This window comes from Episyrphus balteatus, chromosome 1 (assembly GCF_945859705.1).
Source record: "Episyrphus balteatus chromosome 1, idEpiBalt1.1, whole genome shotgun sequence".
Lineage (NCBI taxonomy): Eukaryota > Metazoa > Arthropoda > Insecta > Diptera > Syrphidae > Episyrphus > Episyrphus balteatus.
The window spans coordinates 50,034,296-50,104,047 of NC_079134.1; the positions used below are offsets into that span (position 1 = coordinate 50,034,296).

Sequence of the window (69,752 nt, forward strand, 5' to 3'; positions counted from 1 at the left end):
GGAAAACAAAAGTTTACAAGAAAATGAAATTCGAGTGGGGATATACACTCAAGTGTCGGCAGAAGTCACGGCTGCCGGCGAGGGCTTGGCTTCGCAAGAAGCTAAGTCGCCAGTGACAACTGTAAACAATGAAAAGCAAGAGCTAAAAAGACAGAAGGCCGTCATTTTGTCAGTAGATCAACTTCCTGACCTAGATAGGTTAACTATCGATGGTTTGAAATCCCCGAACGGACCTCCTTCTATAGGTAGTCAAACGGAGGATGAGCTACTGGAAGACCCGAGTCAAAAAGACACTACGCTTAAGTCTGCTGAACACCTCCAAGAATCGAGGAAGCGCAGGAGCTACAGATGTTCTAAAAGATTCGTGAGAGCCACTGAAAGCAAAGATCCTTCCACTCTCAGTGCGAGGGACAAGGCTCTTGTTAAAAAGCATAAAAAGCTGATAAGGTCCTACGAACGTAAGGCAGGGATTGCCACTACACCCGTAGACCCCTCTCAGCAAAAAGATAACAAAAAGTCTGAGAGCAAAGGAGTTGATGCTGCCACATCTAGGTCGGCCCCTAAAAAGGTTGACTGTGAGCAGGCTGGTATTAGCTCTAATGCTCGAAAAGGCGCAGAGAAAGATCAGACGACGACCAACAAGAAACTGCCCTCTAATGTTACAAACAGTAAAACGCAAGTAGGCAACTCTTCTAGGACGAAGTCTGGAGCAACAAAAAGAGATAGGTCGGAGGAGACAGCCAATACTGACGGTGTCAAAAAATTGAAAACCAACAGCTTCGACACTACCCCGATCGATCTACAAGCAGCCATAATAAGTCGAGACAACCCTGATGGGAAAATCTCGGCGGAACATTGGCTACTTGTGGAAAATGAGATCCTCAAAGCGATGATGGCGTTACCCGAAAACGATAGTCCTGCGAACTATATCTTCGACGGCGCTGGATGGCGAAAGGGAGTTAAAGTGGTCTGCTGTGGTGATCGGAAAACAAGAGACTTCCTTTCCAACATAATCGCCAAATGTGGCGAACTGTGGGAAGGGGCGTCTCTTGAAATCGTTCCCGTGACAGCTATACCACTTCGCCAGCAGATCAACATATGGATCCCACCTCCTGCATGTCACGAGGATGCGGACATAATCAAACTGCTAAAGAGACAGAACATAGAAATACCCGTAGGGGAGTGGAGGCTCATCAAATCTAAGGTGAGCCATAGCGGAGTAGGGAAAGACCTCTTGTTCGCGGTGGATGAGAACTCTGACCTCCTGCTAAAAACGAAAGGAGACGTGCTGAAGTACGGTATTGGCACCGTAAAGGTAAGAAGGCATGAAAGCAAAGGGGAGCCAAAAGCTGCTGGTGGTGCAAATCAACTTGCATCACGCTAAAGCAGCGACTCACGACCTAATGCTCTTCATGTCTCAAAATAACGTGGATGTGGCCTTGATCCAAGAACCATGGATCTGTAAGAACCAGGTAAATGGATTAAGGTCAAAATACTATAACCTTTTTCATTCCACGTCTGAAGTAGGTAAAGTAAGAAGTTGTATTTTAACCAAAAAGTCAATTAACGCTTTCTTTTTATCTAGGTACAGCAACAATGATAACGCGGCAATCAGCGTTGAATCTAAGGAAGGCAACTTCATCTTAACGTCGACGTACATGCCATACGAGGAGGAGAGCCCACCATCAAAAACAGTCCGGGAGCTTGTGGATTATTCCACGGTAAATGGAACACCTTTGGTGATGGGATGTGATGCCAACGCCCATCATACACAATGGGGTGGTAATGACATCAATAAAAGAGGTGAGTCAATTTTTGAATACATTCTTTGTTCTAACATGACGATATGTAATAGGGGTAATCACCCAACATTCCGAAACAAAAACAGAGAAGAAATTCTAGATCTGACTCTTATGAGCAATAATGAGCAAATTTCGATAGGAGATTGGAGAGTTTCTCCAGAGGAATCCTTTTCGGATCACTTTAGAATACTCTTCACCCTAGACAGAAATTTAATAGATATCAAGCCTTACAGAAACCCAACTAGAACAAATTGGATAGAGTATACAAAATGGCTGAATGAGCATATCGACCCTCCAAGGGAAAAAACGCTTGTAAACACATCAGCCATCGATAATACCGTCCTAATCCTTACTAGTAAAATGAAAAAATCTTTTGAAAAACACTGTCCCCTATCTCGTTGCACAAAACCCACTAACCCACCATGGTGGAACAGTGAGCTAAAGGAACACAGAACAGAGGTCAGAAAACTTTTCAATAGAGCAAAAATGAGTAAATTAGAGAGTGACATGAATTCATACAGAGCCAAACTTAACCTTTATACCAAAGAACTGAGGAAGGCTAAAAGGGATTCATGGGCTAGGCACTGCGAATCCATTGAGAACACAAGTGAGGCGGCTAGGCTTCGTAAAGTCCTTGCTTCTAACCCCACGACACCGGGTTACATTAAGCATCCTGATGGATCATGGTCGAACTCGAGCCAAGAAACACTTGAACTCTTTATGGAAACACACTTCCCTGGCTGTAAAAATACCGATATTCCTGGTTCCAAGCAATCGAACCTGCTTGAATCCACACACCAAGAATTAAACATAGAACAGATTATTACAGAGCAGAAGATTATCTGGGCAATCAACTCGTTTAAACCCTATAAATCTGCTGGACCAGATGAGATAATTCCAGCTTTTCTTCAAAACGCTTTAAATGTAATAGCACCATGGCTTAGGGTTATTTTCACTAGTTGTATTAAACTTAGATACGTCCCTATGAGTTGGAGAAAAGTTAAAGTGGTCTTTATTCCAAAAGCTGGAAAACCGACACACTCAACTGCAAAAGATTATAGACCAATAAGTCTTTCCTCGTTTCTCCTTAAGACACTGGAAAGAATCATTGATCTGCATATTAGGGAACTTCTCAATTCTAACAACCTTTGCAACTACCAACACGCTTACCTTAAAGGCAAGTCAGTGGAAACCGCATTGCACGAGGTAGTTTCTCATATTGAGAAAAGTCTTGAAAACAAGGAACATACACTAGCAGCATTTTTAGATATTGAAGGAGCGTTTAACAACGTTAACACAGAATCAATAAAATACTGTCTAGTCGATATTGGAGTTGATTCAGTTTTAGTAGACTGGATCCATACAATGTTAAATGGCAGAATCATTTACTCACAATTGGGAAATAGTACTGTAGAGAAAACAGTAACTAGGGGTACTCCACAAGGAGGGGTTCTTTCGCCTCTCCTTTGGATCCTTGTGGTTAACAAAATTCTTACAAAACTTAAAAGTCAAGGTATAAAAATAGTGGCTTATGCAGATGACATAGTAGTTCTGATAACAGGTAAGTTTCTTACCACCATCGGAGACATTATGGAACGCGCACTCAAAGAAATATCTTCTTGGGCAGCACAAAATGGTCTTGGGGTTAACCCCACTAAAACAGAATTGGTTCTGTTCACGAAGAAAAGGAAACAAGGGGACTTTAATCCTCCTAAACTTGATGATATTCCTCTGATACTTTCCAAAGAAGCTAAATATCTTGGAGTAATCCTAGATTCCAAGCTTACATGGAAACGTAACACCGAAGAAAGAATGAAAAAAGCACTATGCGCTTTCTACACTTGCAAAAAAACCTTTGGTGCACGATGGGGTATGCGACCTCAAGTCATCCAATGGATGTATACGGCGATTATTCGCCCCATACTTACCTATGGTTCGATCGTATGGTGGGAAGCTGTTGAGAAATCAAGCTATCTCAAGAACCTTAACAAAGTACAGAGATTAGCGTGTATAGGGATTACAGGGGCACAAAGGTCTACGCCACAAGCAGGTTTAGAAATGATCTTGGACCTTCCAGTCCTGGACGAGTTCATAAGATGCACGGCAGCCAAAAGCGCACTTCGATTAAAAGAACTGGGCTACTGGAAGCAAAACACTTATGGTCATGGGTCTATCATGCAAAGATACGACACAGTTCCTGGATTGGAAGCGACTACAGATTACATTCCACCCTTGATAGATTTCAATAAAAAATTTTCCATTTTAATACCAGAAAGAAAAGGATGGGATCACAATTCGCTTATCAGCAAACAAGGAATACCCTTCTACACTGATGGTTCAAAAATGGAATCAGGAACAGGAGCTGGGGTGTTCTGCAAACTTCTCAATATTAGAGAATCATTCAGACTCCCAGACGATTGTAGTGTCTTTCAGGCTGAAATTTTTGCTATAGAGAAAGCGGCAGAATTGGTACTCAAAGAAAAACTAATCTCCTCGGAGATTACATTCTTTGTGGACAGTCAGGCTGCTATCAAAGCTCTAGACAGTGAGACAATAAGATCCAAGGCGGTTTTAAACTGCAGGAAAAGAATCAATAGTATTTGCTACACTAACCAAGTTAAACTCTGCTGGGTTCCTGGACATAGCAAAATAGAAGGGAATGAAATAGTGGATGAACTAGCTAGGTTAGGCTCAGCATCAAATGAGAATATTAGCATCCAATTAGCAAAGGGACCAGATATCCCTATCGGTGTGCTCAAAAGGAGAATAGACCTATTGACTAGAGAACAAATCAATAACACCTGGAAAACTAGGGACGATTGCATTATTTCTAGAAGTTTATGGCCCAAAACCAATGAAAAAGAAACTCGGTATTTATTATCCCTGAGCAAAAAGAACATTAGAGTCTTGTTAGGTGTACTAACGGGTCATTGTGCCATTGGCACAATGGCTATTAGAATGGGTGTATTTGCACCTGATTTCTGTAGGAGCTGTCAAGATGTAGAGGAGATAGAATCCATTAAACACCTGCTCTGCGAATGTCCAAACCTCCAAACAAACCGACTTCGTTTCTTTGGAACGAGGTTCGTGGATGAACTGGACGATCTAGCGCAGGTACCAATGGCTAACATGAGAAAATTTATTGAGAGTACAGGATGGTTCGTTAATGAGCCAGTCTTTGTAAACCGATAGACCAGTTTAGGAACATCATTGCGATTTTTAAAATAAGAGGGTATCACAATGGACCAACAGGCCCCCGTGTATGCAACAGCTTAGCTGTGCACCACCCTATTAACCTAACCTAACCTAACCTAACCTATTTGAACGGAAAGATAAGTGGAAGTTAAAATAAACGAAATAAGTTTTATTGTGAACCCGGAATAAAACGTTACATTGGTGTCAGAAAAGTGGAATAAAACTTATTTAATTGTGCGAATCAGATAATTTCGCTAGTAAAATAATAAGTGCGCGTGTGTTTTAACAATAAACAAAGTGTAAAACATTTTGAAATAAGTAAAAGTGCTCGCGATTTAAAAATTAAAATGGGTAAAACATTAAATCAGTTAAGTTTGTCTGAGCTTAAGACGGAATTAACTAAACGAGGTCTTCCTACTGCTGGATCGAAAAATGACCTCATTATTCGTCTGCAGGATTATTTAACCCAGAAGGACGAAAATTTGGATACATTTCAATTCGAAATTGCACTAGTAGAAGAACAAGTAAGTACTAGTTCCGAAATGTCATCGATGGTGGCTGTTCTCCTTGCAAAATTTGAAGAACAGAAAGAACAAATTGAGACCCAACGCAATGAACAAAGAGAACAAATGGAACAACAACGAACAGAGCAAAAGAGTGAACAACAGAATCTTCTGGAAAAATTGGAACAGCAAAAGAACCTTCTAGATGAACAGAAAAACCTCATCGAAGGTAAGCTTCATGCGATCGAGAACAAGTTCGTTGCTCTTGATGCTTCAATCAAAGGCGTTGAAAAACAATCTCAAGAAAAGTTTGAGAAAGTTGAAGAAAAACTCGAGAAAGTAGAAATAAAATTCGATGACAAATTTAAAGGAATGGAAGTGAAAATGCAAAGTTTTACCGAAGAACTTGACAAAGTTCGGAAAATTAAGATCCGAGAAAGTTCTGGTGAGTATCCAAAGAAGAAGGAAATGCATCCACCAACCTTTGATGGACAAAGTTCTTGGTCGATCTACAAGAAACAGTTTGAGGCAGCTGCCACAACAAATGGCTGGGATGACGAAGACAAATGTATAGCGCTGACTCTTGCACTTAGAGGTCCTGCTGCTGAGTTGTTACAAACTTTACCACCAGAAAAGAATGGTAACTTTAACGCTCTTGTCCAGGTAATTGAAAAACGCTTTGGAGATGGCCATATGCAAGAAGTTTTCCGGGTCCAACTCAATACAAGAGTCCAGAAAAGAGGAGAAACTCTGCAACAACTCCAAGCTGATATTGAAAGGTTAACTCATCTGGCATATCCGACAACAGGAGACGACATTATCAATCAGTTTGCGACAGAAGCCTTTGTTCGTGCTGTATCTGATATAAATCTTCAGCGAGCGATTCGAACAGCTGGAAAACGTTCTCTTCCTGAAGCATTAGCGTTCGCACTAACTATGGAAGCAGCAGAACAGGCTTCTCAAGGCGTTCATCGGGTAAGAGAAGTTGCAGTGGAGGAATGCTCTTGTCAAAAACTCGCATTCCAAAGAAACCAGCGAGACGGAACAGCGAACTGTAACAAGACAGGACATCTCCAGCGGCAGTGCAGATTGCCAACAAGAAGAACTGCTTGCCAACACTGTGGAAACAGGAATATTGCCCAACAACAGGTAAGCGATGCAACTAGCGCTCATCCTCAACTTGATTCCCATTCGGGAAACGAGTAAGAACCAACTTCGAGGGGCAGAAGCTGGTTTCTGGTATCGATGGCCCCAGAACCACAATTCAAGTCTCACAGACTAAACGAGACAACAAAAGTCTGACAGTAGAGGCAACCATAAATAACAACCAACACGTGGCTACAATTGACACCGGTGCCACTGCCTCTATTGTACGAAGAGACTTGGTGAAGATGACGTGGCTACATAACACCAACAGCTACCGTCTGAAGACCGCCACAGGAGAAGCAGCAAGGGTGTACGGTGAAGTTCGTCTTACGATCCGTATGGCAGAACTAGAGTTTTCGCATGTGTTGTTGGTGGCAGATATATGTGACGAGTGCATCATTGGAATCGACTTTATGAAGGAGCATGGAATCATTTTGGATATCGGTAATCAAGTCCTGAAATACAGAAATGTGGAGATCCCAATGGTCTATGGCAACGAAAATTCAACAACAATTAGAACTGTCATCAAAGAAGATATGTGCTTGCCTCCTTCTTCAGAAGTTTTTGTGTGGACGAAGTTAAAGGGGAACTGTGGAAGCCATCGATACCTCATGGTCGAACCAAAAGTTGAGCAAAGTTCCGAAAACATCTTCATCGGGAAGACTCTTGTGGCACCAAAGAACAACATGGTACCTGTACGGATACTTAACATCAAACCGTACCCAATCAAGCTTAAGAAAGGAGAAGTTGTTGGGCAATGTGAATCTGTGTCCGCAATAACTAAGATCAATGAGATGGACATACAGATGACTATGAACTCTGAGAAACTAAAGACTCAAATTCTCAAATCAGACAACTTGAGTCAACATCAGCTTAATGTTGCCGGAAGGCTTCTTCATGAATATGCTGATATCTTCTCTTCACCCAGCGGGCAATACGGCCGAACACAACTGGTGCAGCACCGAATCGATACAGGAGACGCTAGGCCGATTCGTCAACCAGCAAGACGTCTCCCCTTGGCCAAACAAGGTGAAGTTGAAGAAATGATATCGACAATGAAGAAAGACGGGCTGATCGAAAATTCCAAAAGCCCTTGGGCATCACCGGTAGTTGTCGTCAAAAAGAAGGATGGAAGCACTCGATTTTGTGTCGACTACCGCAGGCTGAATGATGTGACGAAGAAAGACAGCTACCCACTGCCAAGAATCAGCGATACTCTAGATGCAATGGAAGGAGCACAATGGTTTTCGACTTTGGATTTGAAGAGTGGCTACTGGCAGGTAGAAATCCATCCAGAAGATCGAGAAAAGACGGCTTTCTCCACAGGAAATGGTCTGTGGCAGTTCAATGTCATGCCGTTTGGGCTATGTAATGCCCCAGCTACTTTTGAGCGTTTAATGGAGTGCGTTTTAAATGGATTAACCTGGAAATCTTGCCTAGTCTATTTGGATGATGTCATCGTTTACGGGAAAACATTTGATGACCATTGTGAAAACCTAAAGGCTGTATTCCAGAGGCTACGAGAAGCGCATCTTAAGTTAAATCCAAAGAAATGTGCACTTTTCAAGACCGAGGTCAAATATTTGGGGCATATCATCTCATCCCAAGGAGTAATGACTGATCCAGAAAAAGTTGACACTGTGAAGAATTGGCCAACCCCTCAGGACAAGCATCAACTTCGGAGTTTCCTCGGTCTGGCAACGTACTATCGACGATTCGTAAAGGATTTTGCGAGAATCGCCAAAAGCTTGCACCAGCTAACGGAGAAGGGTAAACCTTTTAAATGGTCAGGTGAGTGTGAGAAAAGCTTTCAGGAACTGAAGCTGCGGTTATGTGAAGCTCCTGTGTTGGCCTATCCGACTCCAGGCAAACAATTCATCATTGACGCAGATGCAAGTAATGTTGGAGTTGGTGCTGTTTTATCGCAAGTTCATGACGGAGAAGAAAAGGTCGTTGCCTATTTCAGCAAGGTACTCTCGAAACAAGAAAGAAACTATTGCGTGACCAGGAGGGAACTTCTTGCTCTGGTATTGGCAACAAAGCACTTCCATAAGTACATCTATGGACAGAAGTTCCTTCTTCGTACAGATCATGGTGCACTAAATTGGCTTTTGAACTTCAAAAATCCAGAGGGTCAAGTAGCAAGATGGATCGAGATACTTCAGACGTATCAATGTCAAATTCAACATCGAAGAGGAAAGCTGCATTCAAATGCAGACGCATTATCTCGGCGCCCGTGCAAGCAAGACTGCAAGCATTGCACACGACTAGAAGAAAAGGAAGTTGTCGCTGTTAGACGAACGAGAGCTGATCCCATTTGCGGCTGGAGTAACGAAGAACTCAGAATGGCCCAACAGGAAGATTCGGACATCGAACCCATCCTTGCATGGAAGGAACATCAAGAGAAACCAGAATGGGCCGACATCTCCGACCGAAGCCCCACTCTCAAAGCATATTGGGCGCAATGGGACTCACTTCATGTGCAAGAAGGGCTACTCAGGCGTAAGTGGGAATCCGCAGACGGTAAATCCTATGTAATGCAGCTAGTCGTACCTCAGTCAAAGGTTAATGATGTTCTCCGAGAGATGCACGAGGGAACTTCTGGAGGCCATTTAGGTATCAACAAGACGCTGGAAAAGGTACGACAGCAATTCTACTGGTTACGTATGAGAGAAGACGTTGAAAAGTGGTGCCGAAAATGTGATACTTGTGCCGCTAGCAAAGGACCAGCTAGAAAAATCCAAAGCAAGATGCAGCAGTACAATGTGGGTGCACCTTTTGAGAGAATTGCAATAGACGTAGCAGGTCCTTTTCCCGAAACCAACAACGGAAACCGGTACATCCTTGTAGTGATGGACTACTTCAGCAAGTGGCCTGAGGCATTTGCCATCCCAAACCAGGAAACCAAAACAGTTGTGGATAAGATTGTCTTTCATTGGGTGAGCAGGTTCGGAGTACCCTTGGAACTTCATTCCGACCAAGGAAGGAACTTCGAATCTAAGATTTTTCAAGAGGTTTGCTCACTCCTTGGCATCAAGAAGACGCGAACAACACCGCTTCATCCACAATCTGATGGGATGGTTGAGCGATTTAACAGGACACTTAAAGAACACCTGTCAAAAGTAGTCAACGATAATCAACGAGACTGGGATCGACATATTCCATTATTCTTGATGGCTTATAGAAGTGCAATACATAATTCCACTGGACATACACCATCGGAAGTCCTTTTTGGTTCTACAATACGGCTGCCAAGTGAGATAAAATTCGGATGTGTTCCAAATGAGCCACAGGAAATAGATGAGTATGTTGATAACCTGAAAGAAACACTGGCTGACATTCACCAACGGACAAGGACAAATATAAAAGCGTCTAGTGACAGGATGAAAACAAGATATGACGCGTGAGCGACAGCAACAGGGTTTCAAGAAGGAGAACTTGTGTGGTTTTACAATCCCCACCGACAAAAGGGACTATCACCGAAGCTACAACAAAACTGGGAAGGCCCTTACACAGTAATAACCAGAATCAACGACGTGGTTTACCGTATACAGAGAGGGGTAAGAGGCAAATTAAAGGTAGTTCATTGTGACCGTTACATCGTTATAATGGTGAAAGAAGCAATGGAGTTGTTCGGGACGAACAATCCTAAGAGGGGGGCAATGTAACGATGAATTACCGAACTACTTTTAAGATAAAAGTCTGAACACACTACCTGCTACAGTAAAGGTAGAAATGTGAACGGACCTTTAGTAATTAAGAAACTACCCTCTGAACGCATCCAAAGAAATTCCCTCGACTGCTGAATATCCCAAAATATCCCACTGGACTGGAAGTATGAAGCGCCCCCTCTTGGAAAGGAAGCTTCGAGAAGCAAAGACGAGAACCTTCGAAGACATTCTCGAATTCCGAATTTCAGGTATAAAAGGGCAGCGTGGACACCGACCGGATACAGTTTAATCTTGAATGTGAAAGAGTACAGTACAAAGTGAAATAAAGTGTTGGAAATTGTTAGTAGTAAATAAAGTGATTGAAAAGTGTGTTTGTTTGAGCGAATAATAAAAGTAAATTGATTTGAAATAAAGTGTGTTCTTATTTGAACGGAAAGATAAGTGGAAGTTAAAATAAACGAAATAAGTTTTATTGTGAACCCGGAATAAAACGTTACACTATTTTTCTTCCTACGCTATCTAACTACCTACCCATCTAACTACTTATCTACCTTCCTACCTTACTTATTACTTACCTACTAACCAGCGTTGCCGCGAAGAAAAACCGAGAGAGGGCCATTTTGAAATTTTTTGAGGGCCATTTGACAAAAGTGTGGGCCAAATATTTTACTAACAAATTTTTCCTTAAAACATAAAATTGCAATTTATTAAAAATTGTATTTATTCTTTTTTATTTGTTTAATGCATTAATGGCCGATTTCATAAACATTTAACAGACTTTTAAAATGTTTAAATCACGTTTTTTATATGGGACAAACGTCATTTTAGGATTTAAAGCCTGATAAATATTTAAAAGGGCTTTATTGGCCACAAATTTGTTAAATCTTTTTAGTTTACAAAAGAAATTTTAAAAAATAATGTGTGCAATTCACACGTGGTAGAAGTGAAACCTTAAAAAATAATTTTTCTTGAAAACAAATTACACCATTAAAAAGCTTAAAAATGTTCCTTAGGAATAAACCCATATTTAAATTTTAACAATGCGCAAAAAGTATGAAAATAATCTATATTTTTCTTCTAACACCATTAAATCCATTTTTTTAAATTACTACCTATAACAAATCTTATATCAAATGAAAGCTTATTATTTCACCTTTTAAATGACGCTTTAATCATATTTCTACGATGTCTACAAAAAAAGGAAGAATTTTTAAAAGCCAACCATGTCGAAATTTCAAACTGAGATTACGGTTTTTCCTGGTGGCTGGTCATTGGCAACAAATCTCCACAGGTATTTTGAGGTATTTTTCAATTTTTTCAATTTAAGATTGTGTGACTTTTAGAGCACGTACAGTTATTTATGTTTGATATGTCAAATGAAAGGTAATATTATCAGCAAAAGAATTAAACTTAAATCTTGTGCTCTAGATCAAAAGTTATAACGTGTTTAGAAGAAAAAAAAACATCTTTTCACCGTTATCTCAGGATTTCGAATATCAAATTAATTGTAATTTTGTAAAATTATAGTTTATTGCATTACCTATCTACAGTATAAATTTCATTCATTTTTCTATTAAAACAAAAAAGTTATAATGAATTGATTTTTCCTGTCGCTTTTTCGTTTCATCGTGCTTAAAATCACTACGATACTAAAGAAGTTTTCACTTCAAAAAATCACAGATGTGCATTTTAAACTTTTAATTCACAGAATCGTTTAGCTTTGAGCCACTTATTAAAAATATGTAAATAAAAAGAACTGACGTGAGAAAAATCAAATTACTAAACGAGATAAATTAATGAATTCAGTATACATAGGTACCTACCTATTTATTTGTGGTTTAAACACATTGTAGTTGCAATGCATCGCGATGATTTATATTTAATTTTGTAAAGCCTTTTAATTATAACTAAGCACGATATGAAGATAAATGTACTAAAATTTGGATTCGTGGGCCATTTCTAATTGGCCCGGGCAAAGGGCCAAAATATAAAACAGGGGGCCAAATGGCCCGATCGGGCACTTTGTGGCAACGCTGCTACTAACATACCTACCTGCATGTCTCACTATTCCTACCTATCACGTGCATGTTTATCTACCTACCTTATTCCCTGGATGAATTCTCTACGCATCCCGATCGACAATTGGATTTAAGTAATTTGAATCAAAAATTCAATTGCAATGAGCTTGACATATATATGTAACTCTTTTTATTTAATTTTTTTTTGTTTTGGACATCTATTAGGGAGTTTTTATGTCCCTTCAGAAGAGTCAGATTTTAAAGCACCATAGTAACATTAGCCGAATTTTTATCTTTTAGTGAATGAAGCAATGAATGTATCCTACTTTTATTTAAAGGTGATTCACATTACAAAACAAAACAAAACAACATATAAACATACAGAACATACAAAGTGGTAAACCTGGAGCTGGTGCATTCCCATTCATATATAAAATATTGTTCTTGTTCTTGGGTGGGATAGAAACTTTGGGTCTCATTTTGGAGCCAAATTTCCGCTCGGGATAACTACGATGTAACGACAACTGAAAGAGAAAGAAATTATAAATAGGGAATTGAAATAAATTATTTCAGTGGTGGCCATCAGTGTAGCCAGGACCGGCTATTTATAGCCAAACCGGCTCCTTAAGTTTTCAATTTGGCGATTTTTGGCTCGTTCAAAATTAAAAATTTTTATAATAAAAGAACTTGATTATTATGATCACGCCTTAAAAGTCTTCGAAGTAGAACTAAACTTCTTCAAAGTAGAATCTGACGTCTTGCTGAAAAGCGCAATTGTGAATGTACCTAGTAGGTACTACCCATGGTATAAAAAGACAAGGTATGATCATTAGAGCCGCCGTCTTACAAAATGGGGTAATAAGGTTTTGACGTTTAAATTTGGCAAAGTCAAAAGCAACAACAATTTCCAAGACAAATTTGTTTACAACAACAATTTCAATGGGCTGGGCTGTCAAAACCTTAAGTAGCCATAAGTTTTGACAGTTCTCGATACTAAGTTTTTTCTAATGATCATACCTTCTCTTTTTATACCATGGGTACTACCTACCTAATTCCATTTTCATTCATATATGGAGCGTTCAGAATTATAATGGGTCAAGTCCACTTATCTTTAGGGTGGATGTTTTAAGGTCTTAATAATTAAGGGTTTCGTTTTATGTCAAATAAAATAAAAGATAGACATTTTGGAGAAATAGAACTATCGGCATGTGAAACATTTATTTCAAAAGTTCCTTTAGTTTCTGAGAAAAAGTTTTTCAAAGTTCAGAATAATGCACAAATTTCAAATGGACTTGACCCATTACACTGTGCAAGTTTTTTGAAAAAAATTTTTGAGACAGGCGCGCGATTAACTGTTTCGCCCTATTTCGGACCCGAGAAATCCATTGGCATCATTAGTTTTTCGATTTATCGGTACGACTTCGAACAAATTTTTTTTTGAAAGTTTTTTCAATTATTTTGAGATTTTTCCACTGTTTTTAGTCATTTTTCAATCAAAAACAATGTTTATATTGCTAATAATTCTGCTCAAACGTTATTTGCTACATTGTAAACAATTTTGAACAATTTATTTCAAAGTTTAGTGATTTTTTTTGAAATTTTTTTAAAAAAATCGAAATTTTTTACATTGTTATCGTTTTTTCGCTGTTTTTGTTCTCTTTTGCACAAATACATACATAGCATGTTTTCCATTAAAAATTAATTTAACTGTTAATTTAGTGTTGGTTAAACTTTGACATACTATCGATAGCATCGATAACAAAAAAAATCGAGTATATCGATACTTCACAAAACTATCGATAGTTTCAATACTTCCAAATTATTTTACCACAAGGCTACCGATATTATCGATAGCTTTGAAATTAATTAAACACAATTTGACTTACAAGTTAAGTTTTCGTTTGACATTGGATGTAAACAACGAATTAACATAGCCGATTGTATCGATAGTTTTAAGAAAAATCTATCGATAATATCGGAAGCCTTGTGGTATAATAATTTGGAAGTATTGAAACTATCGATAGTTTTGTGAAGTATCGATATACTCGATATTTTTTTGTTATCGATGCTATCGATAGTATGTCAAAGTTTAACCAACAGTTAACAGTTAAATTAATTTTTAATGGAAAACATTCTATGTATTTGTGCAAAAGAGAACAAAAACAGCGAAAAAACGATAACAATGTAAAAAATTTCGATTTTTTTTCAATTTTTTCAAAAAAAATCACTAAACTTTCAAATAAATTGTTCAAAATTGTTTACAATGTCTTTCTACTGGTAGAAAATAACGTTTGAGCAGAATTATTAGCAATATAAACAATGTTTTTGATTGAAAAATGACTAAAAACAGTGGAAAATTCTCAAAATAATTGAAAAAACTTTAAAAAAAAATTTTGTTCGAAGTCGTACCGATAAATCGAAAAACTAATGATGCCAATGGATTTCTCGGGTCCGAAATATGGCGAAACAGTTATTCGCGCGCCTGTCAAGAATTTCGACTTGCACAGTGTTATTATTCTGAACGCCTCATATTTTGTTTCCATTTTTCCACAATTTGTTTTGTTATTTATTACTAAAATAAAAATTAAACAAATCTAACTTGAAGTCTGATAAATTTAATACAGAGTGTTATTTATTTTTATTTTTTTTTTAATTTTTTGTTTATGTTATCATATATCTAAGTTGATTTGAAGTTGAAAAAAAAATGGTACAAAATACATTATTATGAGTTTTTATGAACAATTTTTGAAATTGGCGTTTTTTGGCTCCAAGACTTCTAAAATTCGGCTCCTTGCCTCTAAAATTCTCTGGCAACACTGGTGGGCATCCATGCGCAAGCAGCTTGAATTTTCCAATCAACATTTCTGACCCCTTACCTGTTAATTTCAGCAAAATATTCTTGAGTACCTAAACAAGAAAAGAAAACATAAAATTTAAATATATTTTTGTTATGAAAGTTAAAAAAAATGAAAAACAAAAACTTACCTTTGGTAAAGACGACCGCCATGAGGATTTGATTTGTGGTTTGTTTTGACAATTCACAAATCAATCATCATGCCGGCCGGTTCGTTTTTCACAGATAATTATATATCTGTCACACTCATTTTTAAAGGAAAAGGGGGAAATAAAATGCGTTCCACAATTTTCGCTCAGTTAGGTTTGTTCGTGTTTATGTTTTTTTGGATTTCTAAGGGAATTTTCATGTTTTAGGTTTAAGGTTAGTTCAAATGGTGTTAGTACGACTAATTGGGATTACTATGGGATTAATTAAAGGGAATCAAATGTTAGTATTATTGTTTATGTGTTTACATGTGTGTGTAAACTTAGACTATGGACAAGGGGGGTTAGAAAAAAATTGATAAGGATGGGAGATATTTCCCCACCCACTATTTTGTAGCAAGTTTGTTATCTCACTCAGATATAGAGGTAACTATGTATACATTTTTACAGAAAGATAACGAAACTAGATAATGCATTAAGATTTCATGATCATTGCAAAATTGAATTCAAATTCGAATAGAGCAACGGCTAAGTGCAGTGATCGAATATTTAAATCGGAATTTAAATTTTTTTTGCATTTTTTTTTTTTACTGTGCATGTTTTATTGCAAATTTTATCGCAAAAGACAGTAAATTTATACATTTTTTTGAAATATTACAAAAGGTAATTAAAAGTGATTTAATAGTTTAATTTAAAGTATAATAAAAGTCAATTTAGGTGTATAGACATATATATATATACGTATATAGAAATCCAATTTGTGAGAAGACAAAAGGAACTCTTTTTGGGGAATTTCTAGAAAATCTAGAGTACAAAATCAAAGATTATACAAAGCAGAGGTATGTGATTTATAAAATCTAAAATAGAATCTTACAAAGAAACTAAAAATTATGAATTTTACCAGGTCGAAGATCGAATCAATCTATTCCTCTGCTGGGGTTTTTTTTATATGTGCATGTATACATATATTGCACCAGAAGCAGCTGGAATCAATTCCTAAGGAAACTTTGCTTTGTTCGTAGAGAACAAAGGTCGAAAGTACGAGAAGCTTGAAGAAGACTCCACTCAAGATAGTGTATATATATAGAAAGTATATATACATCTATACAAAGGAGGGACTTCTAGAAAGAAAAAGAATAAGGAATTCAACCAGCGTCAGCGAAGTGAATTTTTTTTGAACAAAAGAAAGTGAATTTAAAAAGAACAATTTTTTTGAAGAAAACGTAGATTTTAACGTAGATTTTAAACAATAAGTGTTAAAATTAAGTTCTCCAAATTGTTTTTTTTTTTTATTTTAAGTTAAATTTAGTTTTTTTTAATTCCTTTTACAAAAGAAGATTTAAAAGTTTTGGAAAAAGTGTGAATTTTCATTTTTAATAATTAATAATATATTAAATCTCCAAAAGTGAATATTGTGCACAAAGACACAAAAGGGATTCGTCGAGGTGCTGCGCCGGCAGAACATCGAAGGATCGAGAATCTGGTGAGTGAACTAAAACAATTTTTTTTGGGACACAAAGGTCCATATATATATTATTAAAGGTGGAAACCACTAAACTGCCAAGCTACAATCTTTCTTTTTATATTTTTATTACATACATACATATATATCATTTTTTTATTGAATTTCGAATTTTGAATTGAATTAGTTATAAGCAAAAGAAACGAGCGGGAGAGCTCAATTTAAATTTTAATTAGATTTTAATGAAGATTTTTAATAAAATTATGATTTGAAGTGTAACAAAAGTGTTTATAATGGAGTGCTGAATACTTAGCTAAAGGTGTGTGGAGGCTTGACAAAGCCGTCCACTGGTAATATGGATTTTCTTTAGAAGACATGACTGACCTGAACTCTTCGACAGACTTAGATTTCAGCTGGAAAATAATCTTTCGGGGCTATTCTTCAAAACATCGGCCAAGAAGATAGCGTTTGGAAATATCTCTAAGATACAAGGGAGGACAGGCCAAAATTCGTCGATAACACCAGGCGAGCGCTCGTAACTTCAGCAGAGCAGTTATCTGGGGAAATAAAAAAAGTATGTGCTTTAGGTATAGTATCTTTTAGGGCTTATTTTTGTATCTATATATATATATATTATTTTGGTGATGGTAGAATTTCGTTTAGATTAGGTTAGTTAGGGTATATTGGTGATGGTTAGGTATTTTATTTAGGAATTTAGTTTTACGGTGTAGGGTATTTTAGGTTAGTTAGGTTAGATTTTAAATAATTACTGAAGCACTATACTTACGTTTCCTTAGATGATGTTCACGTTCCTGGATTTGATCTTCACTTTTTTTCTTTTCAGCAATAGTTTTTTTATAGTTTTTTTTCTTTCCTTTTATAATTCACATCCTCTTTCTTTTTTCTTTCCACTTTCCTTTCCTTTTACTATCGGCACTATTCTTTTTGATTAGTAGAGCAGGAGGTATTTTGAGGAGTGGCAAGAACCACACCCATTTATCCACGAGTTTAGCTGTGCAACCACAAGCGTGCCACCCGCGACTTCTCATATACCGAAGTAAGCCCTAAGGTAACCTGACTCCTAACACAGCTGTTCCGAGTGGGTGGGATAAAAATGGGATTCTTAATTGGCCAACTGCAGCGGCTGGTTCCGCTGCATTCTCATCAATCAGAAACCCAAACAGCCTTCCCGTTGGAAGCGGATGGAGCAAACATAAATGCATCCTTAAAAGAGAAAATAGAAATTGGGACTACGAAGCAGCTGAGAAAGAAATAGAGAAAATGAGATACAAAACCGACACCAGCAACAGTGAATGTGGTAAAACCATTATGCAACCGCCAAAACAGAAATTGCTAATAAAACGTCGTGCTACATTATCAGCCAACAACAAACAACAAAATCCCGATTCAGACCGTTTGAATTTCAATAGCTTGGTATGTACACACATTAAAACAAATTTTATTACCTAATGGGGCTCACACATCCACAATAACGGTACATATAAAACGATACGTAGTCCTGTTGGCGGCAAATTTTGTAGAGCTGCAACACCTGCTTACAGCTTGTGGATGCATTGGATGATTGAAAAATATTTAGTTTGCCAAGATATTTGCAGTATACAAATAAAGAGAACAAAACTAAATTTCTAACTCAAAATAAAAACGAAGCATATTAAATGAAATGAATAAGTGAATATTGTAAATGGGTTAGCTAGCAGTATACTTTCACTACGATTACCGTTGCATGTGCTACTACCGTATAAATATTAGATTTGTGCGCTTCTTAAATCAATCATTTAATTTTCTCCCTAGGCATGTAAAATTACGAGTCAGGATCAATTTACCACTGATTTCTCAACAAATGCACAACAATCGCAGCCGCAGCAACAACAGCTATACAAATCTTAAAATGACTATGAGACCCAGAGATCACCATCAACAAAAATAATCACCCTTTGCGATGTAATGGCAATGTTGGGTACCATGTCTGAAACTATAGTTGCATTAAATAAAAAAGTAGATCATTTGTACAATTATGTATGTGTATGAATTGAACACAAAAGTTGATCGAGTCATACAAATAGTAGACAAAAAGAATTCCGAAGCGTCGCCGCCGTCGTCAGTGAGTTCCAGTATAATTCCTCAATTTATGGATCCGATTGACAATTTGGATGACTTGCACGAACTCGATTCAAAACTTCGCACAAACAAGAAATTTCACAGTCAAATGGTAAGCTAAGCATATTCATGATTTAAAATTGAATTGATTGAGTTAATGTTTATGAATATAAAGAAAAAAAATATATATATATCAATTCATTATATTTTCTAAAATGTTTACTAAATAATAATTTTTCTTGTATTTATATGAAGTTTGTGCTTTTACTCATATTTCAGTTACGTACTAGCCTTAAATACTAAAAAGTAAAAAAAACACGGCGAGTAAAAAATTATAACCTAGACCATGCGTAGTGAATTGATTTCTAAAATTCAAAATAACGACAAATATGTATCTATTTGTTTATTTTTTGTTATTGATAGGTACCCGAATAAGATGTTAATAACACTGGCCAACAATTTTCAACTTTTTAAAATTTTCCAAAAAGATTTCTATCCAATTTTATTATTTAGCAACTCTAGTTTTTGAAATATTTAATTTTTCATATCTCCAAAACAATGAATAAACTACAGCTGCTAGAAAAAAAAGTAATGTTGTTTTCAACATTTTTAGGACATGCTCAAACGTAATTCTGAATGATTGAATTGCGTTCTTTGTCTTTTAAGATTAATTCTAAGTCTTGTACGAGTCAGTATAACACTTGTTGCCCTTTGTCTCGACACCGTTGTTTTTTTTTTACCGAGTAGGTATTAAAAGAGCAAGTCTCTTGAATGAATAGGCAAAACCGTAAAACATAAATCCTTTCTGAATTCTTTTGTTTGGGAAAACTTACCCGAGACACAATTCTGCGAAATTTCCTGATAATTTGTGTTGACTCACTCTCACAGTTAATGGGAGCATTTATCTTCTTCGATAGGTAATTGTTAACTTATGATGCTGCTATCGGGCTTCGGAAGAGGTTGCTTGCTTCGCTTTGAGACTAAAATTTTTTCATTTTTCCAATAAGAGCTGCAGTACCAGTTGTCGAGTGAATATATAAATGATTGGAATGTTGGTATGTAAGTTAACACAATGCCTTTCCATTCACATTCCCATTTACATTCCTACCTAACTTCCGTTGCTAACAATGCAGACACCTAATATTTTATTTGTTAATTTTGCAATTTCTTAAAAATTAAAACATTTACATTAATCAACCTTTTGTCAATTCATCTTTTTGTTATTTTATAAATAGAAAGTAAAATAATTAATAAAGTCACTCTTAGTTAGTTAACCAGAACAAATTTGTGTTTTTTTTACATCGAGTTGTTACAACTTTGATAACTTGTACGTAGATGTTAGATCGTTTCTTGATAGCAGACATAGGCAGCAGCTGTAAGGCTTGTACTTGTGTTTAAAAACGCAACCGGCGAAAAACAGTTTGTATTATTGTGTTATTGGGTTTCTCTGTACCTATTCGTGATTAAATTCTTGTTTCGTATGGGTGACACATATCTGTTTGTCTGTATATTCCTCAATAATTGCTTCTTTTTTTTCTTTGTTTTAATAAAATTTAAAGGAGAATGGGCAAATTTATATGGAACGCGAACGCTGCGCGGCCAAAAATGATTTTGTCCTTTATTGATGTTGTTAAGTCATAAAAGTATTTTGCAAAAGTTTTTTTTCCCTGGGACGTGCCTAACAAATGGATAAAATGCATATTTGCATTTAATACTTTATGAATTTTCTCAATATTATAACTTAAAAATGTATTTTGAATGCAAAATGCGGATGTTCTGTCATTTTTCCTGAGCCTGAAGACCCTAACCTTGAATATCCGACAAATAGAGACCGAAATATAACATTTTTAAAACCACACTTTTGAGTTTTTTTTTAGTTTTTTGTTCAATGTTTTGTTAGTTTGAATCACATGAAAAATTTAAGTCTCGATAGTGTTGTTTTAAAAAGCTTATACATATTAAGAGTTCTATTGGTCGGATACTCAAGATTAATGTCTTCAAGCTCAGGGAAAATGACAGAGAATCATATTTTGTATTCAAAATCAATATATTATTCACTTTGTCCTTTTCACATTGCACAATGCATTAAAACTACTAATAAACGTCCATAGTAAAAGTTATTCCTAAGTTATAGTTCTTTCATTTGATACCAATTTCATTAATGGCCGCCAAACGTCCAAAATGCCCATTCTCCTTTAAAATAGGTCCGTTCCATTGACTTAATATATATGAACTGCTAGAAGCACGCTCGGGTTGGTTCCACTTGTTTCTTCCCGATACTAGCGCTTTAAACAAAAGCGGAGAATAAGTGCAACATTTTTGACAATTGATATTCGCTCTTAAAAATTTCTACAAAAAAAAATAAATAAACAAACGAAAAATATCAAAATACCTAATTTTTTCCAAACACTTTTTTTTAATTATTTTTTCTTCAAATATTTAGATATTTTAAGCACTTAACCACTAAAACAAAATAATTTCAATTAAAAACACAAACAAAGCCACACCACCATGTTTGTAGTTTGTTCTGTTCATAAAAAAATGTAAACACAAATTGAAAAAAAATCAAGAAACGAAAAATATAAAAATTTTGTGTATTGTATTTGAAACACTTTCTTTATTACGAGTATTTTGTTCATTTATTTATTTATTTTGTTAATTTATTTTAAGTATTACACCCTACACCACTTAAACGAAACAAATAAAAACAAAAAAAAAAGAAGAAAAAAGCCGCACCGCCATGTTTGTAGTTTCTTTTGTTTATGTTGTGCGAAGTGCGAAAGGAACAAATATAGAAAAACAGAGAAAGCACTACCTTTTGACAACAAATGTCATTCATTAAAACTTTTCTCCGTCTAAAGCCAGAACCATAATTGGTGGATGCAGTTGGAAGCTACTGTCAATTGTTGTTGTTTTCTTTGTATTTTCGACAAGTTTTCATCCGTCGATTGCGGTTGCGAGCGTTGTTCCCCTCCGTTTTCATCCGACGATCCGACAATTTTAGTTCTGGCTTAAGTTTATACCGCTAGTAGAGCTAGAAAGAACTGGAATCACTTTTTTTCAATTTTTGTATGCAAAAGTCAAACGACTATCAGTCCATTATAGTAGGTCAATGGTCCGTTCCACACTCGGTCTGAGACTGCCGAATTTAGTATTATTTGGTTATTTTTGGTACCGAGTCTGTTCCCAACTATAAAATTCAAAAATAAACAACAAACGATGACTTTTTATTGACGTCTAAAGTGTGTGAAACCTTTTTTTTAGATGTGGCGCAAGAAGATCAAAAGAAGTATACCAACCTTGTTCTAAATTGGTCGGTAGTTGAACCGCTGACATTGAAACGTCTTGTATACAATGTTCCAATCGACAGTTTCTTTTTTATTACAGCTGCTCTAAACCGATTTAAGGGATATTCTAATGGGAAAATTTGAATGCAGTATGCCAGAGGTGTGACAAAATTGTTTGATGTCTTTAATAATATAACTTAGAGATTAATAAAGTCGAAAAAACACTCAAAGATTAATGAAGTCGACATAACTTTTTTCGATAGTTATATTCAACTGTCCGATATGAAGATTGATTTGTAGCGTTTGCCAGCTACTCTGGTCCGCATTCCTCCAGTAGTCCTGTTGATGAGTTGCCTAGTGTTTTTAGGTCTCAGAGAGATTAATTTTGTTTAGAGTTGCTGCCACCGCTGGCAATATCGAGCTACGGTCTTACCTCTGTAGTCTAATAGTCAACAGTTAGGACACATTTTTGAAGTTATATCAATTGTTTAAACTTTTTTTAAAACAATTCAGGGAGATCTACAACATGCTGCTGGTTAAGCTTTACAAGTGCACCAAGTTATTCTTGAAATTCAAGAAATGTTCCTATATGTTATGTTGCATTTGAAGCAAGATCTTACAGTTCTTTAGGCTAATGGTAAATTTTTGTAAGACTCAACAAATAAAGCGTAAAATTTAAAAACTTAATTTAAGATTTTTCGAGAAATTTTAAAAATAATTATTGGAGTTGTAAAAAAAAACAAAATTTTAGATCAGAGTTAATTTCTTACTTAACGTATAGACAAAAAAAAAATCATACATACGTGTTATGTTGGAAAACATTTCCGAATGGATTGAATTTGATCCTTCTGGCAAAGAAAATTCGCTCTCATCAATTGGCTGAATGTTGTTGAAGACGCCTGATGTTTCACTTTTTTGGCTAATTTTTTCTTAGTTCATTCACTTTTTTCATAAAGTCTTCATTGTCTTTTTTTAGGCTTTTTTGTAATTTCCCGATTTTTTTATTTTTCTCCACGCATTTGCCATTGTTTCGTATAATAAAATAATTACTAAAAATAAAGAGGAAACCTAAAAAAACCAACGCACTTATCCAAAGAATTTCGTTAAATGGTGCAGAGTACCGTTTTTCGGCGTCGTATACAGAAAAATCGAGAGGATGAGTATCATTCCTTCTATAAACCTGTAACGCTTTATAAGAATAAAATTGTAATCATGATAAGAAGCTTCTAATGACCTCTGTCGTGGATTCCTATAGGATTAAATGCTTCTCGACATCGTTATAGTGTGCTTATAGATAATTTTCTCATCACACCTATAATCCCACTATAAGATACTCCTAAAAAGTTTCTTAGAAGTATAAATACCAGCCTTATAGGTGAGAATTTGGACTTGAAACCCAGAAGCAAAAATGTTAGTTGGGTATAGATCATGATTACAAAATAAAATCAATATGGATGCAGATTTATGTATTATTCATCTCTTTTTCGCTTATGTCTGTTTATTATCCAATTCGTACTCTTTTCTCCCTACCGACTACTTACAAAAGCCATCTACTTGTCAAAATAGGAACTAATTTTTGGTGTTTAATGAAAATAGTTGCGTTCCTTTGGAAATATTTATCTACTGCTTAGTACTTAAAACTACTTTGAACTACTTTTCCTATACTGAAAAAGTAGTTCAAAGCAGCTTTAAGTACTAAGCAGTAGATAAATATTTTCAAAGGAACGCAACTAATGATACCGATAGAAAGCATTCAAAATTGATCCAGATCCACATTTAGGGCCAGTTGTACAAACGTGGTTCAGCCTCGGGTCAGGAATTTAACTCGCCGATTTCGGCGGATTAGCAGTGGATCAACTTTGGTTCAAGGACGGATTTAGCTATTTCAACCTATATGGACCTAGAACCAGTGCTAGAAATCTATTTTACCACTGAATACACATGATAAAAGTTGCTGATCCACGGATCAAATATTTGTACAACTGGCCCTTAAGGTATTAGTCTACAAATGTGCTGGGCTACACGGTGATTTTTCAATCGCCTAACCAGTCAGTTTGTAGACAAGGGTGGTGAGGATTTTCCTCTTTTTGACGTTTGTTTCTAGAAAATGTGAATTGGAGCGTGATTGGGCACAACACTAGCCCCGTTCCATTGGAGGTGGTAGTTTTCTCATGAGTAGATCTAGTACTAGAATAAACACATGACCTTCTACTCGAGGAGATAGGAATGTGTAGTTGTTGTACTAGATTTCTACTCACGAGTAAACTACCACCTCCAATGGAACAGGCCTACTGTGTAGCCAGGCCCTATACATAGAGAAAGGAATACCTAGAGAAGCGACTTCGGTTGGTTTTTTCTTCCACCCTACAAGCTGCAATGAGAGAAAAAACTCCACAGTGCTTATATGTGGTACTTTTCCCGTGCATTTTAAATGGCACCAACACATTCAACAGTGGAGTTTTGCTCAAAACAATAATTTAAGTGCTCATTAGACGAACTAATTCATAAAATAATAATAATAAATTCAAAACACGAACCTTTATTTTTATTTCTGTACAAATTTATTGAAAGGTGGGTGTCTATAATGAGCTATTTAAGCTCAGATAGCTCAATCAAGTTCATACACAAACCAAAATCATGATTAAATTTAAAACACAAACCCGTTTGTGAGGGCATCTACTGTCGAAAGGAAGGTATTAAACGCATTATACCTTTCACACGTATTCACAGATAGAGAAAAATAAGAGAGATGTATACCAATTATCTGAAATTAAATTTGCGGGTGTTTTAGGCAAGGGGGTACGAGTCGGCTCTCTAGGTATTCCTTCCTCTATGGCCCAATAGTAGATGTTTTGGGTAATCTAGTAGTATCATCTTCTCATGCTCTTCTTCCGGAGTAGATACGATTGGTATTGAATTCGTTGAAAGTGCGTTCCATTGAAAATCGCTAGTAAACTACTAGTAGTACTTTGCCACCTCCCAAAGGAACAGGGCTATTAATGTTCAAACTAAAATCTAATGTTTCTGAATCATTTTTGTAAATTTTCCAGGTGAATTTTTCTCGTAAGATTTCTAGTTTCCTCAGCCAACTTCAACTTTTTCCTAGAGTTGAGAAATCTAAAGTTTATCAACTCTAGAGTTGAGAATGAAAAGTTGAAAACGTCAACTTGGACTTTGTATATAAAATCTATAGTACTATCATGAAGTGAAATTTTTTAGTTTGTTCGCTACCTGAGTGGTCGCGAGGGCGCTTAGATCGAATTTAATAATGAGAGTAAGGAGATGAGATATACATTTCTGTTTGAAATTTGACATAGTTTTTAGTTCGTTCGCTCGCTTACTTTTTTGGTGGCGCTGCTTTTTTTCATGATAGTACTATAGATTTTATATACAAAGAACTTGGAGTGAATAAAACCGAATTCAGAAGTTGAAGATAAAATTCCTCAAGTGGTGTTTAACTTCGAATGAGAAAAATGGCACTAAAACCATCACAAAAATACTTTGAACATTTTTACTTTTTAAACCAATGTAATCATACCTTAAGCAAATTAATTTAAAATATCAAAATGCATCAACTAATCTACTACAAATAAGTACTAAAAACTACCAGAATTCCACACACATCTCATAATCCAGTACATTTTTTCTCTCACTCACTTGTTTGACACTTCCATACACACACACAAACTACTACAAATCCAAATGAAAAATAAAAAAAAAAAACTTCAAAATAAAAAAATAAATAAATATGGCGTTGAGTTCATCGATAACAACTGTGCCGCAGACGCGTCTGTGAAAATAGAAAATTTATCTCAAAATAAGTGCAATTTTCATTTCAAAATTTAAATAATCATCATCTTAAAATAATAAACAAATCAAAAACAACAATGAAAAAACTGAAAAACTAATAATTTAATTAGAAATTTGCCATCAAACAGCGAAGGACGAACAAAGGTTGGCTCTGGACTCTCTGCCATTGTGAGTAGAGAAAAAATAGGGGGAAAAAAATACGAAATATTAAAATTTCGGTTGAAAAAAATAAAAATAATACAAGGATTTGGAAGACGAAAATTTCTAGAAATAATTAACTGAAAGTCCTTAGCGACTATCGCGAATGGTGTATGATATCATTGAGTGCATTGCTAACAAAATACACTCTTGGAATAATGAGCAATCTCAGTAATAATGGTGGTGGCCAAAATTCCGCAGCTGAAGGGAGCATGGAGCGCGGCAGGTAAGAAAGAGTTGCAAGAGTAGTTACCTACAAGTGGGTGGTTGTTCTGGTTTTTTTTTTTGTTTGTCCATGTCCTAGAATGGGTTCAATGATCTTTTTCTGAATACAAACAAAACTTTTTAAGGGATACACAACTTTCGATTAAAAAATACAGAAAACAAAAAAAGTTATATTTTTCCAAATCTTATCTTGGTTGAACTATCAACCACTTCAACTGTAGACATTGTTATTTGGCAAATAACAAGAATTTAATCAAACGATTAAAGAATTTTATTTATACAAACTCCAAGCAATATCTTTTAGATTGATTTGTTTTCAAACACGATTTCTTGAAGAAAAAAAAAATCAACACAAAACAAAAAATCGGTCGAAATGTTGGTATACAGACCAGGCATGGAAAAGTCGATACAATTGTATCGAATTTGATATAAATGATTTTGCTCGAGTACAAAAATACAACTTTTTAATTCGTGTCTTTAAAAAGAGAAAATCGAAAATTTCAGATTTTTGAACCAAATAAAATGTTACAACTAAAGTCTAGTGACTTGTTTTTTGAAAATATTTATAAAACTGATCAGGGCCCTATTGGACCAACCACTTTGTGTTTTGCAAATTTGATAAATAATACTTTTCTGAAAAGTAATAGTAGAAAGTGTTTCACCAAAAATTAAAAGCTCCCCACTTTGCAATTTTTGATGTTTCTTTTGCAAAGCAAAAAGTGCGGGCGTTGCACCAACTAAAAATGGAATTTTGCGTAAATTGAAAATTTGCAAAGTAAAGCAGTAAATAGTTTCAACTTCTTTTCGTTGTTAAAAAAGGTTGAAATCTTCTTTTTTTACCTAAACAACGATATATTTTGAAATTTTTTTGTACTTAACTTTATCATTTGATATTTTTTTTTGTTTATAGTAGACTGTTGCTTGGCTACAATTTGTTTAAAAAAGAAAATACCTAATAGAATTTTTAATATTTTTAATAACAACTAAAATAGAATTTTTGAATAAAAACATGATTTTCGGTTATAATAATGGAATTGGCTTTGTTCTAAATAAAATTGGTCGTTTCACAGTTTAACATATTTAACAACAAATCGTTCCTAAATGATTTGTAAAAAGAGCACAAAAAATTCTAACAACGCTACTTCAATTTGTTTTCACATACTTATCATAGTTAAATATTCCTAATTTAAAAATTTATTCTTAATTTTGCATTACTCACGTCACGTAATGATTACTATACTCTTCATCTTCAAAAAGTCGTTCAAAGCCGTTTAATCGTTTATTATACCCGAACCTTACCCGAGAAATGGCCATCCGCAAATGAAATTTTGTCTTTGCATATTATTGCAAAATTTGAAAGTTTTTTTCTTTGGTGCAACGAAAACATTGAATTCTTTGCAAATTGGTAAAACTTTGCGCTTTTCAGAAAAGTACTTTGTGATTTGCAAATTTGTGGTTGGTGCAGCAAAATATGCATAGAAGGAATTTTTGTTTTACTTTTCAAAAAAAGAATTTCCTCTTTTCAAATTGGAGTTTGGTGCAACAGAATTTGCAAAGTAAAAGTGCAAATTTGCAAAAATGCAAAGTGCAAAGTGGTTGGTGCAATTATAGGGCCCTGGCTAGAACAGATTCGTGAGAAGTGTCAAAAGCAAAGCTGTCATTTTTTGTTTTTGTTTTGATTTAATTGTGCGTGTGTTCGTGGTTTTTACAACTAAAAACAATTTTCAATTATATTTTCCGCAGTAGAAACACAAAAAAAAATAGATTAAACAAACGTGAAAAGATAAACAAAAATTCAAATATTTATGATCTAGAAAAATCCTCCTTGAACACAACTTAAGGCAAAGATTAAAAAATTGTATTGAATTTAGACAAATTGTATTTTTCTACTCGAGCAAACCCATTTGTATCGAATTCGATACAATTGTATCGACTTTTCCATGCCTGATACAGACAGAAGAACCTGCTTCAAGTGGTTCTGTCTGAAAAAAAAAAAAAAATGTATTGCATGTTGAGTTGACCTTTGTGTTTTTTTTGTGTGCCTGTGCATTGATGAACAAACAAAAAAAATCTATTAATTGCCTACGTTCGCTGTAACTTGTTGCAAGATTTTTTTTTGTTTTAATGAGGTTAATCAAGTGAGGTCACTTAATACTTGGTTCAGCCGGTTTTTTGGGTTGGAAACTTTTTGGAGTAAATTTAGAAATAAAATTTTAGATACATTCTTAGTGGGTTGAATTTGCGGGGTTCTTCTCGATTAGTACGAACAAAATACATATGTATTGAATTCAAGACTTGATCACCTTGTTTTCGAACGAATTAAAAGGGAAAATACAAAATAATTTGACTGCAGACTGTTTGTTCTTGCAATAACCGATAAGAGTAAAGATTAAATACCAAGGTCGAATCTTGTCTGCTTTTCTGTAACTAATTGAAGTTTTGATAATGGCGAAAGAAAAATTATTTTATTTCAAGTAAATATTTGTCATAATTTAAATTGGTTCTCAAAGAAGAAGGAAATTTTTGAGATATTTTATGATTGACACAGGTAAAATTAATAATCTGAATAAGTGATAGATAGGATGGAAATATGTAGGTATACAAACATACAAATTCAGATATAAACGAAATGAACAAAAATACCTAGCATAGGAAATCTACCTTCTTTATTAAAAATGAACAAAGTAAATTTAGATTTATTTGAGGATCAAACTAGGATGCCTATTAATTAATTACTTTTCATATTTTTCATTTTACCTGCGCCACTCCAACTAAGCAAAAGTAGGTATAATAAATAAAATCTGTTCTAAGAAGATTGATGTAGTAAACGAGGAATATAAAATACATGCATAGGTATGTTCTGTGTGCACAATTTCGCATCTGAAAACAATTATCTTCAAATGTCGTTTTCTATTTGCGAGTCAGATTTGTGAATCTGACAGCTAAAAGAGGGTAACAGTGTAAAAATCTCAGATTTTCTATTTGCTTTTGAGATTTTTATGTCAAAGTCTCAGATTTTTCCTGACAAATAAAAGATGAAATCTAGTTTTGAAATTATACAGGGTGTCCTAAAAGTTAACGTCGAAACGAAAACGGTAGATAGAGGAGGTAGTGACAGTTATCAGAAAAATGATAAAAAAAATCGCAGCCATATATTTTGGGAGTTATGGGCATTTGAAAAAAAGTCGAAAAAATGGTCACCCTGTGACGGTTTTTCATGTGCCGTGACTACAAATCTTAATTTTTCTCATTTTTTTCTTTCGTTACGGAACCTTGAATAACCCTGCTATCAAATGCATTCAAAAATTTTAACTCAGCTGTATCAGTTTTAAAGATAATATTACTTTTTTACCCAACTTAGTACTAAAAAATTTTACATGACTCTAATTCAATGAGCCGTAGTGTAAAAAAAAAATGCACTACAATGTTTCGGCAAGTTACCTTAAAAGTTGATGTGTTCAATTCTCTTTTCAAAATGGTATAACATTGTTGGGAATATTTCATAAACAACCGAGATAAAATTTTTTTTCTTAAGAAATCCGACTTATTTTTAGGTAATTTTTCCATATTATTTAAGTTTTTGTATTCTGAAAGGTTCTGAAAGGGTACAAAAAAAATAACGATGCACAGAAAGCAATTTAAATGAAGTTTTGTGAAATTTTTGATTATTAGATGGCTCATGTACATCCTCATAGGTGAAATATTAAGTGGCCCAATATCTTAAAATGAGGGTTATATATTGTACTAACAATCCTATTAATCTGGTCCTTTTATCACAAACTGCACAATTATTTTTCATACTTTTACTTTTGCACCTCACTCCTTCAGAACAATAATTTGTATGAAAATTTAATAAAAAATAAAAGCAAGTAATTTAAGTTTTGCATGAAAATTCAATATTCCAGATAAAAATAAAAAATGTTTTGATTATTTTTGATTCTCATACGATGTATAAAATATATATGCGGTTCAAAAAAATGCAAAAATTTTCCATGTGGTGCAATGGTACTATTTCAAAAGTGTTCTTTCTCACTAAAAAAAACACCCTTTAACCCGAAATATTTTGATGAGCATATTTTATTATTTTTTTACATGATATATATAACGTGTCTACAAAATTTCATCAGCCTACCACTTATTTTTAAGAAGTATTTGGTAATGTTTTGGATCTTGTTTTTAAAGTAAATCACTGTTTATAAAAAGTGCAATAACTTTATACATGCATATTGATATTAGTTTTATTGGATCGGGCGTTAAAAATTACCTCGAAATCATGTATTATTTTAATTAAAAGGTTTCGTTAGCTGTATTATGATATGCAACAATGCGGGTGCAACACAGAAAAGCTCTTGTATCTATAGTCCATAAATTGTTACCTTTTTTTGTAAAACCATTGCAGCAGCTTTATATAAACGAAATCTGCAAAACGAGCACTTCAAATTGTTGAAAATTAAATGATCTTTAAAACGGTCACAAGTATTTTTTCAATAAAACTTGTAGAAAAAAAGCTATGGCCCTTCAAAGAATTTTTTCTTGAAAATGTACATCTATTTTCAAGTATAACTTTCTTATTTTCAATTTTACAGAAAAAAGTATCATAAACAAAATTGTAGAGAAATAAATTATCTACAAAATCGCTTTAGACATTCTTTTTGTGGGACTTACGGTTCGCAAGATATCGATAAAAAACAGTTTACACCCCTTTTTCCAAGATGGCGGCCAAATGGGGGGCTTTCAACCCCGAAAACTGGATTGTATACTCACATTAACCTCCCCTACAGATCAAAACAAAAAAATCTTGTCCTACCCAAAATGCAAGGTTAATGTAACATTTCAATGGACTACTACCCTCCTGAATAGAATACAAGGTGGCCCAATATCTCAAAATAACTCTTATATTGAGTACTACCAATGATAAAAATTTCATGCTTTTATCACAAAGTGCACGATTTAGATGCTGTCGTACTAAAACAACGACCAAAATGATCGTGTTTTGTACTCTTTAAATTACAATTGCTCAAATTTAGAAATTATGAGGTCGAATATTTTAAGCCTTGTTTATTAACTAAATAATAAAATCTATTTATCTTTTCAAATGTGAAAGTGATCCACCAATTTATAAACGTTGAGCCGTTTATGTGGTGGTCCACCAAGCCTTAAGTTCTAGAGTGCAGAATCAAATTAAATCAATTAATCATGAGACATCTAAGCCCTCAGAGTGCAAAGTAAATAAAGTTGATAGAATCAAATATATTTACGTGTTAAAATGTTTTTATTGAGATAAGATGTAATCGTTGCTGATTAAAATTAGCAAAATAACAACAGCTAATCAAACAACCTAGTCCAATATAAAAATTTTTGATCACATCAAAATGCAAATTAATACAAAAAGTAATAGGTACATTATTTATTTTGATAATTTTAAAATATGGGTGTTTCCTTTTCCATACATTTAAAATAATCAAAACAAGTACAAATTTGACTTTTATAATTATAACAACTGCTTTAATTTAACAGAACCAAGGGGTTAAAGGTTAAAGCTATTCCCAGTATTAGCCCAGTCGCTAAGTACAAAAAAAATATACTGACATTCGACACGGAAAAAAAGATTTTTTTCACAGAACTGTGCAGGGGGTCACTGGGAGCATAAAGCCAGTTTTTCGGTAAAATTTAGATTTAACGAAAAACAAGTTTTAGTGAATAACTCGGCCATTTTTGATTTTTGAAAAAAATAATTCAGACAGAACTAGAAGATAAATTGTATTTTCTACAAATGTTATCCTAATGAATTTTTCTCTATGATCATATTTTCCGAGTTAATTCCAAAAAAAACTTTTTCTTAATTAAGTACGCTTACACGATGAACTGAACCATCTTTGAGTATAAATTTTAAGATACACGCAAATAAGGTGTTTTTATGTTTTTGACTTGAGAAATCTAGCTGTTTTATGTCGTTTTCGATTGGAATCACTCAAGGATTCACTCATTCTGAAATCCAATAAAACAGTTTGAATTGCTTCTACTCAATTCTATTTTTTTTGTGTTTGTGTTTGTTTTTCTGTGAAATTTAAAATGTCAAATATGGCATAAGACTTGAAAAATAATTAATATGTGAAGAAAATAGTACCTAATATTCAACAAATTAATCGGGAATTCGTTTTGCAAAATATTTTAAAAGCTTAATTTATTAGTTTGAAAATAAATAAACAAATTAATTTCAGAAAACGAAAAAAAATTTGAATGAAAAATAATAATAAACAATGATTGAGTGTATCCTTGACATGTGAGTATTCATGTATTAGTGCTTCTTGATTTGATTCTGATTTGAAATCAAGAAGAGAATTTCTCTTCTGAGAAGCGTTCTGGCTGTCATTTTCATGACAATAAAACGGTTTCAGAAGTCTTCTGAATGATTCCGGACGCTTCCGGAGAGCCAATCGAAAACGACATTAGTTTTTAAAATTCGTGAAATTTTGTTAACAAAAGGCATTTTTTAAAATCCATATCCACATATTAAATGAACTAAAACAAAAAGTTAACCGAGTTTCTAACTATTGTTTTTTTTTTTTTTTTTAAAGTTACACAAAAACAAATCTTACCAAAAATACAAGTCGAATTCCACACTTTTTAAAATGTTGAAATTTTTGTTTGAAACTTCCCGTACAGTTTTGAATGCTCGAATATTCCTCAAAAGCCTGAGGTACGCAAGGATTAAAATCGTTTCTCTTTTTCATAATGTAAATTACATTACGATTTTTGCACATTCAGAAAACTGGGACACATTCGCATTATCATTTTGTTCCAAAAATTCTTTTTTGTTTCAGCAAAATTATAAACACTGAACGAACAATTAATAGCTTTTGAAGTAATAACACAAAATAATTCATAATGAACAAGAACATGTCCTTCAAAAAATGAACAGTTCATTATTATAATGAACGGATGGTCGCCGTAATTATATCTGATGTCGTACAGAAGAGCACAGTTTGGTTCATTTTATAACCAATTGTTTGAAACTCTTGTTCTCTGTTTATCTTGTATTATTAGGAATTGGTCATACTGAGCAAAAATATTGACCGATTCGAAAAAATTCAAAAACTTTATTTCTCCGTATGACTTCAGTACAGTAAAACCCAATTAAGAGAAACGGCAAAATGTCACAGTTTCTCTTTCACTTAAGCGGGTTTTTCATTTAAACGAACCCCGTTTAGCTGGAAAAAATATTTGGAGATCAGAAAAGTGTTTCAGATAAGCGGGTTTCTCTTGATCGGGATTTTTTGTACTAATTTTTTTTTAACATAACATTAACCGGCGCCGATACAAGCCGGCAGAGTTACATGTTTTGTATGCATATGCTATAAATAGATAGATTAATAGTAATCGGTTACCTCTCGCGCAATACAAAGGCTCTCATCTCCTGGACTAGTACTTTTGTAAAGATATGTAACCGGTAGATGCGGATCGTGGGATTCTAAACTACTGCTACTAACTTAACAAATGAGGTATCATTGGAAGCGTCATGATTGTCCGCTGGTTACAGGCTATGAACACTGCCCTCTTGAAGCAAAATAAATTAGGCCCCGAAGTAAGTGAAATGTAAAATTGGCTATACTTTTAAAACGGTTATATCTTTATATCGTGCACATAGTTTTTATGCAAAAGTAATCAGTAACTAAAACTGGGTCATAATCATTACGACTTAGCTCTGGTTTTTCAATCGTCAGTTAGAATATCAGAAAAATAATTGTCAATATAAAAAAAAACTTTAATTCATAAGAATAAGCCTTAACTGGGGTTTATCTGGCTATTGAAAAATTGGCTCTTAATCAAAAATAATGCGCGTTCGAAATAAATTTCAGGTTTCTTTGGTATAGAAATCAAATAGATCAAAAATGAGCTTTGCTATTTTCTAAATGAAGATAATTGGATGTTTTAAAGATTTACGAATTAAGTGTTTCGGTTTTTCTAAAATAAAAAAATCAGAATTATGTATAATGCACAAATAAATGGACTTGACCCATTACTATTCTGAACACCTTATGTGTTATGATGAGGTCTTGTAGTATTTACTGAGCACTATCTGACGGCATCCTTACTTTTATAAAACAAATTTTATCCTTGCTGAAAAAAGAAATAAATTGTGTGCTTTTAGTAGTACTAAGTTCTATTGATAACAAAATTTTAAAATGCGTTTTTCTCGAAATGAGTTGGAATGGACTACTGTGCTGTTTTTCCCCTGGACCCTTCATAATATTACTGAATGTAACGCAAATTGTTCATGAAATAAAAATCCGTATCTGTGAAGCACACGTTTATTTGTGTTTATAACAAGTCTTAATAACAAATAGGCAGCTTTAGTACTTACGTTTCTTTTGTACTTTGGGCCCGTTGGAAGAAAAATGTCTTATGGCGTTTTTAATTTGCAATCTGGAAGCAAAAAAAAGCAATCTGAATGCGTTCAATTGGGCAAAACTGACAGTTCTGATTCTGAAAAAAAGAGAATTTCTCTTGGTTTTAAAAACAGAATCAGAAGCAGAATCACTCACACATTCATAGAATTAAATGTCAGCAGTACAAAATAGGTCTGTTTGGGTACTGCCTAAAACAGAAATATTTCATTTTTTGACAAAAATAATGTACAAAACCACACCATTCCAGAGTACCCGAACAGGGATTGGGCTAAAAATGTTGAAAAAAGTAGAAATATTTCTGTTTAAGGCAGTACCCAAACTGGCCTAATGTTTGCAGCACAAATACAAATGAAATTTGGCGCGAATACACATATATGTGAAACATGTTAAACTCAAACAATACATTCACACCAAACTTCAGATTCTTCGGAATAAAAAAAAAACTGTTCAATTGGGATTCCGAATCGAAGAACAATTCCGGAGTGCCAATTAAAAACGCTATTATTTTAGTAGACCCATAATATACACAATTAGAGAAAAACTTTTAAGCAAATCATTTGACTCACATTATTGTATTCTCGTTTCAATTCTAGTTGCCTGCTCAGATATGCCAGCCAGAATTCATTGGATGAGAGCTCTCAAAAACACATTCAGCGACCAAATGGAAAAGATCGTACTGTTGGATCCTATCATAACGATATGCACACTCACCGTTCGTTTGAAGCAATGAATGAGATGAGAAAGTAAGTGTTAGTTACTTTTTTCAAATCTCACCAACTAAAAGTTTCAATTTTTCTTGACAGACAAAATCTCTTGTGCGATGTTACACTTGTTGCAGAGGAAACAGAAATACCAGCCCATAAGATGGTTCTAGCTTCATGTAGTCCCTACTTCTATGCTATGTTCACTGGATTCGAGGAGTCTCGTCAAGGTCGTATAACACTGCAAGGTGTCGACCATAGAGCATTAGAACTTCTTGTCGAATATGTTTACACTTCGACTGTCGAAGTCAATGAGGACAATGTCCAGGTTCTCTTGACAGCCGCCAATCTTCTCCAGCTGACAGATGTTCGCGAAGCATGTTGCGATTATTTGCAAACACAGCTAGATGCCAGTAATTGTTTAGGCATACGAGAATTCGCTGATATGCATGGCTGTGTGGATTTAGTGAATTATGCAGACACATATATAGAACAGCATTTTAAGTGAGTTCAAAGGTTCAGCATTAATTTTGGAACTTTTAACTAATTTCAATTGTTTCCATTTGTAGCGAAGTGATTCAGTACGATGAGTTTTTGAATCTTCACCATGATCAAGTGATTAGTTTGATAAAAAACGATCGAATTTCGGTACCAAGTGAGGAGAAAGTCTACGAATGTGTTATTTCTTGGATTCGTTATGATCCAACAATGCGCGATCGATTTACAGCACATTTGATGGAACATGTTCGGCTGCCATTTCTCTCGAAGGAGTACATCACCCAACGAGTCGATAAAGAGGCTTTGTTAGAAGGAAATTTGGTTTGCAAAAATCTAATAATTGAAGCTTTGACTTATCACCTGTTACCGAATGATACAAAAAGTGCCAGGACAATTCCAAGGAAACCAGTCGGATTGCCAAAGATACTTTTGGTTATTGGTGGACAAGCTCCGAAGGCCATACGTTCAGTAGAGTGTTACGATTTGCGTGAAGAGAAATGGTATCAAGCTGCTGAAATGCCAAATAGGAGGTGTCGGTAAGTCTAATAATGAATATACAAGGTTCTTGGAGGATATATTAAAATGTCCTTTCTTTCAGGGCTGGACTTTCTGTACTTGGTGACAAAGTGTACGCAGTGGGTGGGTTTAATGGTTCTTTGCGTGTACGCACAGTTGAAGTCTACGATCCAGCAACTGATTCTTGGTCGACTTGCAACAGCATGGAAGCCAGACGGTCTACTTTGGGTGTTGCCGTTTTGAATGGATGTATCTTTGCTGTTGGTGGCTTTGATGGCACCACTGGCCTTTGCAGCGCTGAAATGTTTAATCCCAAGACCCAAGAATGGCGTTTCATTTCTTCGATGTCTACTCGACGTAGTTCGGTGGGAGTTGGTGTTGTCAATGGACTTTTGTATGCCGTAGGGGGATATGATGGATTTTCTCGACAATGTTTATCAAGCGTCGAACGCTATAATCCCGAGACAGATACTTGGTCAGTTGTCGCTGATATGGGTGCACGTCGTAGTGGTGCTGGAGTTGGTGTTTTAAATAACATTCTTTATGCAGTTGGTGGTCATGATGGACCCATGGTTAGAAAATCTGTTGAAGCGTATGATCCTGAATCGAATCAGTGGCATTCAGTTGCTGATATGTCATTTTGTCGTCGCAATGCTGGTGTAGTGGCTCACGATGGACTTTTATATGTTGTGGGTGGCGATGATGGAACATCTAATTTAGCTTCAGTTGAGGTAAATTGTCTTTAATAAACTATTTAATTCATTTTTTTTTATATAAAATTTGTTTGATTTTTAAATTATAGGTTTATAGTCCTGATAGCGATAGCTGGAGAATTTTGCCACCATCAATGACCATTGGGCGCAGTTACGCTGGTGTATGTATGATTGATAAGCCTATGTGAATGGAAGAGCAGGGTGCGATAGCACGGTAAGACATATCTAATTTTATTTTAAATTTGTCGATAGCTTTAGTACCCAAAACTAATTAGCGCGACGCACAGTGCGTCGAGTATATGGGGGATGTGGACAAAAATCAGAATATGAATGATTTGTGTTCCTTTGAATAAGAATACCTTCAGAAACACATATTCATGGTATATTTCACCAAATAAATGATAAATTTCACAAAAAAATAATAAATATTTAGTTAATATCGAATTAGAGACAACTCTGTAGGTGAAATCCCTAAAAAAAAGTATTTGACATCAAGCGACGATAGTGATCTTGAAGATCTATTCCTGATCAAAAGAAAATTTGACTAATTTTACACAAACGGACGAGTTCCATAATCACAAAAATGTTAGTTTTTCTTTACGTGACAATTAAAGATTTCATAAAACGTCGTAAATACAGTCGTATTGTCCAAAAAACGACAAAAGTGCTATTAAATTCCTCGATATTTTGGAACAAAATATTTGGAACATCCACAGTTTTTTGTTTTACTTGAAACAAACACGTAAATCACCTTAATCTTTGAAAATTTTGCAATTTAAGCCTATTTTTCGAAAAAATCCTTGTTTTTAAGTGCTAAAAATGAGTCTACAAAAATGTAAATACTTTGAAGATGAGCAAGTATGAGCAAAAAAGGTGACCATGTGTTTAAAGTAGAAATATAAGGGAACCTAGTGACATACAAGATTCTGCTACAGCTTGCTACAGTCTAAGATAAATTTAGTTTTTGAGTCACAAAAAACAGACTTTTTTAGGTTAAATTTTTTAAACACTAATTTCACTTTACAAAAACAAACTGAAATACGCATCTGATCAGCAGATATTCATTTTGATAATTAACAAAAAAAAAAGTCAAGAACATTTGTTTTTGCTTTAAAAAAAATGATAAACTTCAATTTGAACCTAAGCTTGAATAATCAAAACACCATGAAAAACACCACTAATCTTTTTGAATCTTGAATTTAAACAGTAAAAAACTGTGTTTTATTATTGTAGAATATGAGCCCTTCATGTTAAGCACTGGTTTTTCGTCATATAATGGACTTGATTTTTTTGTTTTTGTCCACTGGTCAACGCACTGTGCGACGTGGGCAAAAAGAAACAAAAATCAAAAAAAAGAAAAAAGTGAAACTTTGCTTCGAATATTGGTTTTCATTAAGAACCGATTTTTCAATCTTCTGATAAACAGTCTGATAAACTGGTCGACGAATAAAATTATTAAGCTCATAAACAATCAGATAACAAGAAAAATCTATTCTACAGAAACAAACAAAAAATTTCAAATTAAAAAATATTCAAAATTAAGTCATTTTTATTCATAATTGTTTTTGTTTTCTTGTCTTCCGCTGTATTGTTTATCGATATTTTCTTCAAAACAGCTATTATTCCTAGAATAATTTTACTGTGCTTTTTTTACCGACAGATGGCGCTCCTTTGGCTCAGTTAAGAAAGATTTTGGCCTCTGAAATTTTCTGTTTTAAGCCCAAAATAATCGAAAAGCATCATATAAATTTGGCATTTATTGGTTTTATATCGACGTTTATAGACCAAATATATGGTCTTTTAGTAGAATTACAGTTTGTAGAAGATATTTAATCAGTAAAACGACTATTTTGAAACTTTTAAACATACATGTTTGCCAAAAAATATATATTTTGCTCAGTTTTTCTTCAAATTTTATTATTTCACTTTATATCTTATGGCCAATAAAATGACACTATTTTGATGTTATTTCCTACAAAAAATCATCAAAACATCATTCAATTTACACACATATAGCTATATCAATTTTTTTACCAAAACTTTTTTTAAGGGGTTAGGACACTAAAAGTGCTGAAAAAAAGCTTTTCATTTTTTTTATTAAACGAAATGTGGTAGCAAAAAGTTCTGAAGTACATAAATCATAAGAAAATGACAAAACAGCGTCTTTACAGTGAATCTGAATAAGCGCCTTTGCAAAAAAAAAGTATCTAGCTCAACGGCAAACAGCGCAGCTCAAGCAGAATAACATTTTCACTTAAAATTAAGTACAAAAATATTCAAAACATTACTTTGCATTGAAATACGTAAGGGATTTTTAGAATATTCAAATTTTTGAATTTGGGAAGATTTGAATTCACAAGTAGGTTTTTTTAGTTTGACTTAAAAAAAAAAATTCCTAAGAGCCATTGCATGTGTTATTTTTCAGGCATACAAAATATTTTTTTTTGTTTTTATCGCGATATTCAGCATAAAAAAAAGTTTGAAACAAAAAATTGAAAGAAAAAACATGACATTTCATAAAAAATCTTAAGTTTGCTCTCTCAACTTCTACTAATTTCGGAAGTTGAGAAAACCAGAAGTTGATCAACTCGAGACTCGAGAGTTGAGAAACGAAAATTGAAACTGTCAACTTTTAGTGAAGAAAAACAACATCACAAGTTGAGAATAAAAATCCTCAAGTTGAGTTCAACTTATAGTGAAGAAAATGGCTCTTAGTGTTTTAAAGATTTGTCATAAATTTTAAGTGAACATTTTCAAAAATTATGCTGCGTGCCGTTTTGTACAATCAATGCAAGTACAGAGATTATCTGTAGAGACATTATTTTGTGATATTTGTGTACCTATATAATTTTTGTAGTAACACTCAAATACCTGGGGCCTCGCTGAGCTACATCAACTATGTACATCAGCTACATCAACATCTTTAAACTTCAATATCTCTGTTCCATCAGACCTCACGGATAAAATTTTAGTATTTTTGAATTATTCTGACCACAAACAATATTTCCCAACATTAAATGGAGCTTAACTTTTGGTTGTTAGAGTCATCGATGTAGTAAATGTAGCTAATGTAGCTGATGTAGTTGATGTAGTTTGTCTGGCCTGACAGCATTAAGGGAATTTTTTCAACACCTTGAATGCCCTTACCCCATTAAAAAAAATTTTAAAAAAATGTATGCACTCAATATTATACAGGGTGTCCCAAAAGTTAACGTCGAAACGAAAACGGTAGGTAGGGTAGGTGGTGACAGTTTTCAGAAAAATAATAAAAAAAATCGCAGCCATATATTTTGGGAGTTATGGGCATTTGAAAAAAAGTCGAAAAAATGGTCACCCTGTGACGGTTTTTCATGTGCCGTGAATACAAATCTTAATTTTTCTCATTTTTTTCTTTTGTTACGGAACCTTGAATAACCCTGCTATCAAATGCATTCAAAAATTTTAACTCAGCTGCATCAGTTTTAAAGAAAATATGTATTACTTTTTTACCCAACTTAGTACTAAAAAATTTTACATGGCTCTAATTCAAAGAGCCGTAGTGTAAAAAAAATGATCTACGATGTTTCGGCAAGTTGCCTTAAAAGTTGGTGTGTTCAATTCTCTTTTCAAAATGGTGTAACATTGTTGGGAATATTTCATAAATAACCGAGATAAAATTTTTTTTCTTAAGAAATCCGACTTTTTTATGAGGTAATTTTTCCATATTATTTAAGATTTTGTATTCTGAAAGGTTCTGAAAGCATTTAATAGCAGGGTTATTCAAGAAGAAAAATTAAGATTTGTAGTCACGGCACATGAAAAACCGTCACAGGGTGACCATTTTTTCGACTTTTATCAAGATATAAAACCAATAAATGCCAAATTTATATGATGCTTTTCGATGATTTTGGGCTTAAAACAGAATATTTCAGAGGCCAAAATCTTTCTTAACTGAGCCAACTTTGAAAAACTAAGGACGCCATCGTGTTCAGCATACTAATTAACTTTAGTAGATAGGAGCGCCATCTGTCGGTTTTTTGAACTAGCACAGTGTTTTTATTCGTCTCTGAAAGAAGCAGATAAGTTTGTTCCTTTATTAAATGTTTTATTAAAGGAATGAGCTATATTTGACTGTTGAAAAATTGATTTTTTCTCTAACTGACTGTTTAACTGACTATTGACTATTGGCCCTAATTCTACAAAAGATCTCTGTCAAAATAAGGATAATTGAGGACCTTTTTTGCAAAACTCAACAAATGTTTTTTTCAGGACAAGGTTTTTTGTTTTCCATTTTAATACAAGACCGTCTTTTTAAAAAGTAGAAAATAGAAAAGAGAAATTGTTCTTTCTTGCATCTACATTCTACATAGCTCAACTATTATTTTAAGATTTAATTGGAACGATTCGTTTATATTTTGAACACAAAAAACTGCGTTTTTTAATATGAAACACATCCAAAAATACACTTCTTATGAAATTATGTTTTATAACCTTTTTTACATAATGTAATAATAACAATAGTAATATTTCATATTAAAAGAAAGGTAAGTCTCTCCAACAACAAGCAAATTTTTTTGAGATTGGAAATAACCAGCAATTTTGTTTAGTTTTGCAAAAACTATTTTTATTTATGTATGTTCTTAAATAAAAATTTAAAACCGTTAGTTTTTATATTATTTTTATTTCGCTATCTTGGGCAACAAACCTTTTGTCACCATTGTATCTCATTATCGCATTTTTTGTGTTTGTTGAGTTTTTATCTACACACAAAAAACTGTTCTTCAGATACTAAGCTAATTACAGTGTAATTAATTTATGTATAATATTGTCGTAGCATTTAATGCTTGGAGACCTGAATGTGATTTACTTCTCGTAAAGCTTCTTTAATCCATATCTATGAGAAGGACTTGCGTCAAGGAATATGAAGTTTACTCCTAGGCCTAATTTAATAATCCCTTCCTATTTAAATAATAAGATTCGTGTATAACCCCTTATAAACCTTTGCGTCAGTGCACAGAAAATTGATTCCAAATACATAGAACATTACAATGATTTTTACCCTTATATGCGATATACCTATAAATATTTTGTAGTTATTATAGGGTAAATTTAGGATTTGAAAAAAAAATCGAACTTGAGATTACTGATAACAATCAGACATGACATAACTATGATAGAGGATGCAAAAAAGTATGGTAATTCTGTAAATCTGAGTCTGGCTGCACGTATCTCTCTGGAGCTGCAGCCTAAAACACTGAAGAGATTGACTTCAAACTTCGTAGTTAAGGATTTTTGGAGATTACCTAGCTAGAACAGATAATTTTTTGAAAGATCAACATTTAAGATACTTACATGACTACCCATATGACCTTATTTCTAGGAGCGAAACCCGGGACAGATGTTTTGAAAACGTTAAAAAAAAAAAATAATAGTTTTGATATCAAGATTTCTTAAACGATTTCATGGGATTCACGTTCGTCGTTTCCAAGGAAGTCAGAAATCAAGAAAACGGTAATAACTTCTAAAAAAATATTTTTTAATCAAAATTTTGAGAGCTATTATCTGTTTAACATTTTAGTTTTTTTTTAATGATTTTGAAATTTTGTAGTCATTATTATTATTGAAGACGCAGAAAGTCGCAGATGCACTGCGGCGGGTGTGAAAGTAACTTTCACAAGATTTTGTATTACCGATAGAATGACATTTGACTATGTAAGTGTCAAATGTCGGTAAGCGGTTTAGTGTTTTCGTGGACCGATAATACAGTTCATCCAGGGGAGTTCACGGATTTAAATTTTATTTGGATGCGGATCGAGTAGATTCACGGGAAGTGAATCACTGCGTCTTGGGTAATAGGCATGAATATTTAATTCAACTAAACTAAATACTAAATATTTGACGAAAAATGTTTAAAAACTGATGCTTTTATTCGAAAAATTTGAAAAACTTTTATTTTCCAACCACTATTTTCTTAATATCCGTACAAACTTTAATAAAAACCCGGGCCAAGCTATAGAAATAGGGAACAGTCCCGGGTAAACCGAGACGGATGGTCACCGTAGATATGATAGAATTGAAAGATATTTATTCTCAAAAACGACTCCAGCAATTTTGATTAAAAAAAAAAAAGTACTGTGGGAAATAAGGTCCTATTTTTGATATAAAAAATATTTTTTTTTACCGTAATTAACGGTACCACTTCTTGATGTCTTATTTTCTCGTAAGCGAAGTAACCGATTTCAAAGAAATTTTTTGTTCGAAGACACTTAAATATATTATTAAGGTATATCAAATTAAAAATAATTTTTGAATTAAAAAAAATATATTTTTTTTTGTGAAAAATCAATGTTTTTTGTGAAAAATCAATTTTTGAAGACGGATCAATGAATTTTTTTGAAACTTTGTTTTAATATGTCGATTTACTCGTATGTATATTTTATTGGCATACCAAATATTTCTTTGAAAAATTATTGAAATTTTTTTTACATAAAACAATTTGTCAAAAACGGCTCTATTATAGCCCAGGTAAATTAGCCAAAATATAGTCATGAAATCGCATTTTTTTGCGGTAAATTTTTTTTCATAGAATGTGTTCGAGTGTATAATGTTTTTATTTTAAAAATTAGTTTCTTAGTTTGATAGGATGTCGGAAACAGCCGCCATTTTGGAAAAGACGTTTGTACCAATTTTATTTAATAGCTCCATTTTAACTCATATTAACCAAAATTCATTAAGGAGAGACTTATTTACAATTATACCCCGAACACATTCCATGAAAAAAAAAATTGTCCCGCAAAAATGCGATTTCATTTCCGAATTTGACTGGGCTACTAACGATTTTCAAAAAAAAAAAAACAAAAAACGGAATTAGGACCCGGGATTGATTTTCTAGACACAATTCAATCTAGTGTTAACAGTTTTTCCTTTGATTTTTTTCTCTCACAGTCAAGCAACAACAGCAAATGGTGATGATGAGAATAGCCAAGCCGAAGGGGCGGCTGAAGGTGCAGTTGGCTTTGTACGTTCAATTGCAGAGGGCAACAATAACATCCATGCCCAACAACTACAACAACAAAATCATCCACACTACGAAAACATCTACGAGTCTATTGAACAGTATGCAGCTGGTGATGCTGCTGCTGCCAATAATAACAATAATCAGCAACCAGCTGTTAATAATAATGCTGGTGCTATTGCTGCTGCTGCTGTTGTCCCTGGCGTTGCTATTGCCCCTGCTGAACCAAATAACAATGATAACATGGATCCCAATCAACCACAACAACAACAACAAATACCCCAACCACAACAACAACCACCCCAATTGAATCAAGTTCAACAAGGTCCTGCACCCCCACCCCAAGTCCAAGCTCAACAAAATAATGCACAAGCAGCTGCCGCTGTTATTAACAATCTTAATCAAAGATCGAACAACAACAATGCCAACAATGTTAATAATTTAAACATTGGATATCGCAATGATCTTTACGATCGCACAAACAATTCTCCAGCCTACGATGTTCCACGCTCGGTAAGAAGTGGCCTAGGAATGCGTCGAAATTTACAACTCGACTTACATGGCTTGAATCGTAATCGATGTGGGTTCGGAGGCCAATCCGGAACAAGCACCTTGAAGTCGGGCTCAGCTCCGCCTTTCTATGCATGTCGACAGAGGAGTTTCGATGATACTGAATCCCATCATTATTACAACATGAATTACAATCCCAGCCTGCGCTATGAGAATATTTACGAGCAAATCAAAGACGAACCGATCTATCGTAATGTAAATGGCGGATCTGCCCGTGTCTACGGAAGACTCAATGTTATCGGACATGGCATTGGTCGTATCGAGAGACACTTAAGCTCGTCCTGTGGCAATATCGATCATTACAATTTAGGAGGTCACTATGCCGTCTTGGGACACTCACATTTTGGAACTGTTGGACACATTCGTTTGAACACTACGTCTGGAGTTAGTGGTGCCCCCACCGCTGCTGGATTGGCACAACAAAAAGATAATAATGTCAAGAATAGTACATCCTCCTTTTTCAGTTGCCTAGGAGGGGAAAATTCACAGAGCATGAATAACATTTACAGAGCTACCGGTGGAACTGGTGGACAAGCTCCCCAAAGGGAAAACATGAACACTTTGCATGGTCCAAGTACATCTAGCCGACCTTCTACATCAGCAGCTGCTGTTGCTGCTTTTAGCAATAATGGAACTTTATCCAGGCCAACCGGTAAGTACCAGGTTCTTGTCTTATTAAAACTTTTTTTAATTTGTATTTATCCCAACAGGCGCAATACCGAAAATGAAACAAACATCCAAGCTAACTCCAACTTCTAATCTAACATCATCTCAAGCTGCCGCTCAAGCTACTCCTGCACAACCGGCTCCACAAAACGCAACAAAAGCTCCATCAAGTCCCGAACATTCGAGCACTCTAAATCGCATATCAAAATCGTCCCTACAATGGCTGCTCGTCAATAAATGGCTGCCCTTATGGATTGGCCAAGGTCCAGACTGCAAGGTTATCGACTTCAATTTTATGTTCTCGCGAAACTGCGATGGTTGTGACTATACAACAACTGACAGCACTGCAGTGCCAATCCCACAACCTCTTCCCCAAGACATTGTTCGTTTTAACGGACGAGCTGAAATGCATGCCCGTCGAGATCCCAGCGGTCGACCTCTAAGAAGTACTCTCTCACGACTAAAAGAATCCGAGTTACCTGGTCGACATCGAATCGAAGAGAACAACTACGAAAATGTGCATGTTCATTGGCAGAATGGTTTTGAATTCGGTCGTTCCAGAGATAATCAAGGTCTTCAGGCAGCCGAACCATCACGACCAACTTTGACCCGTGCCAGATCTGAGAGCCCTAATTTCAGTCAACGAATGCGAAAACAACGCAAAGATGCTAAATACTCCGATCCATTTAAGAACTACGAGCTTAATACAGAGAATAACACTTTCAAACCACGTTCATTGGCAGCCAGGGAAAGAAGCAATGGTTCATTTAGTCTGCGAGAAGATTCTTCCGCAGATGAATTTCAAGCAGCCGCATGTGTGGAAACTGTTTCTATTGAATCGGAGAGTATTGAAATTGCCGCTGCTGCTGTTTTAATAGAAGCCCCGGTTGTTTTAGCCCCAGACGATTCTCTTGATCCAGATGGAATCGTGGTTGTTGAAGAAATCGATCTGCCGAGCGATCCAACTCAAGACTAATCGAAACAAAACCCATTTGTATTCATACAATATGCCAATTTTTGTCTCTAGAAAAAATAAAAGAACATAGTATTTCATCTTACATTATATAAATATTAAGCAAGACTCAAAACAAAACAAAAAAATAATTTAAAACTATAAAACAATGATGATATTTTATGCATTACAATTTTAAAAAAAACTTTGGTTTTGAACTGCAAAAAAAAATAAAAACTTCATAAATAAGTGTTCTAAAATAAAAATATTGTTATCTGTACCAATAGATTAGACGACTGCCTCTATTGATTGTGTTTATACTACTTTACTTATACAGAGATTATGTCAATTTTTCCCACACATTCTTATCTTATAAAGTTTATTAATACATATTTATTTTAGATTGCTTTTTAAATTATATGGTTATTGTATACGATTTTTTTTTTATTTCCTATTTTGTTTTCGGTTTTTGAAACTTTTTTTTTCTTTGTTACTATTTTATACATATTTTAATGTAAAATCAACATAATTATATGTTCGAATTAAAAATGCTGTTGTCTCTCTTATATTATATGATAAAAAATGTAGTTATATTAAAGAACAAACATTTACTTAAATATTGATTTTTTGACGTTTCTACTGGACAAAATAGTTTTTAAACATGGAATCGTTCCTCGTTCCCAGAAAAAGCAGATTTTGGGCTAATGATACAATTACATATATTGTTGAAAAAAATCCAGATGCAATAAAAAAGACCCTGTTTTTTTTTTAAATCGATAATTTCAAAGCTTCGCATAATCAAAACCAGATCATTGTATTGGTCCTCATACATTTCATACTTAGTTTTTGGCCTCTCCTGAAAAATCGAATTTTCTGGTTTACTAGGTATTAGAACTACAGGCTACAGCGACGATAAATTCAGTTCGCTGGGAAAGACTTTTATACAACGATCTGTAAAATGGGAAGATCATTTGATTTCAATATAAACTTATTGTTCTACATACTAGATCAGAGATGGCGAACCTTTTTAGAGTTCCGTGCCATTTTAAAAAATAATTTATTTGCTGGCGTACCATACAATTTTCATCGAGTTTTTTAGTGACTACTAGAAACAAAAATAAATAATTTCAAAATACGTGGCGTAAAATTTCACTAACATTTTTGCACAGTGCACAGAATAACGTAATATCTTCCGAACGTTGTCAAAATTTGTTTGTTAAAAAGGGAGACCTATCTCTCAGTTTGGTCTTGTATATATTTAAATCTCAGTAAACAGGAAATTTGTTTTTGTTTTAATTTATAAAATGTCATTTGAAAAAAATTATTAATTGAAAAATAACAAATTTTCTTTTTGCTTCTTGTCGAAAAATGGTCAAATATTGTTAAAAAAATTAGTTGTGTGTGTTTTTGTGCGTTTTTCGGAATTTGCATTCTTTGTCGTAAGTATTCCCCTCCAGAGTTTTACAGTGGAACAAAGTCTCAAGAAAAATCTTCACTGGAAAAAAAAATTCTATGTCGCTGAAATGTTCAATTGGATTAGGTACTCAATTGGTGGCGTGTCGGATATATTTCATGGCGTGCCACGAATGGCATTAAGACGAAGACCTATAATGCAAACATCTGTGTCGGGAGATTTTACTATAGCTGAGTAGCTGGGAGGAAGATAAGCCCTACTTTTTTAAAAAGGGAAAGAACAAACCCTTTGAAATTAAAAAAAACACCATGTTTCCAAAATCAATTGGAAATGCAGTTTGCATAAACGAGGACGACATAAAGTAAATTGAAGAGTTTGTCTATAAAATGTATAACACCAAAGCCTCTTCTGTGAACGAAGCTGGATATGAACTGTTTTACAAAAGGTGTAACCCTTCATCCAAAAAAATTTTCAAAAATATGTAAGTTAAGTTAAGTTGTGTGTGGAAAAAAAACGTAAAAATTGTTTTTAAAAGTAAAAAAACATCTTTTAGAATGGTTTGAAGTAGGTTCTAAGGACCTACTCATGACGAAAAATTGTTCAAATTTGTTGGTGCCATTTTTTTTTAAATTTATTTTGTAGCCGCCATCCGGTTGGAAATATACAGAGAAAAATGATCGCTAATTTTTTAAGATTTTTATTTGATTCCTTCCTCTCCCGGATTCAACGTGAAATTTTCATGAAAACAGTTATAATTCCTTTGGTTTTTTTAGGTAATTTTTTAACTTTTCCGATTTTTTCGTAGGTATTTTTAAGAAATTAATATTAATTAGTTGATGTAGTTTCAGTTTAAATGATAAAATGATTAAGAAACTAAAAATAAAAAAGCGACCCTTTAGAGTAAACCCACCGTGCCTAGTTTTCCTGAGGGTTCTTTTCCAGTCAATCACAACATTTTGGGGTGTAAGAGTTGGAAAAAATTAAAAACAATTTTTTTGAAGCACCCTAATATACATGTACAATTGTACATTACGTATATACAAATTTACAAAATAAGAAAAACTAGAAAAGTATTTAAAAGGAAATATTAATAGACACATAAAAATAAAATTTCACGAAAATTCATTGGTCCCGTCTGATGAAATTTGAATTTTCCAAAAAAAAAATTTTTAATATTTTTTTTTAAATCCAAAAATGAATTTTTTGAGAATTACCTTAATTGAAACAAAATAAAGTAAGAAAATCGGTTGTATTGCAGTTCGTTCATTCTAGGGGTGTCACCCATGCTAGCTACGCCAATGTTCTTATTTCTTGCATTCCATTCAGAAGATGACCCACTCTCGTCCTTCTCTTTGTAAGTCACTATGTTCTTACACGGAGAAAAAGGACGCGACCTAAAAATAAACAGATTCTATATAAAATTAAGCGGATTTCTGCATGGTTTTTTGGTAAGATGACTTCCCTTTTAAATTAAGCGGTAAAATCTCCAATGGGTAATTCATTGAAAAAGTGGACACGAATTTTGAACAAATTATGCAGTCTTTTTTACTTTTTTTACTAGCAAATTACTATTTACAAACGGCAACTCTTTATGCAAGTTGCAAGAAAAGATTCTTTGTTGTATTCCCTTATGGATAGACATAAGATTCAGGGAGTTTAATAATCTTAAAGCATTTTTATAGCATGAGCTTGCCAACAACAGAAGAATTTCACATTAAAATGACGGAAAAACAAGCAAACTGAAAATATGATGAGTCTAATAGTGACGATGACAATATCCCCTCGTGAGTGCTAAAATAAGTTAACATTTAAGCAAGCTTCGTTACACACTATTCGGTTAAAAAAAAACTTGAGTGAAAATGCATCTTTTCTTTACTTTTGGAACCACAAATCGCAGGTAACATGAGTTACCAAAATAATGTAACGTGAGTTACCTAAATATTTTAAAATTTTTCCTCGAAATATTGAAAAAATGTTTGGTTTTGTCACTCATATTAAAAGCTTGTAATTTTGTATGTATGGAATCTTCATTGAAAACAAATTGAGGTTCTTAATTTCACATAAAAACTTCATACTGTCGGACTCTTAAAATTCGTGTCCGATTTTTGTAACGTGAGTTAGCATCAAACTTTTATTTTTCCCAAGCAAATGTTAAAAATAAAGACAATTTTTTTAGTTAATTATGAAAGTAATAGTTATGCTCCATTCATGGATAGTAATTTCGTATCAATTTACATTAAAATTGAAAAAAAAAAAAATTATTTATGTGTTGGAAATTTTTGTGAATGTAACGTGAGTTACCATGGAATTGCCCCAATGTGCTTACTTTAAAGAAATTCGCTTTATTTAAATTTAATATTAGAATCGTCACTGAAGTCTGACGAAGTTTATATTTTTTTTTTCAGTTGTTTCAACTAGGTACCAAAAATATTAAGACGATTTCCACATTAATTTTAAATGATTTCATTTTTTTAAGAGAATGTTTTTACTTTAAGGCATATCGACCTAAATTTTAATTTTTTTATGTAAAATGTAGCCAAGCTTAGATTAAGGAGCCTTACATTCAAAACCTTTAGCAGCAAAAGTAGATACCTAATTTTTCCAACTTAGGAATTATACACTGAACGACTACAAAATGTTTATTCAATGAATCAATTTTTCTACACTTGTGCTACATTATGTTTCCACCAATTTAACCTGAAGTTTAAAGCAATAATCCTTTTTCCATAACGATAACTATAGTGATATTCTCGACTCACATTATCAAAACAAATATTCCTGAAGGGCCTTTTTATTTTATATTAAAAAAAAAAATACGAATTCAACAACCCTAATAAATCAACCTGCAGTTTAAACAATTTGCTACTTAAACATTCCATCTCTAATCGACCGATAGATCCCCATGGAAAAGTCCTTCAAATATCATATTTTTCAAATATTGACATAAGTTAATTGATACACACAAACCAAAAGGCTGTCCCACACCCACAATATACAGATACTAAATTACGGAGTTCGAAGGACGAACGACCAGCATTCAGCAGTAGCGCTATGAATGAAAGGACGGCAAAGCAATATCGTTTTAGAAAGCTATTCATTTAGCATTCAACACTCTTCTTGTGACGGTAAAAACCTTCCAGCTATAAATTTCCACCCTCTATGTACAAGTTGATTTTAAATTGCCTACATTCCACCCACAGACCATTGAGCAGAGAGTGTAATATAGCCAGGGTTTGTTAGTTGGGTCTTTTTGGTACCTCTCAGTCTCTACTCTCTCATTTTATTCAATTTTATATGGCAATATATAAATATACCTATAATGATATGTGGGCAAAAGCCCTTTTCAAAATACATTATATTCATTAGGTACGATGATGTGTTTTGTTGTCGAGAGTGTAAATTTAAATTGCAAAATGCTCTTTTTGCATGAAACAGGCTGTCTGGACAACACAACATGGCGTCATTATAATGTTACCTATTATTACATGTTTTCATTGTTGCTTTCCTCCTGCTTACATAACTGAAGGTATGGTAAATTTAAAATGTAAGAACATTTTGGTGGTGTGCGATCAAAAATCAGTTTTTCAATGCAAAATGTGGAAAAAAGTTTAAACACCCCAGGTATACAAAATCTATGGGAACGTAGATGGCCATTTTCTTTTTCCTTTAAATACGCGTGCTTAACCTACAATGGTCGGAAAAAGTATTTTGACAATATGAACATTTTTCTTACTGATGAGAATAATCTATAACGGTTACACATAAAATAAGGAAGTTGACGGTTATTTAATAAGTATATTATGGTGAATCTCATGATGGTCAATGTCAGTCAAATAATTGGTATTATGCTTCGAGGCTGCATTTTTTGTATAAAAAGTGCTAATTTTTGAGGGAAAAAAGTATTTTGACAAACGTTCTTTTTCAATGTTGGTAAGGTAAGGTAATGCATTTTACATGTTTCAAGATCGTAAAAAACTGACAGACTTGTTAAGGCTCCGATTTGTAAAAAAGTGGTCAAAACGGTGGAACTTGACATTGAATTTAGTGCATCTTCTGTTGCAAGTCATAATTTCGGTATGTCTGTTAAAAAAAACCTGTGGAGAACTGAATTTATCGCGGGCATCTATAAATCCCAACTAACAATTTTACTTCCACAAGGGTCTAACGAAGCTGTTTCGATTTTAGAAATATTGCTTGTATACGACCATAGAGAAGCCCATCTGGCCCACCCGAGAAGCTTGATAGGCCTTAGAAGAGTCATATGCAAGTTGATTGGAGAGACTCATAACATGTCTTTAATGCCTTATAGAAACAACCAACATTTGAAATTTGAAAACGTGTATTATTGTTGCAGGCTTTTATTTTTATTTAGAAGCTCTGAGCAAACTTGTCGAAGGATTGTGAAAGTCTAAACGAGGTACATCCCAAATAGAATAAAGAAAAAAAAATATTTTTTTTTCATTTTTATTTTTTTTTTTTTTGTGTACCTATTACATTTATTTTTTCATTTTCTTCTTTGTTTTCCATCCAGACAAGTTTTGCTTCTGAAATTAAATTTCCAAACACAATTATATTGAGAAAAAAACTTCTTACTTACTTGACGCATTTGCTGGATTTGAACCTCGTACATCCTAATTGATAGCTTGGTACCTTACCCATCGAGCTACTCAGGTATATAACAAAAGAGTTTCAAATTTGGACTAGTTGAAACCAGAGCTTCCTAAGGGCTTCGACTTTACTTCCTGATGAGTTGCACTATCTTAAAGAATATGGTGACCATTTGTGTTTTTTTTTTTTTCAAAGTTATTATTTTTGGTTAATTTCTTTTTTTTTCTAATCCTGTAAAAAATTATTTAATAAAGACTTAATAATATTATATTCTGATTGTCAAACCATATCATTATTGAGAAGATGAAAGAGAATAACTTTTTACTCAAAAACAATTTTTCTGGAGCAGAAAAAAATATCTGAAAAATTCGGTTTTTTAGACTTTAGAGGTTTCACCCGGATGCCGTCAACCCACATTTTTCCGAAGCAGAAAAAAAATTTAAATTTTTTGTGCTTTTGGCTTTTTCTTAAAAATTAGAGAATTAACTTTGTTTTTAACTTAGATAAAAATCTAAAATGTCTATCACTTTTTTATATTTAAATAAGTGGAGAAGATTAAAATCTTGTTTTCCTTTCTTCTCTACTTACTTGAATATGAACTCCGAATTGGTCAGTAAACCATTTTTAATATCACTATTTTAAACCAATTACCGATATGAAAAGATTCACTTTTTCATTTATTTCTTTATAACAATTAATGAATAAAAAAACCAAAAATGGTCACCATAATGCCACTTATCCAAATATTTCTTATTCTCATGAGTTTGCCTGACAGTTTAAAAAATTTAGCTTGTACTCACTTTCACAGGGCTTCTAGAAATAAAATTAGTTCGCTTAGGCAAACTTATAAAATTAAATGCTTTTTACAATCTTTTGCTTGTACTTAAAGGACCTCTACAAATATAAATAAATATCCCCTAACTTCGCTAAGGCAAATATATAAAACTAAAAGCTTTTCGCGCATGCGCCTGAAATTGAACTCCTTTTTTTCTCATACAGAGATACAAAACATACATTTATGTAAGTCGTTATATTTGAAAGTGATATAAAACATACTTTGTAATATTTTCAATCAAAAACAATGATTCAACAATTTTTTAATTCAAATATTAGAATGCAGTAACTATAACACATCTATTTTGTGGAATATTTTTTTAAAAAGGCAAAACCATTTAACTGTGGTTTATTTGAAATTCAACGTAATGTTTTTTTTTTTTAATGAATATCACGACTCATATACTATTGACATAATTTCGGTAATATAGAATTATAATAATAAATGCATTAAAGGCAATTGTATAAGTTGTAGGCACTTCTACCATACTTAAAATACCTACCTAAGTCATTTTTGAGTCTAATAATTTTCGAATTGGATAAAAAAAATAAAAAGCATTCATAAAGATTTTGAAAGCAGTTCTAATACAATTTCTTTTGCAAAGCCATTTAAAAGAAGTCAGTTATTGGCTTTTATTTCTTGTGCTTCTACAATGGAATTTCATGTGGGCATATTGAAATTTAAACGAAATGTTTACATTAATGCTTGTAGAAATTTTTAGATTCCACTTGCACTAGGTTTCTAGGAAGCGGTTAACGAAAGTTAAGCCTCGAAAGTTTGAATTTTCGATTCACAAACTAAATACAAGCCCTGTAGAGATATTAGCTGCAAGAAATTAAAGATCCTAACCTCGTGGAAGTAAAATTGTTAGTTGGGATTACCAAATATTAAAACACAAAAATATAATTATACTATGCAAAATTTACCACGAATAGACAAAAAATGAAAAAATGCACTAAAAAAAACAGACGCATTTTGAGGAAATCACTTTAAATCGCGGACTGAGTCCAAAATCCCTGAATTTGGAAATGCCATTCTTTCATCAAAAACTTTGTTAGCAAAAGTTCCCTTTGCAGGAAACTCGAGGAAGACAGTTTTGCATTATTTATGGGAAGATAGTACAGTATTTATCTCATAAAACAAAATTTGAAAAAAAAACTGAATTCTCAAAGAAACATATTGGTATGCTTCTTTCGTTCAAAAACAAAGTTTTATGGACCACATTCTCACAAATTTCTATCTCAATGATCCATTAAACGCTGTTTAGGAACTGTTAAAGCTCCGTAAAAATTTGGTCAAGTTTGTTCCAAAAGCGAAAAGTACAACAACATATCCCTTTGAGAATTCAATTTTTGTATTATGACGTAAATGCTGTTTTATATTCCCATAAATATGGCAAAATTATCTTCTTCGAGCTTCCTGCAAAGGGAACTTTTGCTAACAAAGTTTTTGATGAAAGAATGGCATTTCCAAATTCAGGGATTTTCGACTCAGTCCGCGATTTAAAGTGAATTCCTCAAAATGCGTCTGTTTTTTTTAGTGCATTTTTTCATTTTTTGTCCATTCGTGGTAAATTTTGCATAGTATAATTATATTTTTGTGTTTTAATATTTGGTAATTTATAGATGCCCGCGATAAATTCAGTTCTCCACACGATTTTTTTTAGACATACCGAAATTATGACTTGCAACAGAAGATGCACTAAATTCAATGTTAAGTTCCGCCGTTTTGCCCACTTTTTTACAAATCGGAGCCTTAACAAGTCTGTCAGTTTTTTACGATCTTGAAACATGTAAAATGCATTACCTTACCTTACCAACATTGAAAAAGAACGTTTGTCAAAATACTTTTTTCCCTCAAAAATTAGCACTTTTTATAGAAAAAATGCAGCCTCGAATCATAATACCAAATATTTGACTGACAGTGACCATCATGAGATTCACCATAATATACTTATTAAATAACCGTCAACTTCCTTATTTTATGTTTAACCGTTACAGATTATTCTCATCAGTAAGAAAAATGTTCATTTTGTCAAAATAATTTTTCCGGCTGTTGTATACTACTTGACCTTAAAGTTTAAAAAAAAATGGAAGAAATTAAAAATGTGTTAATTTGTTTGTATATTTTAAAGCAAATGTTTGAATTTCTTTCCACCATGCTTTGCTCTGCATCCTTATCAATCTGATGCTGCTCACTTATTTCCAAAGCAGCTGCCCCTGGATGAGCACGACTGCGCAACTCGTCTAAGGACCTGATGGGTTTTTGTAGACAATTTTTTTTATACTGCCTTAATAGAAAAAATTCAGGGGATTTAAGTCCGGTCACCGTGGGGCCATAAAGTTTGCCTACACAGAGAAAAATAGACCAAATAGAACGAAAACAATAAGATTTCTCTATGGTTTTCATCCAAGAAGGAAACCTTATTAAAACAATCGGGTTTTCCTTATTGTTTTAAAATCTGCACTTGTAGGGTTTTGAAAATAAAATATAAAAAAAAAAGACGACCAGACCGGGAATCGAACTGGAGACTTCAAATCATTAGTCGCACACCTTACCACCTGAACCAACCTTCTATGAAAATATTGATCGCGATTTTTGTTCTAGTGCCAAGTTGAAAAAAATGTAATAAGATTTTCTCTATAAAGCCTGAACTACATCAAAACACAAATTCAAAAAAGTAAACACAATGTTTTTTCTTGTTCCCCCTATTAACTTGTTTGTATATCTCTCTTTCATTTTTAAAAAGTATCCTAGTCAAAAAGCTTGATCATGACCAAGCTTTCACTTTTCAGAAAGTTTTAAAAACAAATACACTCAAATAATATTTTATATCCTTTCCGTAAGGTAGCTCTTCGATCAGATAATTCCTGTCATTTTTCGTAAAAAAGCTCTTTTGACAAACAATTTAAATTTCAAAATAGTGTCAAGAAATATAAACAAAATTTATACCCCAAGTTTAAAAACAGCGGTAAGTAAAAATATGACATAATTTTAAATATTTTAGACCATTTTATTAACTTAATAAATTATTTAACATTGTTTTCTTTCATAGATTTTGTGATACATAGCTATGTACACTTAAGAGCAAAAAAACGGAATCAAATAAATTATTTATATTAAAAACAAAAATTGCAATGGATAAAACAATGTTTCTTCAAGTCTCATGGTCTCATTTAAAAGCTTGAATTTTTTAGGTACTTTGAATTGTTGGTAAAAACATAAAAATGCATACGATAGTATCATCGCTATCTGTCAATAAACTGCACTTCTTTTTTTTATAAATGTTAAATTTTCTTGATACTCGCTGGCTCAATTTCAGTCTTTTTTTTCCTAACGTTACTATTGACGTTGTCTGTCAATAAATTGCACTTCATTTTTTTTTAATGTTGAATTTTACAGATAATCTCTGTTTCAATTTCAGTCTTTCTTTCCTTACATACTTCATTTATGTTGATTGGATCTTTATAAAGTGAACGGCTTTCTTAATTCTTAGCATTAATTTAAAGCTTTTGTTTCAAGCTTTTTAATGGTGCAATTGACATTCATGTATGTCAATTACATCCTGACCAATTATCGTTTTTACAGAACGAAAATTTTGATTCCATTTTTTTGCTCCTAAGTGTATATTTAAATTGACGCGAATTGTTTTGTTTGCTGGAATGGATCCTGAAAGAACTTGGAATGGTCTGTTAAGTTGAATTTAAATTTTAAATTTATGCATGAAAAAATCTATATTTCAGAAGCTGACGATGAAGATCTGATTACTATCATTCAAGAAAATCCAACGCTTTGGGATAAATCACGAAATGATTTCCGAGACTTTTTATAGAAACGTTCGGGCTTTAGTGCAATGCAACTTGAAAAAAGGTTCATTGCTCTTAAAGAAAAGTAGCGAAGAGAAAAGAAGAGAGAAGATGCTCTGACAAGATATGGAGCTGGGGCTAGGAACTGGAAATCGTGGTATTTACTACCAAAATTGGAGTTTTTAAGGGAGACAATGAATACTCGGCCAACAATAAGTTCCATTCCTTGTTCTTTAGTGAAATCAAAAACATCATACCCCGGCTCATCTTTGACTGCAGCACAAAATATCATTTCGCCAACACCAAAGACCAAATACATTGACCCCATCTCCTGCAGCAACTCCTTCTTCTTTGGAAGCAAATAATGTCTCTGAAAACTTAACGACAGAAATTTCTTAAACAGACAACGAAAGGTGTCCACCAAACAATTCAAAATCCGCTAACAAAATCCGGGAAGCATTATACAGTGGGTAACAGCTTAAATGATCCAGTTCAATTTTGAAAATTTAAAGCTAAATATCTTCGAACCAAAATGAGATTTCCACTCAGTCTAAACTACATATCATAAGTTATAGTATCTGGAAAACGTATGCTAATTTTCAATGTTACCAAATGAACACAAACAAAATTAGAGTATTTTTAGCTGAAAAACAGAAAAAATTAATATTAAAGCTTATTTGATCCAGCTACTTTCATAAGCGTTAACGGTAGAAGGTAAAACTTTTTAAGGTAGACACTTTTGAAATTATTATCCTTTTTATTTTCGGGATAAGTTTTTTTGTTAGTTTTAGAAAATAATTCCCTTGCAACATTAATAATTTAAAATGGGTCCGCGAACAACATTTGAGCAGCGAAAACTCGTCATAAACCATTTTCAAAAAGGGCAGATGAACGCACTATTATTCGAAAAGTGCAGCTTCTCAGGTGCCTGAGGAAATGGGTAAGTCTTGCAGTGCCCAAACAATACGCCGCGTGCTTCAGAACCAGGACTTTCATGGTCGAGTAGCTCGAAAAAAACCCTTTCATCAATAAGAAAAATCAAAAGAGTCATCTTAGCTTCGCCAAGGAGCATGTTTCTAAGGACTCTAACTTTTGGAATACCGTAATTTTCTCCGACGAGTCCAAATTCAATATTTTTGGCTCAGATGGAATGTCTTACGTGTGGCGAAAACCTAATACAGAGCTCAAGAAAGAAAACATCAAGCCAACAGTGAAGCACGGAGGCGGCAGCGTAATGGTTTGGGCCTGTTTGTCCGCTGCCGGTGTTGGTAATTTGGAATTTATCGATGGAATTATGGATAAAAATATGTACTTGACCATTTTGAAAAAGAATCTGATCCAAAGTGCGGACAAGTTGGGCGTACGCACCAATTTTCGTTACTACCAAGACAACGATCCGAAGCACAAAGCAGGTATTGTGCAGTCTTGGCTTATATGGAACTGCCCCCATTTGATGCAACCGCTAGCACAATCACCAGACATGAACGTGATTGAGAATCTGTGGGCATTGTTAGACAGGAACATAAGAAAGCACCAAATATCCAACAAAAATGATCTAAAAAAAGTTATTCTGGAGGAGTGGAATAAAATTACCCCAGAAACCACCCAAAAATTAGTGGAATCAATGCCAAAGAGGTTTAAAGCTGTGATAGACAACAAGGGTTATCATACCAGATATTAATTTTTTTAATTTGTTGACTAATAAATGTTAATTTTGAAGTTGTTTTACCTTTTTTTTAAAGTGGATCGATTAAGCTGTAACATTGAATTTTGCTGTAAATTCAGAAAAAGTGTAGTATCTTTGGTTAAATGCATCGGATGTACTTGTAAAGTGCCATAATTATAGCAGACACATTAAGTTGTAACATGTTATTTTAATATCGACGGTATCTTTCTCGAGTTTGGCTTTACAGGGGTTTTAATGTTTTTTGATTCGCTGGATCAATTAAGCTGTGACCCACTGTATGAAGAGAGTCGAGAAGCTATAAGAAAAATAGCTGAAAGTGTTTCACAACCAAAATCGCAGTCGGTATCTGAACCAGAAGACATGAGAACAAACCACTTCAAAATCTTTGATTACATGGCATTTATAAAAAAAGTGTTAGATGTCTTCTGAGAGTTTAAGATGAAATAGATTAAAAACCTGTAATATTTAGGTACTTTTTGTTTTGCCTTTCATATAACTTAAATAAATCTCAATAATAACAGTTTATGGGTTTTGTATTTATTTAGTTATTATATATCCATTCTTTAAGATAGTCTCTATAATTTAAAGCCGTTTCTGTGGAGTTTCTCGGACCCAAGCGTAATGTTGCAGGAATTCTGTTCAGTTGTGATGAACCTATCAAACTAAGTAATCAAATAATTTTTTAGTAAAAAAGCTTCGTCTCCCACCATAAAATATGGCAAATTCAAAGATTCTATAAAAACAAATATAAAGTCTTATTATTTTGAAGAAAGAAAAGATCTTTAAAAAGATAAGATAATCTTTTTAAAACCTTTAATAAGTTAATTTTACACTATTTTACCTCTAGGTAAAAGAGAAGAACTTGGAAAATTCATTTGATCCCTTTCCAAAAGCATTCCAAAAGTACTATTTGTAAATATACCAGAATCGCTCTGTGAACCAAACGCCCCAATATCTACGTAGGTGAATTTGTAATTGGCATCTGCAACTGCCAGTAATACCATGCTGTAATGTTTCTTATAGTTAAAGTACAGCGATCCACTTACTGCACTCAAACAATGTGGAAAATTCCAGGTTTGATGGAAATCATGTGCATCTTGCAACCAACCACTTTGTGTTTTTATTGGCAAATATATTGGCTTTAGTACGGTGTTACTATCTCCTGTTGAAAGAAACCTATATAATATTTCAATTAACACAATTATTATGTAGTTAAATATATACATTATAAAATATACCTCAAGGTTACAAATAAGCGCAATGCAACCGGAAGCCCTAACCTATTGCTGAATTTGTTCAATTGAGGTTCAACTAAGTTAAGCAGATAGTTGAATTGGGGAACTTCCATTCTTGTATAATTGAAGAACTTTTCTTCGTCGTACTCAAGAATTTCTTGTAACAAGTTACCAAAGTCACCTTGGTTAACACGGTTTTGATTAATTGGATGAACTCACCACCTTCGCTTAGAGCTCGTCGCATTTTCAAATGCGTCAACAACTTGCACCATATTTAAAATGCGATTTGCCGCATTTTGTAACCTATTTAATTCGTTTTCCTTTAAAATATTTTTAGTCAATGTTAAATAATAATCTTTGCATTATTATTTTAATTCTCTTACCATTTTGTTGAATCGGAATTCAATTCTATTTTTTTTTTAAATGATTTTAATTGATTTGAGATTTATTTTTTTTTTTTTAATTTCGAAACTTCAAAAAAAGAGCTTTTTTAGTTAGATTTTTTTCCCACAGATGTCATATAAATATACATGTGAATTTTATATTTTGAACTTTGTTTACTTTTTTGTACTTTTTTCACTTTGTGTTTTGATGTAGTTCAGGCTTAAAAATAATAAGAAATCTTCTTAAAAAAACCTTATTAATCGTTGCTTGTAATAAGATTTCCTTATAAAACATATCGGCAGTAAAACAATAAGGCAATCTGTTAGTTTTTAGGTGGTCACATTTTTCTCTGTGTATCCATTTTTATGGGTGTGTACCTTGCATTAAGGTTTCCTCGAACAGAAAAAGCATAGTGTGCAGGGCAGCCTTCATTTTGGAGCCTATGCGATTCCCAATTCCTGAGGGAGATCATTTTGAAAAAATTCCAAATAACTTTGGACAGATAAGTTTCCTGACAGTTCAAAAGGTCCAATTATTTTTCCGTTCAGTTTTTTAGTCCAATATAATTGTTTTTAAATTGATATTGGGATCTGTCATCCCTCATCATTTGGGTTTTGAAGAATCCAACTAATCTAAGCGCTTAAAACAATTTTATTAGAAAACTTCGAGTCTACAACTATTTTCGCTAACATTTATTTTGTCGGCAAAATACTCAGTTTTGAATTGAAATCCCTTGTCTGCAGAGTTTGGACTCGTGTAAGATGAAATGGATGACATCGATGATACGATTTCCCTGTCGGATACTGAAGAATCCTCTTCGATTTCATTGAGAACGATCTCATCCAATGTAACAGCTATGTATTCTTATAAAGACTCGATAGTCTGCGTGAAGCACATTGTTATGTCTCAGGTAGCTGCAGCTTTGTTTGAATTTTCCCTACACTCACCAAAATGAAATGCGTATTTGCATATTCTTGTGCAGTATATTGAATGCGTGGCATTTTTGCACACAGGAAACGATTGAAAATCGAAATAAAAAGTAATCTAGGGTGCCCGCCGCCCAAGGATTCTGGCTGTAAGGGCATTCAGTCAATTAAACCGCAATTTTATAATAGAAAAATGAACCCCCAGGTGTATAATAGGCACCCCTTGCATTTCCTGTTTAAATAAAGTGAAAACTCCGATCTTAAAAAAAAACTGTTTCAAAAAATCCAGATGTGTTCGAAGATCATGAATTTTTAACCTGCGAAACAACAAACATGAAGAGAATCTCTCGAACCTTGATCAAACAGCTTAAATTGATCTTAGTTCACAAGCTCAAGCAGTTGATAATAATTTATCCGTTGCAAGCAATCCTTTGATGTCATTGGATGGGAACAAATCACCCACAGTCTCCCATCAAAATAAAGAACTATGGATGATCAACCTCCAACATCTTCATTTAAAAGAGTTTCCAAACGCAGAGGAAAAACAGCTGTTATAACTGAATCGCCGTACAAGGCTCAACTTGAGGCTGAAACTTCAAACCTAAATTCAGCCTTAAAGAAAAAAGAAAAGCTAATCTCAAAAATAAAAAAGAAGATAAAAATAGAATTTTCGAAAGCCAAGAGGATGAAGAATGTCTCTATTGTGGACATTTATATTCCCAATCAAAAGTAGGATCAGGATGGGTTTCATGCAGATGCAGAGCTTGTGGAAAGTGGGCCGTTTGCCTTTGTCCGGCGAGGAAGATGGAGATGATGAATCGAACCTATCCTTCCTGACCATTATGCCCCAGACATGGGGCATAATTACGGTGGTGACCATATAGGAGCAAAACCCGGGACAGTTAAAAATTTGTTGAAAATCTCGATTTTTCAAAAAAAAAAAATAATTTTTTTAAAATGACTTCATAATTTTTCCTTTTTTGAGGTCGAGATTTCTATAACGATATTTATGGAAAATTTTCTTTGAAATCATTGAAACGTTTACAAGAAAGTCAGAAATGAAGAAAACGGTTTTATAACAAGTTCTGTTAATAACTTCTAAAAAATATTTTTAATGCTTTTATCCGGAAAATAAGAAAAACTTTTATTTTCCAACCACCGTTTTCTTGTTTTCCTTACAAAGTAATTAAAATTTTGAATAAAAAAATCAGGGAATTTGCAAATACGGGACAATCACAATACAAATTTCAAAATACGGGACACTTATACGTCCTGGGTTATTTATTTTATACCTATCGCTTTATTTACAATTTAAATTAAAGACGTAGCTGTTGGCTTTACCTTTGATTTTTAATGAATTTAAAGTTAAGTCAACTTTTTTAAATTGCTCCTACCGCCTAAACGAAGGGGAATAGACCGCCTTTACATACGATTTTTTTTAGTTTTTAGTTTTTTATTTTTTGAATTTTTATTTTTTTATTTTTGACAATAATTGCAGCCGGCCGCAAAATCATTGAGCCCACGCCCACCACCAAAGCAAGGTTTGAAAAAAAATTAATGAACTTTTGGGGCTCTAAAAGCCTTCTTCAAGTCGATAAACAGCCAGTGGTCTATTTCACCAAATACAATTCACAATCACAAATTTACAAATTGGTGGAACAGAATTTTTTAATTGTTTTACTATTTTTTTGAAAAAGTACTTGTAAACTGTAATTTGTAGGATATTGAAATAGACCCCAAGTGAAATGGTGATCGATAAAAAATCAACGCCCTGCCAGGGCTGCCAGAAATCATGATATAGCATGATTTTCATGTTTTTTGAACTAAGATCATGTTTTAATGTTTTCGTGCCCAAAATCATGTTTTTTTTTTTAATCTAAGAGAAAAATCTTTATAATCTTTTTGTAAACCAACAATCTTTTTCACTAGATGAACAGTTATTTTTAATGGGGGTTATCATGAATAAAAATTTCCCTCGAAATGTTTCCCATGTTTTAAATATGGGAGCGAAAATGATCATTAAAAGTTTCCCTCGGAATTTATTGGTATCGGCAATCAATTTTCCAGGGGAATTTAGACATCATTTCTTACGATTTTTTGCTCCGTGGAAATTAATTCCGAGGGAGATTCAGGATCGCACAAAAAATTCCGAGGGAAAAAAATATTCCGAGGGAAACAAAATTCCCCTCGAGATTTATGTTTTCAAGTTTTATTCCCGCCATTTTTGTAATTTAAGTTATAATTACAATGGCCACCTTTTGAAAAAAAAGTGGGTGAATTACAAAAGCAAATAATTATTTTTTCCTTCAAAGGGCAATTTTTTCCGAAAAAAAACTATAAACGTTTTGAAGCCAAGATCTAAGAATTCTCCATCATAAAATAAGTTTCATAATTTTCACTTTAAGAATTTTTGCAAAAAGTACCCTGTGTAGTTATACCTCTGATATTTTATACTATTTTCTAAAATGAACTCGAAATAATTTGTTTTATTCCCCCCTAGTCAAGATTTTGTTGTTCATTTTCTTTCAAATTTTGCTTTTTTTATAAATCATGTTTTTTGAACTGAAACATGATAAAAATGTTTTTTTTTTAAATTTCGAAATGGCAGCACTGCGCACTGCTCAGTTGTCATCCTCAGAGTGCTGATGTCCTGTACCTATGTTCTTTTCCCACTCTAGCGTTCAGTGATTCAGGCTATCTCTTGGAATTGTAATTTGGTCAATGTCTTGGCGATCGCTGCTTGTAACAGTTCTGTGGGATTGCCGTCAAGTTACAAAGTTTGTTTCAATAATTGAAATTGGACACAAATACATACGGAGACATGAATGAATAAATTAGATGATAAGTATCTACCTACTTTTCGATTCCTTAAATTAACAGCTCCAAAAAGAAAACTTACTAAGGTTGAAACCATGGAACAAAAGTTGAGCTTTTATTTCTTTTCTCTACCAAGACCTTAGATATTGATTTTCCCAATTTTCGGAAATCTGAGGAATGAATTTTGAAAAAAAAGCTTACCTCGGTGCTCGGTCAAACCTCAATTATTTACCCAAAATAATCACAGAGGGCAACAATTTATATATCATCATGCACGGTGGTATAAAAAATAAAAAGTATTAGGTATGTGAACAGAAATTCAAATACACCTTGAGATCTTCTTTTTTCTTCATAGGTATTAAATAATAAAAAAAGAAAAATCGTTTAAAATGTTTTTTTTTTTTTTTCGTACACAAAAACCTGAATCTCGAACAACCTCATGAAAACTTAATGTCTTTCTTTTTATTTTCACGTTTACCATTTCAACGATGAACCAGCTTGAAGTGCGCATAGCCACTTTATCACTGTGTACATAAATTTATAATTCCAGTCCTCCTCCTTTAAATACTTATCGTCGTCCTCCGATGGGGTAGTATAGCGGCTGGTTGTTTCAAAATAGCTCGTATACAAAACCTACACAAATACCATAAAATGCCACATGGAAAGGAGACTAAAACAAAATTCAAGCGAAAATCAAAGCCATTTCTATAAGGTATGAACTCAACCTACGTACGACTTGAAACTCCACAAAAAGGGAAACTACCTACTCTTCCATTTTCCATGTAGGTAGTCCATTATAGCGCGGGTACACAATTCTATAGACAGATAGATATATGTTAGGTTAGGGAAAATCCATATATAGTTCCTCGAGAGTCTTCCTTTCGTTCCTGTGCATAGCTACGCGTAAAGTCTACCCAACATTCCATTGCTATGGAACTAGAAAATCGCATTTACATGATTCGAATACGGTACTAAAGAATTTTCGTGTTCCCGGTCCCGGTTCCTGTGAAGGTCCTGCGTATAACATCCCCTGCACAAAATGGATATTTAACGTTGGTGATGGATGGGCCGAATGTTATTCGGGGGGGTTGGTTGATGGGTGGTAGTGGTAGTGGGTGGATGTGGTATTGGGTGGTGTACTATTGGGTGGGCTGTGGGTTAAAACTCGAAACAAGAGGGGCTGATCAATATTTAGTTTATTACTGGATGTGTACATTTGCTCCAATAGGAAATGTGAGAGGGCGTGTCAGCGACTTCATTATAAATACCAATAAACCGGGTGTAGTGTTTGCACGTTAACAAGTTGCATCTTTTTTTTTTTAATTAATGGCTGTTTGGCGAGTATATGTGCGAGTGTGGAATGGATGGAACTAACCAAATGTGGTTTTGTAGGTATATTTTATGCAGATAAGGAATTTTGTAATCGAACTTTTTTGCAATAAATTCTTTTATTTATGTAAAAGGTAGCTGTATATAGATTTTTTGTGTATCTTTTGTTTAAAGAAAGGAATGTGTTTTCGTTGAATGACTTTGATTTCAAAGAATTTTCATTTCAAATTATTTAAAGCTCTTTAAAAACATCACAAAACATCAAATGGGGAGGTAAAGGAAGGCCAAAAATGTAACTGGCACACTCATTCACTATCCCACAGGATCATGAATATTTTAAGAGTGGAGAATAAATTCAAAATCGTGGAGCTAAAAATTTCAATACGGATAAATCATGTGCTTTGGCCTCGTCAGTTGAATTTTGGGATTCTAATGCTATGGGCCAAACCAAGAGACCCCGCATCGGACTACTATTTTTGCCAAGTCAAAATTAAAGGCTTCTCCTGTAGAAACAAACAAAGAATCAAGTATTCAAATTTAGCATCGGCACCGTGATCGATTCCCCACAGTGAAGCGATACATAAATCCTCCAAAAAATTAATGATTTAAACCGTGAATGTCTGTGCTCCGCACCATATCATGAGAAGCACTTCTTTTGAACTACATCTGATTATGCAAGTCAGATGATATTTTGAAGACCAACATGTCCTGGCGACTCTTTAAAGACTCCTCAAAAGAAAGCTTTAAGGCTATTATTCTGCATAATGGAAACAAGATCCCTTCTCTCCCAGTCTTCCTTGGTAAAACAAGAAGATATTCTTCTTCCACCAAAGCCTTTTCAAAAATGTTGGAAAAGCAATACAAAAAATGGCAAAGGATTCTCATACTTAAAAGAGAAGTTCAGGAAGATAAGTGACTCCAAAAAAAAAAGAGGTCATATTTGTTAGACCACAAGAACAAACATTTTGATTATGCTTAAACAACCAGCGCAGCGTGGGTGTGTTCCAGAAATGTTGTCAAAAACGTTTTAGGAAATTATGAAGTATCAGAAAACTATTAAGAGATAATCAGTGAACTTTTAAAGACACTATAAGGTACTAGGATGTAATATGTCACTAAAAATCTCTTTTTAAATTCATCCTTTTAGATTCCCAAAAAATGTAGGACCAGTGACGAACATGGTGATCGTTTTAATCAGAATATTTCTTAAAGTAAATTTAATAAAAAGCAAACGAACAAAAAATCTCCATTTTAATGGATTTCTTTTGCTTCAGAAATGTCCCTCTTTAGTGTCCCGTAGTGACATAACTTCGGATTCCAGCTCCAGCGTGTATAATTTGGTTTCTGTAACAAAAACCTTGTTGACCAGGCTTATTATTTCTCCACAGCCGGTAGAAAACATCTTGCAACCACAGAGCAGAACGCAGAACCGGACTAGACATCAACAGTCGTCTCGAGAAGGAAAATATTGTTTTCAGTATGTTTTTCTGTATTTGGAGGAATAGCTCTAACAACTTAAAGACCTGGAAAATATTGTTTTCAGTATGTTCTTCTGTATTTGGAGGAATAGCTCTAACAACTTAAAGACCTGGAAAAATTTTAATAATATGGTTCAGGAATCCATTGAATCTACTATAGAAAGACGGCTGGAGGGAACTGAAATATATCTCGTTAAAATGTCCCCCACTATTTTCCCAAAAACTGATATACTATTTAGATAAATTCAAATTTTTCTTCTAACTCCATAACCAACTCTAAAGTAATCAAATTAAGTTCCCTTCAATAGCATGACGTGTAAGGAAATCACTCTCTAAGTGGTGGTGAATTCCAACAAAATTACGACCTAAATTAAAGTAGAAAAGCCATAATACACCGACATCGACACACATTAACATACTCCCATCAAGATAAAGTTTTGAAAACATTTTCAACATACGCTCAAGTGGTCACCTTCGACAAATTTAACAAGGACTTAATTTACTATCTAATAAAAAGCCCCCCTGTAAAATGTTATAAACGACTTCCTTATTTGAAACAGACACAGACGTGCAGTGCGGTCCCTGCTGATGGAAGAAGGCTTGAACTTTATAACACAAGTAATTTTGAATTAAAATTCCGACTTTTCATGTCATCGGCACATAAGGTTTCAAAGTGCGAGCAATAAAGGCATCTCAACTTTCGGCTCAACGCCTTCAACAATTTATCCTAGACAATCACTTCGGATGGTTGAGTGGTGGTGGTGGAAAAGGACTTTTTTTTTGTATAATATCAAAACTCACGTACAATATAGACTGTTAGTTAAATCCTGTCGTTAAAATGTTGACAATGCTTGTTATTTCGTTAGATTTATATAGAGGGGTGGCAAATTGATTCAATGACCGATAAACCCTTTTTATTGGGTGGGTGATTTTTTATACGCAATGACAGTGCATAGGATTCATCTGTCATTTGTGGTAGAGTAGAGAAGACAAATTAGGGAAAATCACGACGTTTTTGCCCTTTGCGTGAGACTTTACTCACCTGTAATTGAATAACAGGCTTGGATTTATGGGTGAATAAAATTTTTGAATGTCGGGATTATACACACCTTCGTTTTATTTAAACACTTATACAGAATCAGGTGTTTTATTCATTTCTGTAAAAATAGAAGGCTGGATTTTTGGAACAATCTTGATTTTTTTTATTACAATCTGTGTTCTAATTAAGTTGAAAATATCTAATGCGTAAAATTAAACAGTTATACAGAAATACACTTTTTTGTAAAAAAAAAAAATGAATGCAGGTGTTAAAGGTTTAACCACGAAAGTTTAAAGGGTTTCTTTCTGCAAGTTAGAACATTTTTCTCTCAAAACAATGCAAGGAGTTCTCATCCACTATCGTCAGCGTCCAGGGGTGTATTTCATAGCCAGTGGGGTATTGAGGGGAGGGCTCAGGGGCTTACATCACCGTTTAATTTTGCAAACTTCTTATGCAATCTCAAAATGCTGTATTTTATATTTTTCTCAAAGATATTGGAAATATAAATTTTTGATAACTCAAAATCTTAGTGGTCAACATAACTAATGGTTTATTTAAGCATATTCCACTGATTTAGATTAAAAAAGCAAAAATTTTACGAAAAAATAAACATCAAAAAGAATTTCATTGAATATTAGTTTTTGAGACTTTACGTTGTGCATTTCACTTTTTGCAAATTCAGTGTTTGTGTTTGCACCCTCATTCGCTTTACACTTTACCTAATTCATTTTTCTTTTAAATTTTACAATAATATCACCCAAGTTCTGCATTTGACTTACATATTATGTATGTTTTATGTGACCAATTTTTTTAATGAATATATGTAGATTTATATTTGGTTATGCGGGCTATTTTGGTCAATTGATTTTAAATGCAAATAAAAAAAACTTTATTCCATCTTTTACTCAACGTTTCGTCGCTACTCACGACTTCTTCAGTGGTTTTTTGTTTTTTATGATCTTTATTTAACATTATGAAAAAAAAAATTTTTTGTTTATTATTTTATACAATTTGTCTAATTTTGAAAAACTTACATGTTGTTTTTTTGTTGTTGTATTTTACATTGTTTGGTTGGTTTTGTTTTTTAAATTTTATTTTTATTTCGTTTGAATAAAGAAAATGAAAGAAGAAGTCGTGAGTAGCGACGAAGAAGTCGTGAGTAGCGACGAAACGTTGGGTAAAAGATGGAATAAAGTTTTTTTTATTTGCATTTAAAATCAATTGACCAAAATAGCCCGCATAACCAAATATGACTTACATATTTGTTATTTCATTTGTCTCGCAAAATATGTCTTCTTATTTTTTCTTTTAAGCTCTGCTTTTTTCATTAAAATTGCATCCATGTTAAAATCAACAATAATTTCACTTTAGAAACAAAATAAAAATGGATGATCCTCCAGTTCGGAGCAATTTCGAAGTTTTCGAAATCGATCGAAATGAAGAATATGATATTTCATTTCACGTGAAATTGGAAAGTGATTTCAATTCACTTCGATTAGCGGAAAATGGGCGTTTATATCAAAAATAGTGCTAATGATGACTATAGCTCAAAAACTAAAACTGTTTTGAATTTAGCACGAATATGTGTTTTTTTTAAGAAGTATGACTCAACTCCTTGCTGTTTGTGTAAAATGTTTGGGATACAAGAACTTTGATGAAACACGACTTTGAATGTGAAAGGAGGAGACAGTAGTACGAAGCTGTCGAGAGCAGTAAAATGCTTCTATACCACTTTCAG

At 33.7% G+C, this 69,752-nt stretch overlaps 1 protein-coding gene and 1 long non-coding RNA gene across 2 annotated transcripts; one reads left to right on the plus strand and one right to left on the minus strand.

Annotated features, from left to right (window-relative positions):
- Positions 1 to 12,751: 12,751 nt before the first annotated feature.
- LOC129907530 (uncharacterized) lies at positions 12,752 to 15,419 on the minus strand. Its single transcript, XR_008771057.1, has 3 exons — positions 15,321 to 15,419; positions 15,212 to 15,242; positions 12,752 to 12,859 (listed from the first exon to the last, which is right to left on the minus strand). It is a non-coding gene; the product is annotated as an uncharacterized LOC129907530 (long non-coding RNA).
- A 10,763-nt stretch (positions 15,420 to 26,182) lies between these two features.
- On the plus strand, positions 26,183 to 46,907 carry LOC129907528 (ring canal kelch protein-like). The gene is made up of 8 exons (XM_055983803.1): positions 26,183 to 26,436; positions 35,440 to 35,589; positions 35,650 to 36,051; positions 36,117 to 36,581; positions 36,644 to 37,292; positions 37,364 to 37,488; positions 44,199 to 45,490; positions 45,549 to 46,907. The coding sequence occupies exons 1-8, from the start codon at positions 26,324 to 26,326 to the stop codon at positions 46,478 to 46,480; spliced, it is 4,128 nt and encodes a 1,375-aa protein (XP_055839778.1). The 5' UTR covers positions 26,183 to 26,323; the 3' UTR covers positions 46,481 to 46,907.
- Positions 46,908 to 69,752: the final 22,845 nt, after the last annotated feature.